This window comes from Mus caroli, unplaced genomic scaffold (assembly GCF_978045245.1).
Source record: "Mus caroli unplaced genomic scaffold, Mus_caroli_1 scaffold_15, whole genome shotgun sequence".
Taxonomy (NCBI): domain Eukaryota; kingdom Metazoa; phylum Chordata; class Mammalia; order Rodentia; family Muridae; genus Mus; species Mus caroli.
The window spans coordinates 111,475,783-111,547,871 of record NW_028227270.1 but is presented as its reverse complement, the minus strand read 5'-3'; the positions used below and the strand labels follow the sequence as shown (position 1 = coordinate 111,547,871).

At 43.0% G+C, this 72,089-nt stretch overlaps 2 protein-coding genes, 2 non-coding genes and 1 pseudogene across 4 annotated transcripts; 2 read left to right on the top strand and 3 right to left on the bottom strand.

Moving 5' to 3' along the window:
* Positions 1-30,733: 30,733 nt before the first annotated feature.
* Positions 30,734-31,430, bottom strand: LOC110287766 (large ribosomal subunit protein uL1 pseudogene; annotated as a pseudogene).
* A 1,488-nt stretch (positions 31,431-32,918) lies between these two features.
* LOC110287767 (isopentenyl-diphosphate delta-isomerase 2) lies at positions 32,919-35,579 on the bottom strand. The gene is made up of 4 exons (XM_021154307.2): positions 35,438-35,579; positions 34,506-34,598; positions 33,781-33,911; positions 32,919-33,236 (listed from the first exon to the last, which is right to left on the bottom strand). Exons 1-4 carry the CDS (start codon positions 35,577-35,579, stop codon positions 32,919-32,921), a joined length of 684 nt encoding a protein of 227 aa, XP_021009966.2.
* Positions 35,580-36,331: 752 nt separating this feature from the next.
* On the top strand, positions 36,332-36,466 carry LOC147001076 (small nucleolar RNA SNORA17). Its single transcript, XR_015045499.1, has one exon. It is a non-coding gene; the product is annotated as a small nucleolar RNA SNORA17 (small nucleolar RNA).
* Positions 36,467-50,389: 13,923 nt separating this feature from the next.
* On the bottom strand, positions 50,390-50,524 carry LOC115030271 (small nucleolar RNA SNORA17). Its single transcript, XR_003835858.1, has one exon. It is a non-coding gene; the product is annotated as a small nucleolar RNA SNORA17 (small nucleolar RNA).
* A 746-nt stretch (positions 50,525-51,270) lies between these two features.
* On the top strand, positions 51,271-54,134 carry LOC147001075 (isopentenyl-diphosphate delta-isomerase 2-like). The gene is made up of 4 exons (XM_085830813.1): positions 51,271-51,412; positions 52,252-52,344; positions 53,141-53,271; positions 53,817-54,134. Exons 1-4 carry the CDS (start codon positions 51,271-51,273, stop codon positions 54,132-54,134), a joined length of 684 nt encoding a protein of 227 aa, XP_085686939.1.
* Positions 54,135-72,089: the final 17,955 nt, after the last annotated feature.

The following is a 72,089-nucleotide window of genomic DNA, read 5'->3' as shown; positions in this document are numbered from 1 at the left end:
ACAGAAATTATGGTACATTTACACAATGGAGTACTACTCAGCTATTAAAAAGAATGAATTTATGAAATTCCTAGCCAAATGGATGGACCTGGAGGGCATCATCTTGAGTGAAGTAACACAATCACAAAAGATCTCACACAATATGTATTCATTGATAAGTGGATATTAGCCCAAAACTTAGGATACCCAAGATATAAGATACAATTTGATAAACGCATGAAACTCAAGAAGAATGAAGACCAAAGTGTGGACATTGTGCACCTTCTTAGAATTGGGAACAAAACACCCAGGGAAGGAGTTACAGAGACAAAGTTCGTAGCTGTGATGAAAGGATGGACCATTTAGAGACTGCTGTATCCAGGGATCCGTCCCATAATCAGCTTCTAAACGCTGGCACCATTGCATACACTAGTAAGATCTTGCTGAAAGGACCCAAATATAGCTGTCTCTTGTGAGACGATGCCGGGGCCTAGCAAACACAGGAGTGGATGTTCACAGTCAGCTATTGGATGTATCACAGGGCTCCCAATGGAGAAGCTAGAGAAAGTACCCAAGGAGCTAAAGGGATCTGCAACCCTATTGTTGGAACAACATGATGTACTAACCAGAACCCTGGAGCTCTTGTCTCTAGCTGCATATGTATCGAAAGATGGCCTAGTCGGCCATCACTGGAAAGAGAGGCCCATTGGACTTGCAAACTTTATATGCCCCAATATAGGGCAATGCCAGGGCCAAAAGAATGGGAATGGGTGGGTAGGGAAGCGGGGGGCGCTATGGGGGACTTTTGGGATAGTATTGGAAATGTAATTGAGGAAAATATGTAATAAAAATATAAAAAAAAGAAAAAAGAAAAAAAAAGAAAAGGGACAGTTTAGGGGTTAAAGAAAGGGTTCAGTCAGTAAAGTGTCTGTCCTGCAAGAACACCAATCCCCTGCACCCAGGTAACAAACCAAGTGCAGCAGTGAGCACCTGTCACCCTGGTAACAGTACTGGGAGGAGGGGACGAGAGGAGAGGGTATTGGGCACACATTGGCTGGCCTCCCCAACCAAGTCACTGAGCTTCAGGTCCAGCAACAGATCTTGTCTCATTAAATAAGGCAGAGTGGTGAACAGCTGAAGGCAACAATACTACCATCTGGCCTCCAAACCCATGAACATGTGCACATGTACACATGAACATGTACATACACAGAGAGAGTCAGAAAGACAGAGATAGACAGAAAGAAACAGAGACAATAAGACCAGGAAGACCAGAGTGGACTCTCCACTCTCGACAGTGCAAGAACGGGAAGGCCCTGCTTTATTTAGACTGCTGTTGTCCACAGATGCTGTCTCCATGATCAGGTTTGCCTCGTTTTCCTGAGGTGTCCATGGACCTTCTAAGGATCTTCCCATCATCCCCATGGAGCTAGGAGGGGCTGGCTCAACTAAATATTGACACATTTGCCTTTACAAGACCCGAATGAATCTCCTTGCCTTTTGGATGCTACCTCACAGACACATACTGAGAAGCACCATATGTTAAGGATTCCACAAGGCCAAGTGACTGAACCTCATGACTGTAAAGAGTTAGAATATGATAGGCTGGAGCCAATTACTTTGGGTGAATTTCAGTTCCTTTGGAAGCCATTCTGCTATGTCAGTCAACTTCTATGTCTGGTCTAATGTCTCTGTTACTATCCAATTCTTCTAGAAAAACACTGGCCTTCAGCAGTTTGAAAGCCAAAGAATGTCACCAGAAAACACTTGGGTCATTTAACAGAGATTTCCTTAGTTTGTACCTAACTATTGTCCTCCACCAATGTGTTTGGTAAATGTCTCAATTTTTTTTCTCTTTCTTTCTTTTTTCTTTTCGGTTTTTTTTTTTCCTTTTTTTGTTCTACAACTAATAAAATCACATGTGACTATGCATTCACAGTAGAACACATAATTTGAGATAAGTGGAATCTCTGTTCCTGGGGGGTGATCACTCATATTTGAACTCACAATAATATCTTATTCCCTTGGAGTTAAGAGTTTCATTTTTGTGTTGACAGTTCTGTGTGGACAAATCTGGGCCCCCAAAACAATCTAAGTTCACCAAAGGAGTCACGTAGATAGACACCAGATACCAGCATGGGTCCTTGTGCCCAGCCATCTGACATTGCTGCCCCAAGTGGATTGGTAGGGACTTCTTTCTGGTCTGGGATCTTCTTGCTTTTGCTGATGGTCCATTGGGTTATAATGCGCTTGATTTTCAGATGTATTTGGGTGCTATTTTGTTGCTTTCGATAAGTGGTGTAAGGCGTCCGTTTTGCTGGTGTGCTTGGTGCTTTTCTGCCGTCATCTCTCTGTTGTCTAATTTGACAAAAGGAGGAAATGATTGAAAGGGAAACTAATTTGGTATTTTAGCTGCTTCTGTGTTTTATGATTATGTTAACTCATGAGGGTTGGAGAACAATGAGAAGGCTAGCGACTAAGATCCTGTGTGGCTGGGATCTCTTTTCCCCACTATACTGAAAGTTTTAACCCGTGTAATTGAAGTCACAAGTGAACAGGCTGCTTTAATTAAAAGTTAAAAGCAAGGAAAATCATTAAAGACTGGTAAAAATAGACAGAAAACTAAGAAAAGCTTAGAGGTCCTGTCAGAACTGAAGACAAACTCTGAGGAAAAACAAACCTCACTTTTCCCAACCATCTGCTTTCATGGTTCCTTCCCCAGCCCCGCCCAGGCACTCTTCCCTGCAGCCACAGCAGAATGTGAGGTAAAGATGCTCATGGCCCATTTCAGGATCAAAGATAGAGGGGAGGAGAGAGCCCATAAAATAGTAAAAATTTTCATTTTTAGCTGGACAGTGGTGGCAGATACCTTTAATCCCAGCACTCAGGAGGCAGAGGCAGCGGCAGCGGCAGCGGCAGCGGCAGCGGCAGCGGCAGCGGCAGCGGCAGCGGCAGCGGCAGCGGCAGCGGCAGCGGCAGCGGCAGCGGCAGCGGCAGCGGCAGCGGCAGCGGCAGCGGCAGAGGCAGATGGATCTCTGTGAGTTTGAGGCCAGCCTGGTCTACAGAGTAAGTTCCAGGACCACCAGGGCTACCACAGAAAAACCCTATTTTGAGCCCCCTCCCGCATCTCAGTTTTGAAAACAATACTCTGCCAGTTAATTCTTATTCATTTAGATGCATTTTATTTTTATGTGTATGAGTTCTCTTCAGGATAGGCTAAGACATGGAGTAGACTTCAATAACTGTAAAGGGATTCAAAATCATATCCCTTGACATTGATAATATTAAACCACAAATCAATAACAGGAGGAAATGTATAAAAGCCAAACATTTGGAAGATAAATAAAACTCTTCTAGGTAACTTACAATTCAAAGATATCACAAGGAAATTAGCCAAATTTACTTAATCAAATGAGGGACACCCACAACATATCCTTAAACAATGCTAGGGGAAGGGGTTATAACTATAAATGCTCATACCAGAAAAAAAGGTGAATGGATTGGTGAGACAGCACCATTGTAGAGTACTTACCTCCAAAATGTGAGGATTGGAGTTCTGATCTCTAGAATACACATTGAAAAGCTGGGTGTGGTGGCAGCCCTTATAATTCTGGTGATGGTGAGACAGAAGACAGAACAGGCAAAGCCTTCTGAAGCTTGCTAGTAGGCAAAGCTATAGGATAATAAGAGACCCCATATCAAATAACAGATAAAGGTCACCTGAAGACAAACACACATGGTTGTTCTCTGTCCTCCACACTCATGCCACAGATGCATGACCCTGTATCCACACGAACAGGCACACATATGTGCACGAAATTTAAAAAGGAAAAGAAACCTCAGACAGATAAAAAAAAAATTGGTGGCACATGCCTTTAATCCCAGCACTCGGGAAGTAGAGGCAGGCAGATTTCTGAGTTCGAGGCCAGCCTGGTCTACAAGTGAGTTCCAGGACAGCCAAGGCTACACAGAGAAACCCTGTCTCAAAAACCAAAAAAAAAAAAAAAAAAAAAAAGGAAAGAAAGAAAGAAATCAGAAAATGAAGAGCTAATTAACCTGGGCGGGGGGGGGGGGGGGTGGAGAGAAGAAGACAATGAAGGTTGGCATAGAAATCAATGGACTGAGAGCAAAACAGGATTGGGGAAATCAGTGAGTTTGGAATCAGACAACTTAATAAAGACCACAAGGAAACACTCTAAAGGGCGATGGCGTCATGTCATCAGAACGCCAGGCTGTTAGGATGGCCACATTCTGGCAGAGGATGTGCACGCAGGGTTGTGCAACCATTCCATGTGAAACGAAACCTAACCTTCTTTTTTCTTTTCTCATGTGTGTGTGTGTGAGTTGCGCATGTGTGCATGGGTGTGTTCTCCTGTCTGTATGGGTTCATGTGCACATGTGCAGCAGTCTGAGGTAGATAGCAAAATCTCCCTTGGTTGTGCTTCGGCCTTACTTTACTGTTTTGTTGTTGTTGTTGTTGTTGTTGCTGTTGTTTTGGTTTTTGGTTTTTGGTTTTTCTTTTATTTAAAGAGCCAGTTAACATTTTATTTATTGTTGACTTGAAAAACCTTACAGTGGTGACATTAAAGACCACCTTATTCTTTAAGGCAGGGTCTCTCAGCCAAACCCAGAGCCCACTGATAGGGCCAGTCTTGCTAGCCAGCTCATTGGGATCTTCCATGTCTCCACCTTCTGAGGCTTCGATTACAGGCAGACTGCCTCCCACACGCTAACCTGACATGTTCATGGATTCTGAGGAATCTGGAATCTAGTCTAGTTGTTTATGCACTTTTAAGGCTAAACACATCCTTACCAAACCTCTTGGGTAGCTATTCTAATGAGTTGAAAATGCAAGCCTGTATGGAGATACTTATTAACAGTTTCGTTCACAATTGCCAACACCTGGCCTAGAAGAATGAGCCCTCCAGGAGGTTAAGTAACAAATTAGTTACATATTTGTACAAACAAGTACAAATATGTATATTGGGTTATATACATATGGAGTACTAGTCAATGTTAAAAAGAAAGAAGCCATAAAACCACAGGAAGAATTGGATTTAGTTTAAAGCGGAATAAAAAAATCAATCCAGAAGGATACATAGCATATAGTCCCAACTACATGACATTCTGGAAAAGAAAATGAGGGGTCACTCAGTAAGTAATAAAAACAAACAAGAAAAGACAGGAAGTTGGAGGGGAGTGTGTAGAGAGGAATCCAGAAGGAGTTGGTGGGGGAGGGGGGAGGCAAACATGATAGAAATACATCATACAAACATATGAAAGTCTCAAATAATAAATTTAATATATTAGAAATGGAGAAACCTAGAGGGCTGGAAAGAAAGCTCAGTAGTTAAAAGCACTGGCTGCTCTTATAGAAGATCTGAATCTGTTCCCAGCACACACAAGGCAGCTCATAGCCATCTGTAACTCAAGTGCCAGGGGATCTGACACCCTCTCCTGGCCTTTGGGGTACCAGGAATGTATATGGTGTTCATTAAAAATGAAGGGAAAACACCCATATACATAGAATACAATAAATCTATTTTTTAAAATGGAAACAGATTAAAGATCCAAAGTGATGGGCTGGAAATAAGGGAGGATGTCAGAGTAGAGAGGATGACTTGGGAATGTACTCCTCTGGTTGTGCAGAGAAACTCTGACTCGTTCATCAGGTTCATCCCTGATTAACAGTGAAACTTCTATGTGTAGAACTACAATGGTAAGCATGTGTCATTATTCACCTGTCTAAAGTCAGAATGTGCACCAAGAATTAGCCTTCTCGTAAACTGTTGACCTTGTATGACAGTATGATGTCATTGTAGGTTCACTGATAATAATAAGTATACCTTACTAAAGCAAGGTGGTAATAACATGGAAGGGAGCGGCATGCATGTGTGGAGAATACATGAAAATGTGCTTTCTCCTCATTTTTCTATAAATAAAGCTTCTCTAGAATAATACATTAGCTTAAAAAATACAAAAAAAAACCCTAAACATAACAAAAAGATCTGTATTGTACTAACATGGATGGCATGATATCTTTAAAAATAATGATGGAGTTGATAAATCATTAATTGATACAGAGAGAGGGCATAAATGGCTAACCTCGGGAGTAATATGAATCCTCCTGCAGAGAAAGAATGTAAGCAGAGTGCCCTCACTAGTGAGTTCTACCAAAAATTTGAAAAATTTATCTCAATTGTAAACGTTGCCTGGTTCCTGCCAGTCTTTTTGTATGCATTTTTTGTTTTGTGTCAGATAACTTCAATGTACCTTGGCTGATGTGTCACCTAATTTCTTTGTTATCTTCTGTAATATAAGTCTGATGACATTAGACTTTGAGACATTACAATCAGATACAGCACTCTCTCTGGTGTTCTTGTCTGTTTTGTCATCTCCCGACTCCTTGCTCACCTGTACCAGTATCCTGGTTCCCCACGGGTTGAAGGACCCATTGAGTCCAGACTGTGGCAGAGATGCAGTTCACTGACAGCATGTGCTTAGCACACGTGAAGCTTTGGGTTTCATCTCCAGCATATCATCATGGCCTAAATAAATGAATAAATAATAGGAAGGAACATCAATCCTTCACAGGGCTTCCCAATAAGTAGAGAGAGAGAAAAAAAGAGAATACTTTAGAATTTATTACATGAGTATGCTACCTTTACCTCCTTCCAGCCTAGCAAGGCTGGCTGTGACCATCCTCAGCTTAAGCAGAGCCACCTGCTGTGCTGCTCTTTTGATGTGCCACTACCTGCCAGAGGCCCAACCTGCTTGAGGCCTCTCTTCCAAGACTTTCCGGAGTCAGCACCTGGCTGCGATCTTTGAGAGTTCCCACTAAAAGGCTGACCTATCTACTTCAAAGGAACTTTGTTTGGCCAGGGACGGGCCTCCCCTTTTCTTTATAAAGTGTGTTTGCTGACATTAAAATTGAACCTTGAGCAAAGCCTTGTCTTGGTTCCAGCCTTATCTCGTGCAGCCTAGCCCCTCTTCTCTTCCAGGTTTCCAAAATGCCTTTCCAGGCTAGAACCCAGACCTGTGATCTGCTGTCCGGACACAACATGCTACTACTCTAAAATTAAAATAGAAAAAATATCATGAGAAGATTATAGTTGTAGTGAATATAGGTATGAGAATTCTTATTTTTAAAAAACAGAATCCAGACACACATAAAAATAAGATAAGCACCATGACCATGTGAAATTTATTTGAAGAAGCTAGACTCACTAGATATCTGGAAGATCAATATAATACAGAATACTAGCAGAATATAGAAGAAAAGGTCTATTTCATGTATATATGTAGAAAAGCCCTTGACAAAATCAAATATAAATTCATGATTTTGAAAAAAAATCTAAACTTAAAAAGCCTAAAAGAACTTCTTTCTTTAAGTGGATAAAAGACATCTACAAAACAAAATAGAACAAAAGAACCCTGACAACCAGCATTGTGTATGCTCTGCCCCCAGTGCAGAACTCACGCACACACTTTGACTTTTTTTTCTGTCTCCAAAAGCTTTATTTTTACTTGGTCCAAGACTTGAGAGAGGCTCCAGAGCAGTTACAAAGCTGCCTAGTAGCTTGAGAGGTTCCTTCAGGTGGAGGTCCCGAAGCGGGCTGGTGCAGAGCACAGAGGGGAGCCCCTTGGAAGGCACAGAGGCCTCCTAGTCATGCTTGAGAGTGAGGCGCTCAAAGAGATACTCACCCAGAGATCCCTGGGGGCATGCCAGTCTGCACTGGTTGATGCACACACTTTGAACAACAGATTGAGAGCCTGCTCCAGGACGGTCATTCTTTTTTTTAAAACATTCTCTGTATGTCTCTGTGTCTCTGTCTCTCTCTGCATCTCTTTCTGTCTCTGTCTCTGTGTGTGTGTGTGTGTGTGTGTGTGTGTGTGTGTGTGTGTGTGTGCATGTTCATACATGTATGCTGGTCAGAAGATAGCCCCAGGTGTTGCTCCTTGCTTCCCACTTTGCCAAGTACTGCTGTTTGCTGCTGTGTTCACCTGAAGGGACTAAGCTCAGAGCCAGGCTGACTCCATGACAGGCTGCAAACTGGGAGTTTGGGAAACTAAGCCTAAAGTTTCTGTTTCCCAAAAATGAGAATCCAGATCCAGGAACCTGTGGTCAGTCAAACATAGCTGCAGGCAGCCAATCTGAGGACACCTTGTCATCTGGCCTGATGTAAGAATAGGTGGGTACAAAGAGTAAGCAACCCCTCTCCAGGGAGGTCTCCTGAGCCTAACCAATTGTAGAATTACTCGGACACCTTGAGATAGAGGTAACCAATCAAGGTAAAAAGGCACACATCCCTCCCTGAGAATTCCCCTGACAGTAAAAGCTGGGCCCAAGTGTCTGTCCACCAGGGGTCTCATTCCTGAATCAGGAGATGCCTGTATACAGGTTATTCAGCCGAATACATGCTCTTTGCCTTTGCATACTCTTTGAGTCTGAGGTATCATTTTCTGGCAATTCTTGGACCCTAACAACCAGGCTCCCTAACCTTGAGCTTCCAAAGATTCTTTAGTCTCTACTCACTCATCAGCTAGAGGAATTATAAGCATGTAACTTTTTTTAAAAATATTTTTATTAGGTATTTTCCTCATTTACATTTCCAATGCTATCCCAAAAGTCCCCCATACCCTCCCCACAATCCCCTACCTACCCACTCCCACTTTTTGGCCCTGACGTTCCCCTGTACTGGGGCATATAAAGTTTGCAAGTCCAATGGGCCTCTCTTTCCAGTGATGGCCAACTAGGCCATCCGGGGTACTGTTAGTTCATAATGTTGTTCCACCTATAGGGTTGCAGATCCCTTTAGCTCCTTGGGTACTTTCTCTAGCTCCTCAATTGGGGGACGTGTGATCCATCCAATAGCTGCCTGTGAACATCCACTTCTGTGTTTGCCAGGCCCTGGGCATACTCTCACAAGAGACAGCTATATCAGGGTCCTTTCAGCAAAATCATGCTGGCGTATGCAATGGTGTCTGAGTTTGGAGGCTGATTATGGGATGGATCCCCGATGCAGCAGTCTCTAGATGGTCCATCCTTTTGTCTCAGCTCCAAACTTTGTCTCTGTAACCCCTTCCATGGGTGTTTTGTTCCCAGTTCTAACAAGGGGCAAAGTGACCACACTTTGGTCTTCATTCTTCTTGAGTTTCATGTGTTTTGCAAGTTGTATCTTGGGTATTCTAAGTTTCTGGGCTAATATCCACTTATCAGTGAGTACATATCATATGATTTCTTTTGGTTTACCTCACTCAGGATGATATCCTCCAGGTCCATCCATTTGCCTAGGAATTTCATAAATTCATTCTTTTTAATAGCTGAGTAGTACTCCATTGTGTAAATGTACCACATTTTCTGTATCCATTCCTCTGTTGAGGGGCATCTGGGTTCTTTCCAGCTTCTGGCTATTATAAATAAGGCTGCTATGAACATAGCAGAGCATGTGTCCTTCTTACCAGTTGGAACATCTTCTGGATATATGCCCAGAAGAGGTATTGCAGGATCCTCCGGTAGTACTATGTCCAATTTTCTGAGGAACCGCCAGACTGACTTCCAGAGCCGTTGTATAAGCTTGCAATCCCACCAACAGTGGAAGAGTGTTCCTCTTTCTCCACATCCTCACCAGCATCTGCTGTCACCTGAATTTTTGATCTTAGCCATTCTGACTGGTGTGAGGTGGAATCTCAGGGTTGTTTTGAGTTGCATTTCCCTGATGATTAAGGATGTTGAACATTTTTTCAGGTGCTTCTCAGCCATTCGGTATTCCTCAGGTGAGAATTCTTTGTTTAGCTCTGTACCCCATTTTTAATGGAGTTATTTGAATTTCTGGAGTTCAGCTTCTTGAGCTCTTTGTATATATTGTATATTAGTCCCCTATCAGATTTAGGATTGGTAAAAATTCTTTCCCAATCTCTTGGTGGTCTTTTTGTCTTATTGACAATATCTTTTGTCCTACAGAAGCTTTGCAATTTTATGAGGTCCCATTTGTCAATTCTTGATCTTACAGACAGGCCATTGCTGTTCTGTTTAGGAATTTTTCCCCTGTGCCCATATCTTCGAGGCTTTTCCCCACTTTCTCCTCTAAAAATTTCAGTGTCTCTGGTTTTATGTGGAGGTCTTTGATCCACTTAGACTTGAGCTTTGTACAAGGAGATTAGAATGGAACAGTTCACATTCTTCTACATGCTAACTGCCAGTTGTGTGAGCACCATTTGTTAAAAATGCTGTCTTTTTCCACTGGATGGTTTTAGCTCCCTTATCGAAGATCAAGTGACCATAGGTGTGTGGGTTCATTTCTGAGTCTTCAATTCTATTCCATTGGTCTACTTGTCTGTTGCTATACCAGTACCATGCAGTTTTTATCACTATTGCTCTGTAGTAAAGCTTTAGGTCTGGCATGGTGATTCCACCAGAGGTTCTTTTATCCTTGAGAAGAGGTTTTGCTATCCTAGGTTTTTTATTATTCCAGATGAATTTGCAAATTGCCCTTTCTAATTCATTGAAGAATTGAGTTGGAATTTTGGTTGCATTGTTTCTGTTGATTACTTTTGGCAAGATAGCCATTTTTTACTATATATATCCTGCCAATCCATGAGTATGGGAGATCTTTCCAGCTTCTGAGATCTTCTTTGATTTCTTTCTTCAGAGACTTGAAGTTCTTATCATACATATTTTTTTACTTCATTAGTTAGAGTCACACCAAGGTATTTTATATTATTTGTGACTATTGTGAAGGGCGTTGTTTTCCTAATTTCTTTCTCAGCCTGTTTATCTTTGTGTAGAGAATGTCCATTGACTTGTTTGAGTTAATTTTATATCCAGCTACTTCACTGAAGTTGTTTATCAGGTTTAGGAGAGATCACATTTTTATATGTGTTTATTTTATAGAGTGTGTGTGCATGTGTGAGTGTATATGTTTGTGTGTGTGAACTGTGTGCACACATCATGTGCATGCAGGAGCCAGTAGAGGTCAGAAGATGTAACCTCCCCCCAGCCTGAAGCAGGCTGAGCCAGACCTTGACCTTGCTGCCACTAAGGAGATTACCTAGGGTGGAGCCTTCCTCCCTAGATCACTCTATTGTTCAGCCACTGCTGTTTCTCCTGCTGTGAGGCCCCTGAGCTATTCAGGAGACTATACCATATCCTGCATGTTGTCACCTGCAGCTGGTTCCAGGCTCCAAGGATGAATTGGTGGGAATAGACCTCCCGCCTCCTTTATAAGCACATTTCCCATCAATCATTTGAGCCTTGATCAGGAACCTTGTCTTGGCTCCATTTTTCTCTCAATCACCTTGTTTCCCCTCTCTTTTCAGCCCTGGCTTGCCTCCCAGGTGTACCCATTTTTTGTGAGCCATGGGCCACCTTTCAACAGTTTGGCATCCAAACATGGGACCTAAGGAATGGCAGGAAAACACTGGAGGAACACTGCTTGGTATGGAGCTCCATGGGAAGAAAAAGAAAAGAATCTTATTGGGGCACGGTGAAGTGAAAGACTCTATGACTCCCAAAGGGAGACACTCACTCAAGCCTCGGGACAGCCGCGCACCCAAGAAGACACTGAGACCGAACTTAAGATGTAGAGAGTAAGATTTAATACAGTAACGACAAGAAAGCACATAAAAAGCACATATACCAGAGGCTCTGGGGTCGAAACTCATACACCCAGCATGGTGCAGAGGAGATTCGACACCCAGCCCAAATTTTCACAGGCTTTTATAAGAAAAGGGCAAGGGGGGAACAGGGTGGAGAAAGTACAAATTTACGTCACTAAGGGGTCTTGCCAAGGGGCTTTACATAACCAAGGGGTCGTGTCCTATATTTTGGCAATGTACTTGATTTATTGGAATATTCTGAGGTTTGTTCAAACCCTTATCTTGAAAATGTTCCTGGCACAGTCCTAAGTTGGGTGGGTTTGGACTGGGTTTGTTCCAGGAGACCCTTATCTAAAAATGTTCTTGGAACAGTTTTCATTTGGGAGGGGGTCGGACCCTGGGGTAAAGAGTTCAGGAATGTACTCTGGGGTGAGAAGTTCAGGAGTGTTCCGGGAACAGTCTCTGGATGGGAGGGGTAAGAGGACTAGAGGACTTGAGTTCAGGAAGAGTTCAGTTTTTCCTCTTTCAGAAGCAACAGGTAACGTGTTGCTGGAGGTGCAGAAAAGATATGGGCTAAGGTTGGAATCAGTGCTAATGAAAGACTCAGAGAGGAGCCCCTCGCTCAGGCCTCAGGACAATAGTTGACACCCAAGAACTCACGATAGACCAAGCTTGATGCAAACCACATGAGACTTTATTCGGGGAAAGCCAGAGCTCTGGGGACGACCCATATCCCACGCAAGGGGTAGAGGAGTCGACCTTGAGGGGAAAGAGGTCCCAGTTTTTGTAGGCCCTCAGGGGAGAAAGGAGAAGGGGGGAGTAGGGGATTTCCAGATCTAAACAATGTCTATTCTCAAGAAATGGGTATGGGAGGGGTACAAGGAAAGAGTCTGGTGCAGGTGTAGCAACTCAGGATTGTCAGGGCTGTGGTTGCTGGGGAGATTTTCTGACTCTTTCTCAGCAACCAATATCACAAACACTTGGCAATGGGCTTCATCAGTGGGCACACACATGGGTTCAAGGAACAGTCAGAACATTGGCAGACACACAGGTTCAAGGAATGGCCAAAGGATTGTGCACCTCTATTTTTCTAAATCAGGGAAGCTAGTTCTGCTAACAGTGACATCTATCTTGCCAATTTCAGGGCTTCTGTGACATTTTACATTCTGTCAGGATCTTTCACTAACCCAAAGCTGGATTCACTTAGGTCAGCAGTGAATTATTGGAACTAGGAACTGATCAGGCGGTTGTCCACAGTTTTCAAAAAAACTGCTTTAGGCGAGAGGAAAAGGGGTTTAAATTAAATAATCAGGCAGATGTGCATCAGGCGGCACAAATAGGTTTGTAATAATAAAATAATATAGAGGACAATGGATTTTGAAACTCTCCCAGAGGCAGAGAGAAATTTCGGGGGGACACGCTACCTTTTTCTCTCTAGCCCCTACAGCAGAAGTTCTCTGCCCTCTTTGTGTTGTCTAACATCTAATCTAATGTCTGGTGCACCGGTCCGTTCACGTGTTCAATCCATGTGTGTTCATGTCTAGTTGTCTGAATGACTGAATGATCTGTGTTTCATGTTGGAAAATAAAGATGGCTAAAACTTTATCTGCTGGTTCAGCAAGAGAGTGGCCACACACTTTAGTCAGGATCAGGCACAGCAGGGGAGCCACTGCTGGAAAAGCTGCTCTCAAAGAAAGGGAGTGGCCAACCTCTTGGTTTGGGGGCAAAAAGGCTGACAGATGGTTTTTTTTTCCTGGAGGGTTCTCTGCAATCGTTATTTTTGCGTTTAGCTAATGACAAGGTGCTTTTCTTATCTTATAATTATAGCTAGAAAAATTGAAATTCTTTGATTGGTCTAAATTTATTAGACTCGTGTAGCCGCTTCATTTGGTTTTTTACTGGTCTTAGAGCTGTAATATGCTCTGCGTGTCTTCATCACAAGAGTATTAGCTTATAATTATTGGGTATGATCAAAAAGGTGTAACACTGGTTACTAGAAAGTTAGCTTTAACCTGGTAACTCAGCTTTGGAGTCTTTCCAACACGTGGCATAAGGCAGGCAAAAAAAAACTAGGCCTCCTAAGGATACTTCTAGTTGAGATAATATTTAATGTGATTCTTATCCTAGAAAGTGAATTAAAGGTAAGATTTAAAGCAATGCCTCTTTAATGAAGCATTGAAACTTGCCCTGTCATGCATTCAGAGGTATAAATTGGCAGCCAAATTTCACAACGTGATAGTGAAGTTTTAATGTGATTCTAAGGTGATAAATTGTTTTGAAATTGGGTTTTGCTTTCCCAAGGTTGTAGATATAATCTAAAATTGCAAAAGAAACTTAAAAATTCTGAAATCTGTCCTCAAGGCAAGAGGAACTAAACTCAGAGCAGCCTCTGTGCAGTTTGTGTGACTTTCTTTTGTCTTGCAAATGGTGCTTAAGGTAGCTCTTGAAACTTGCCTCTCCTTGCCTTCAGGGAAAATTCCTTTTAGCTAAAAGACCACCTTTGCAATCTATCCAGATGTTGTTTAAATTCTAAGTTTATAAAAAGTCAATCAGGCTGTAGAATTTATCAGGACATTGCGATTTGACTTGCCTACTTCATGCAAACTTATAATATATTTAAGAGTTTGGTTTTTTCTTTGCATCCAGAAAATTGTAAAGAGCTTGCTTCTAGTGAGCCTGTAATCACTGGAAAATTTTGCCTCTAGGTATGGCTTATATAGCCTTACCTCATATAAGAAAAATTCTTAGAGTCTCTGCTTTAATACAAGAAGCTAAGAGTTTGAATCTTTCAGTGTATATTGTTTCCTAAGTGGAAAGTATTTTATTAGCTAATGCCTCGCAAGGGAAGTTTACTTTAAATCCTTGCTCCCACACAAGGAGCTTTTAAGTTCTGGGGAGTAGTTGTTGCTCCAGAAAATATTCAGAGGCAGTATCTTTTTATTATTTGTGGTTTTAGTTATACTATAAAATTGTGGTACAGAAAATTTAGAACAAAAAATTGATTTGCTTCAAAATTTTATTTTCAAAAGCTTCCAGGAGATGTTAGTTGGCTAAGACCTCACCTTAAGCTCACCCCAAGAGAACTTAAGCTTTTGTTAGGTGCTATTAAGTGAGACGCAAATTAACTGGCAAAGAACAAAAGGCTTTGCAGAAAATAAAGAAACCTTTTATAATTGTTATCAATTATAATCAATGGTAATTAAATATCAGCTGTGCCTACAGCAATTCTTTGGCAAGAGAAAACATTATTGTAAAGTCATTTTTCTTCTCCTCCTGGCCGACCGTTGGCCCACGTGGAGCCGGCTGGCTGCTGGTGAAAGAACCTAGTGGGGAAACCCCCACTCAATTCCTGGTTCAGCTCGCACCCAAGAATCACGAACAGACGGCCAACTTGATGTAAGAACACAAGGTAGTTTAATGACAGAGCTCCAGGCCAACACATATCTCCCGCAGGAGACAGAAGTGTCGACCACATGGTGGAGCCATAATGGCGGAGCTCCGGGTTGAAACGTATCTCACGAAGGAGACAGTGGTTTTGACCCCGAGGCTTGGAAGCTAGGGACTTTTATAGAAAAGGGGTGGGGTCAGGGGAGGAATTGGAGCAGTTTTACATGATTGGTCCATTTAAACATCAACAGACTGTCAGAAGGGCGGGAGATAGGGAGGCATTGGCCAGTCAGGACATGTAATGACGGGCCTGCCCGGGCATGTCCTGGCCTGCTCTGCTATGTTCTCAGCCCCAGGTTTCAAAGCTCACAAACAACTCTTTGGGCTATTTGACATACATTACATGAATCACAGGTCTCAAGTTTTATTTCCTTTCATTCCCCTCTTCTTCTACTAAGTAATTCTAATCTTAGAATTTTAGAAGTCTATATCTCTATGTGGAGAATGGAAATCATAAGAACAAAAACAGAATAAGAAGGTATAGTAAACAGAACTGGGCAGGGACCCTTTTTGTGAGGCTTGAGGGTCTGGGCATGATGTAGGTGTACGTGGATCAGATCTCTGGCTGGAACTGGTGAGATGTCTTTTGTGGTACCCGGCTCATTCGCTGTAGCCAATTGTGACCAGCCTTCTTTCTGTACCACCTGCAAGCTTTTTAACTTAGCATACAGATTATTCTTACAACAACATATAGGTTTAGACACATCATTTAAGACAGTGATGAACATGGGAGCCCCATAAAGGATCTTAAAAAGAGTAAGGCTGAATCAAAAGGGAGTATTTCTAGTTCTAAATAGGGCAAGGGGAAGGAGCACCAAGTCTGCACCAGTCTCTTTTAGAATTCTATTTATCTTTTCTACCTGTCCTGAGCTTTGGAGCTTGTATGCACAATGTAACTTTTAATTAATCGCTAATATCTTGGCCAGTCCCTGATTTACCTGGGCAACAAAGGCAGGTCTATTACCTCGGGAAGATTTCTTTTAGGATCTTCTTAGCTATTACATTGGTTGTCTCAGTCCTGGTAGGAAAAGCTTCTATCCATTTTGAAACGGTGTCTATAAACACTAAATACTTGTTGCCATATCTAGCTGGCTTAATGTTTGTTAATTTTATCTCATCATAGCACAGGCCTTGTAGCTTTTGACTATTTCTTTTGCCAAGTCAGAGAGTCTTGTAACATAGTAGTCAAAGGACCTAACCACACCTTTTAATTTCTTGGTCCCCAGGTGGGTCAGGCAATGTCTATAACTTGATAGTGCTCAGGGGTGTATCTAAAGCTGGTCTCTTTGACATAATAATCTTTAGGCTCCTTGACTGCCAGGATCATTGCTCTTTGGGCCACATGTTTGGCGGTTAGATTTGCCATCTGATTTCCTTTAGCCACAGCATCTTAGGTCCTTATCTGCAGATGTCAACAGCCCTCTTTGTATCAAAGTCACAAGTTCAGCTTTTTGGGCCTACGTCCCTTTAGGGAGGCTGCTGGCCTAGATCACTTGCTTTCTGTCCACCACCATACTGTTGTTCCCGCCTTCTGCTTACCTTCAACCTAGAGGCTACTGCTATCAGTGTACCAGCTCAAACTCTCAGGCCAAGGCTGATCTGATCCTTCAGATCATTTTAAGTACCAGTTTCTTTTGCCAGAATGTCAGCGTAGTGATGAGTAGGTGCAGTCTTAGGCAGTAGTGTCGCTTGAGGACAGCAGGTGGAGCGAAGGTCACTCGTTTAATCAACAAAAAGCTCTGATGTGTCACAGGAGCGTTGGCTGTCATCCATCAGTCAGGGGGCTTTCAGATAATGCTTTTGAGAGCATGGGGTGCCACTACAGTTATTTGTTGTCTCAGAGTGAGCTTATTAGCATCCTTGACAAGCAGAGCTATGGCAGCAATAGCTTTTAGGCAAGAAAACCACCCGCTGGCAACAGGGTCTAACTTCTTGGATAGGTAAGCCACTGGCCTTTTTCAAAGTCTCAAAGTCTGAGTAAGGATTCCTCTGGCGACCCGTGATCTCTCTTCAGACAAGGCTAAGGCTGAGGCCGTAAGTAGGGCCTTTTTAAAGGCTTTCTGGTGATCTGGGGTCCACACAAACACTTCCCCTTCCTTGGTTAGGGGCTACAACGGGCAGCTAAGGTCACCAACCCAGGTATCCAAAGCCTGCAGAAGCCAGCGGTGCCCAAGAATTTTTTTACTTGCCTTGGTGTAGTTGCAATCTTTTTCTGGCTTTTTTTAACCACTGTTTCTCACCTTGAAGGGTGTATCCCAAGAAGTAACTTTAATCTGACACAGCTGAGCCTTTTTAGCTTCTGTTGCCCAGGTTTCTAGGTCCTGTCTTTTTCTTTCTCTCCTACCACTGTAGCCAAGATTTTAGTCAAATTTCTCTCTTGTCTACGATCCCTCTTGTCTTCTCTTTCTTCTGCCTCTCGCCTCTCTCTCTCTCTCTCTCTTTCTCTCTCTCTCTCTGTCTTTCTCTCTCTCTCTCCTCTTGTTATATGCCTTTTCTGCCTCTTACTTATTGGTTCTTCTCTAAATATTTTTCATTTGGGGTATCTCTCTCATCTCGGACTTCTCTAATCTCTTTCATCTCTACTTTCACTGTCATCTATCTCTCCTGAGTCTGCTGAAGCTTTGCTTTTACTTACAGTCTAAGCTCACCTTTTTCTAGACCTCTATACACATTTGTCAGAGCCTGGTGATTAGACTAGTAGGTGCTCCTTACCTGGGAAAGAAGTTTTAAGTGGGCAGATGTCTCTCTCGTTGGTTAGTAGCTTAGGGCGGGGCTTCCCTACAAGAGAAAACTCGTGGAGCAGGGAAGGGAAGGCAGCTCTCACAGCTGGCTGTACCGGGCCAACTCGGGGAGTGGTAAAGGCGGCGGAGTCGGCGACTCTAGTTGGTCCTAGGAAGCCAGGAGGGGCCGGCATGGGGGCCCCGTGGGCCTCGTCCCTCTTTCTTTTCTTGCCCATTCCACAGGAGGTGAATCCGTGGGGGGGGGGCAGACATCCTGGGGAAACCTCCGCATTAGTGTTCCCCCCTGGGCCACAGTTTCCCACGTGGCGCCTCCCCTCGGCCTGTGCGTGCCACTGCCACCGAAGCTGGAAGTTCTCAGTCCGGCCCTGTGGCTGTATGTGGCCAGTTTTTCTTAACTATTATTGACAAATCTGTCCTAACGTTAGTCTAAGTCCACAGTCGGCACCACACACACAGTCTGTCCCATGACGAAAACCACAAACAAAAACAAGACAGTAACACAAAAACAAGACAGCAACAAATAAAAGACACCAGTATCTAAGCACACTCGTTCCTCACTATGCCAGATGTAAAACCAAGGCACGAGGTGGGACTTGAACCCACGATCTCAGAACCCTAAAACCAAAGCACGAGGTGGGACTCGAACCCACGATCTCGCAACCCTAAAGACAAGGCATGAGGTGGGACTCGAACCCACGATCTCGCAACCCTAAAACCAAGGCACGAGATGGGACTTGAACCCACGATCTCGCAACCCTAAAACCAAGTCACGAAATCACAAACCAAGACACATATTCACAAACCAAGACACAAATTTAGTGGTGCCACACTTAGACAACAGACAACATGTAAGACGCACACAAACAAACGTACCTCCAAGGAGTCTTTCGGGGTTCCTGGGTGTCACGCAGATCTCAGTGGGACCTCCAAATGAAAGAACCTAGTGGGGAAATCCCCACTCAATTCCTCAGCCCCAGGTTTCAAAGCTCACAAACAACTCTTTGGGCTATTTGACATACATTACATGAATCACAGGTCTCAAGTTTTATTTCCTTTCACTGGCTGCTTTGGGGCGGTGCCATGGCATACACAGCTTTCCCTGAGCAGTGGTGGCACCGGAGGCTGCCAGAAAGCGGGCGCCTTTGTAGTGAACTCAGGGGAGGGCAGCGCTCACCATTGCCCCCATGAGCCTCTGCCTGACCCAACCAGGGGTAGCCGTATTTTTCCCACCAAGACTCAGGGTGCTCTACCGCCCTTGCTCAGGCTTCCTGGCCTACAACAGATTGGGCCACCTCAGCCTCTTCAGCCTGGGAGAAGGGCCTGAGACGGGCGAGGCAGAGGTGGTGTTCACCTCAAAGCACAGTTTTAACATCCTATTAAGGCTGCTGTGGTGGTAATAAAGAATTGTAAGATATATTCATATATTTTAGAAAACCTATAACAAAAATTGTGTCTTAAGAACCTATGTGTCAAGCCGGGCGTGGTGGCGCACGCCTTTAATCCCAGCACTCGGGAGGCAGAGGCAGGCGGATTTCTGAGTTCGAGGCCAGCCTGGTCTACAAAGTGAGTGCCAGGACAGCCAGGCTACACAGAGAAACCCTGTCTCGAAAAACCAAAAAAAAAAAAAAAAAAAAAAAGAACCTATGTGTCTGTTCCTTGTTCAAAACAACAATTAATTTGATTATTACAGAATATTAATATTTGATCTATTGCATACAATCATTTTAAATAAAAATGACAATCATTATCCAAAGATAAGTTAAAAAATAGTTCTTATGCAAGCTTTTGTATCTTCTATAAATTCATGCATGCATGCATCCCAATTATTGTGTTTAAAAACAGCCCTTTAATGGGAGAAAAGTATATGTGAATTGGATCACACGTTTATTCTTTTGAGTTTTCTCCTGCTTCAGCACAGATAATTAAATTGTGTGCTTTAAATGGTGTTTTAAAATGTTGAATAATCAAGCTTTAATTTGTATCTTTATTAATACACACACACACACAAACACACACATATATCAGAGCTTACAATTGCTTAAAATTGTTCATCCCGCACTTCTGGTTTGACCAGCACAGGGGTAGCTAGGGTGCAGGGTCGGCTGACACCCGCCAGCTACCCACAACACCCGCCACAGGATCTTGAGACTTCTGGTGAGTGGAACACAGCTTCTGCTCCAGTCCAATCCCCTGGGACCTGAGACTGCTTTGGTTGGGGAGGCAGAAAACTGGCCTGAGTAGGGCCACAAGCCTCTTCCGGTCTGACCAGCACCGGGGTAGCTAGGGCGCAGGGTCGGCTGACACCCGCCAGCTACCCACAACACCCGCCACGGGATCTTAAGACTTCTGGTGAGTGGAACACAGCGTCTGCTCCAATCTTTAAACAGTGACAACGATAACAACTAACCCCAGAGATTACCAGATGGCGAAAGGTAAACGTAATAATCTTACTAACAGAAACCAAGACCACTCACCATCATCAGAACCCAGCACTCCCACTTCGCCCAGTCCAGGGCACCCCAACACACCGGAGAAGCTAGACCCGGATCTAAAAGCATATCTCATGATGATGGTAGAAGACATCAAGAAGGACTTTAATAACATACTTAAAGAAATACAGGAGAACACTGCTATACAGGTAGAAGACATTAAAGAGGAAGCACAAAAATCCCTTAAAGAATTGCAGGAGAACACTGCTAAACAGGTAGAAGACATTAAAGAGGAAGCACAAAAATCCATTAAAGAATTGCAGGAGAACACTGCTAAACAGGTAGAAGACATTAAAGAGGAAGCACAAAAATCCATTAAAGAATTGCAGGAAAACCAAACCAAACAGGTGATGGAATTGAATAAAACCATCCAAGACCTAAAAAGGGAAGTAGAAACAATGAAGAAAACCCAAATTGAGGCAACACTGGAGATAGAAACACTAGGAAAGAAATCTGGAACCATAGATACGAGCATCAGCAACAGAATACAAGAGATGGAAGAGAGAATCTCAGGTGCAGAAGACTCCATAGAAAACATCGGCATCACAATCAAAGAAAATACAAAATCCAAAAAGATCCTAACTCAAAGTATCCAGGAAATCCAGGACAAAATGAGAAGACCAAACCTACGGATAATAGGAGTAGATGAGAATGAAGATTTTCAACTCAAAGGACCAGCAAATATATTCAACAAAATTATAGAAGAAAACTTCCCAAACCTAAAGAAAGAGATGCCCATGAACATACAAGAAGCCTACAGAACTCCAAATAGACTGGACCAGAAAAGAAATTCCTTCCGACACATAATAATCAGAACAACAAATGCACTAAATAAAGATAGAATACTAAAAGCAGTAAGGGAAAAAGGTCAAGTAACGTATAAAGGCAAGCCTATCAGAATTACACCGGATTTTTCACCAGAGACTATGAAAGCCAGAAGGGCCTGGACAGATGTTATACAGAAACTAAGAGATAACAATTTCCAGCCCAGGGTACTATACCCAGCCAAACTCTCAATTACCATAGATGGAGAAACCAAAGTATTCCACGACAAAACCAAACTCACACATTATCTTTCCACCAATCCAGCCCTTCAAAGGATAATAACAGAAAAAAAACAATACAAGGACGGAAACCACGTCCTAGAAAAAGCAAGAAGGTAATCCCTCAACAAACCTAAAAGAAGACAGCCACAAGAACAGAACACCAACTCAAACAACAAAAATAAAAGGAAGCAACAATTACTTCTCCCTAATATCTCTTAATATCAATGGACTCAACTCCCCAATAAAAAGACATAGACTAACAGACTGGCTACACAAACAAGACCCAACATTTTGCTGCTTACAGGAAACTCATCTCAGAGAAAAAGATAGACACTACCTCAGAATGAAAGGCTGGAAAACAATTTTCCAAGCAAATGGTAGGAAGAAACAAGCTGGAGTAGCCATTATAATATCTGATAAGATTGACTTCCAACCCAAAGTCATCAAAAAAGACAAGGAAGGGCACTTCATTCTCATCAAAGGTAAAATCCTCCAAGAGGAACTATCAATTCTGAATATCTATGCTCCAAATACAAGGGCAGCCACATTCATTAAAGATACTTTAGTAAAGCTCAAAGCACACAATGCACCTCACACAATAATAGTGGGAGACTTCAACACACCACTTTCACCAATGAACAGATCATGGAAGCAGAAACTAAACAGGGACACAGTGAAACTAACAGAGGTTATGAAACAAATGGATCTGACAGATATCTACAGAACATTTTATCCTAAAACAAAAGGATATACCTTCTTCTCAGCACCTCATGGTACCTTCTCCAAAATTGACCACATAATTGGTCACAAAACAAGCCTCAACATATACAAAAATATTGAAATTGTCCTATGCATCATATCAGATCACCATGGACTAAGACTGATCTTCAATAACAAAATAAGTAATAGAAAGCCAACACACACGTGGAAACTAAACAACACTCTTCTCAATGATACCTTGCTCAAGGAAGGAATAAAGAAAGAAATTAAGGACTTTCTGGAGTTTAATGAAAATGAAGCCACAACATACCCAAACTTATGGGACACATTGAAAGCATTTCTAAGAGGAAAACTCATAGCTCTGAGTGCCTCCAAAAAGAAACTAGAGAGAGCACACATTAGCAGCTTGACAACACACCTAAAAGCTCTAGAACGAAAGGAAGCAAATTCACCCAAGAGGAGTAGATGGCAAGAAATAATCAAACTCAGGGGTGAAATCAACCAAGTGGAAAAAAGAAGAACAATTCAAAGAATCAACCAATCAAGGAGCTGGTTCTTTGAGAAAATCAACAAGATAGATAAACGCTTAGCCAGACTCACTAGAGGGCATAGGGAAAGTATTCTAATTAACAAAATCAGAAATGAAAAGGAAGACATAACAACAGACCCTGAAGAAAACCAAAACACCATCAGATCCTTCTACAAAAGGCTATACTCAACAAAACTGGAGAACCTGGATGAAATGGACAAGTTTCTAGACAGATACCAGGTACCAAAGTTAAATCAAGATCAGGTTAATGATCTAAACAGTCCCATATCCCCTAAAGAAATAGAAGCAGTCATTAATAGTCTCCCAACCAAGAAAAGCCCAGGACCAGATGTGTTTAGTGCAGAGTTCTATCAAACCTTCAAAGAAGATCTAATCCCAGTTCTTCACAAACTATTCCACAAAATAGAATCAGAAGGTACTCTACCCAACTCATTCTATAAAGCCACAATTACTCTGATACTTAAACCACATAAAGACCCAACAAAAATAGAGAACTTCAGACCAATTTCCCTTATGAATATTGATGCAAAAATCCTCAATAAAGTTTTCGCTAACCGAATTCAAGAACACATCAAAACAATCATCCATCCTGACCAAGTAGGTTTCATCCCAGGGATGCAAGGATGGTTCAATATACGAAAATCCATCAATGTAATCCATTATATAAACAAACTCAAAGACAAAATCCACATGATCATCTCGTTAGATGCTGAAAAAGCATTTGACAAGATCCAACACCCATTCATGATAAAAGTCTTGGAAAGATCAGGAATTCAAGGCCCATACCTAACCATGATAAAAGCAATATACAGCAAACCAGTAGCCAACATCAAAGTAAATGATGAGAAGCTGGAAGCAATCCCACTAAAATCAGGGACTAGACAAGGCTGCCCACTCTCTCGCTACCTATTCAACATTGTACTTGAAGTCCTAGCCAGAGCAATTAGACAACAAAAGGAGATCAAGGGGATACAAATCAGAAAAGAAGAAGTCAAAATATCGCTTTTTGCAGATGATATGATAGTATACATAAGTGACCCTAAAAATTCCACCAGAGAACTCCTAAGCCTGATAAATAGCTTCGGTGAAGTAGCTGGATATAAAATTAACTCAAGCAAGTCAATGGCCTTTCTGTACACAAAGAATAAACAGGCAGAGAAGGAAATTAGGGAAACAACACCCTTCTCAATAATCACAAACAATATAAAATACCTTGGCATAACTCTAACTAAGGAAGTGAAAGATCTGTATGACAAGAACTTCAAGTCCCTGAAGAAAGAAATTAAAGAAGATCTCAGAAGATGGAAAGACCTCCCATGCTCATGGATTGGTAGAATCAACATTGTAAAAATGGCTATCTTACCAAAAGCAATCTACAGATTCAATGCAATCCCCATCAAAATTCCAACTCAATTCTTCAACGAATTAGAAAGGGCAATCTGCAAATTCATCTGGAACAACAAAAAACCTAGGATAGCAAAAACTCTTCTCAAGGATAAAAGAACCTCTGGTGGAATCACCATGCCTGACCTAAAGCTGTACTACAGAGCAATTGTGATAAAAAACTGCATGGTACTGGTATAACGACAGACAAGTAGACCAATGGAACAGAATTGAAGACCCTGAGATCAACCCACATACCTATGGTCACTTGATCTTTGACAAGGGAGCAAAAACCATCCAGTGGAAAAAAGACAGCATTTTCAACAAATGGTGCTGGCACAACTGGCGGTTATCATGTAGAAAAATGTGAATTGATCCATTCCTATCTCCTTGTACCAAGGTCAAATCTAAGTGGATTAAGGAACTCCACATAAAACCAGAGACACTGAAACTTATAGAGGAGAAAGTAGGGAAAAGCCTCGAAGATATGGGTACAGGGGAAAAATTCCTGAATAGAACAGCAAAGGCTTGTGCTGTAAGATCGAGAATCGATAAATGGGACCTCATAAAGTTGCAAAGCTTCTGCAAGGCAAAAGACACCGTCAATAAGACAAAAAGACCACCAACAGATTGGGAAAGGATCTTTACCTATCCTAAATTACATAGGGGTCTAATATCCAATATATATAAAGAACTCAAGAAGGTGGACTCCAGAAAATCAAATAACCCCGTTAAAAAATGGGGCTCAGAACTGAACAAAGAATTCTCACCTGAGGAATACCGAATGGCAGAGAAGCACCTGAAAAAATGTTCAACATCCTTAATCATCAGGGAAATGCAACTCAAAACAACCCTGAGATTCCACCTCACACCAGTCAGAATGGCTAAGATCAAAAATTCAGGTGACAGCAGATGCTGGCGAGGATGTGGAGAAAGAGGAACACTCCTTCATTGTTGGTGGGATTGCAAGCTGGTACAACCACTCTGGAAATCAGTTTGGCGGTTCCTCAGAAAATTGGACATAATACTACCAGAGGATCCAGCAATACCTCTCCTGGGCATATATCCAGATGTTCCAACCGGTAAGAAGGACACATGCTCCACTATGTTCATAGCAGCCTTATTTATAATAGCCAGAAGCTGGAAAGAATCCAGATTCCCCTCAACAGAGGAATGGATACAGAAAATGTGGTACATTTACACAATGGAGTACTACTCAGCTATTAAAAGGAATGAATTTATGAAATTCCTAGGCAAATGGATGGATCTGGAGGGCATCATCCTGAGTGAGGTAACATATTCACAAAGGAACTCACACAATATGTACTCACTGATAAGTGGATATTAGCCCAAAAACTTAGGATACCCAAGATATAAGAAACAATTTGTTAAACGCATGAAACTCAAGAAGAACGAAGACCAAAGTGTGGACACTGTGCCCCTTCTTGGAATTGGGAACAAAACACCCATGGAAAGATTTACAGAGATAAAGTTTGAGCTGTGAAGAAAGGACGGACCATCTAAAGACTGCCATACCCAGAGATTCATCCCATAATCAGCTTCCAAACGCTGACACCATTGCATACACTAGCAAGATTTTGCTGAAAGGACCCAGATATAGCTGTCTCTTGTGAGGCCATGCTGGGGCCTAGCAAACACAGAAGTGGATGCTCACAGTCAGCTATTGGATGGATCACAGGGCCCCCAATGGAGGAGCTAGAGAAAATACCCAAGGAGCTAAAGGGAACTGCAACCTCATAGGTGGAACATTATTATGAACTAACCAGTACCCCAGAGCTCTTGACTCTAGCTGCATTTGTATCAAAAGATGGCCTAGTCGGCCATCACTGGAAAGAGAGGCCCACTGGACTTGCCAACTTTACATGCCCCAGTACAGGGGAATGCCAGGGCCAAGGGGTGGGGGTGGGTGGGTGGGGGACTGGGGGGGGAGTGTATTCGGGACTTTTTGGATAGCATTGGAAATGTAATTGAGGAAAATACCTAATTAAAAAAATTGTTCATCCATCAGATGCTATTAATTCTCAAGCTTGCAATTGCTTATGCAACTCATAAGAAAAATTACAGTTCTTTTAAGAAGACCGTTTTTGGACAATTAAGAATTTGTCCTGGGTTGCCTTGAAAAGACCCCCACGATTTGCTTTTGTGTTATAGAGGTTTACATAAAGCTTTAGCTGATAAGGATTACAGATAGCTCCTGAAAGGATACAAACTCAGGATCCTTATAATTATTTGGGTTTTAGACTTACTAATCAAGCTGTTTTTCCCCAGAAGATAGTTATTCCCAGAGACAACTTAAGGACTTTGAATGATTTTCAAAAATTGTTAGGTGATATTAATTGGCTTCATCCCTATTTAAAGCTTACTACAGGGGAGTTGAAACCTTTATTTGATATTCTTAAAGGGAGTTCTGATCCTACGTCTCCTAGATCTTTATCATCAGAAGGATTGCTGGCCTTACAACAAGTGGAAAAAGCTATTGAAAACCAATTTGTCACTTATATAGATTACTCTTTGCCTTTACATCTGTTAATTTTTAATACAATTCATGTGCCTACAGGATTGTTATGGCAAAAGTCTCCTCTAATGTGGATACATTCGAGGATTTCTCCTAAACATAATATCTTGCCATATTATGAAGCAGTAGCTAAGATGATTATCCTTGGAAGGAAGCAGGCACTAACTTATTTTGGCAAAGAGCCAGATATTATTGTTCAGCCTTATCCCGTAGGTCAAGACACGTGGCTGAAACAGCACAGTACAGATTGGTTGCTTGCTCAAATAGGTTTTAAAGGAACTATAGACAGCCACTACCCTCAAGATAGGTTGATAAAATTTTTGAATGTGCATGAGGTGATATTTCCTAATATGACCTCTTTACAACCCTTGCACAATGGTGTTCTGGTGTTTACTGATGGCTCCTCTAAAGGGTGAGCTGGATATCTTATCAACAAGTAATCATAAAGACTACTGGCCTCTCAGCTCAATTAGCAGAACTGACAGCAGTACTGAATGTCTTTCAGTCTGTGAATGAGGCTTTTAATATTTTACTGATAGTTTATATGTTGCACAATCGGTACCCTTATTGGAGACCTGTGGTACGTTTAACTTTAATACACCAGCAGGACCCTTGTTTTCACAATTGCAAAACATCATTCTTGCCCGAAAACATCCATTCTATATTGGCTACATACGATCTCATTCTGGTCTTCCTGGACCTTTAGCTGAAGGCAATGATTGCATTGATAGAGCACTAATAGGAGAAGCCTTAATTTCACCTCCTGTTGCTTTGGCCAAACGTGATCATAAAATATTTCATCTCTCAACCCATACCTTAAGGCTCCGACATAAGATCTCTAAGGAGCAGGCAAGAGTGATTGTAAAACAATGTCCTAAATGTATTACATTATCTCCAGTGCTACATTTAGGAGTTAATCCACGAGGTCTTATACCTAATCATATTTGGCAAATGGATGTAACTCATTATGCGGAATTTGGAAAATTAAAATATATACATGTTTGTATTGACACTTGTTCAGGATTTCTTTTTGCTTCTCTGCCTCTAGAAATGTAATTGATCATTGACTACAAGCCTTTAATGCTATAGGATTGCTTAAATTTATTAAGACGGATAATGGGCCATACTATTCTAGCAAAAAACTTACTTCATTTTGTAAAGAATTTGGCATCAAACATAAAACTGGAATTCCTTATAGCCCCATGGGACAAGGAATAGTTGAACATGCTCATCGCACTTTTAAAAATTAGCTATATAATCTTGTTCTTTATATATTCAAAACAGTAATGGTTTAACATAATATTTTGGTATTTTTGGAGAATGTGCATGTCAAATTGTAAAAAATTTGCTCTTGGTGTCCTCAGTTCCTATCTGTTTCCACATAATGGTGTTAATTCTTGAGGACCTATACTTAATTGCTGCAAATGAATGCTCTTATTTCTGATTAATAAATAACTTATGCACATGTGACTATTAATGTCTTTTCAAGCTTTCTAGTTACAACCACTCTTCAAGAGAAACAATTGAAAGTATAATTAGTCACTGCCCTTGTTATATTAATACTGAGTATAACAGTCAAGCATTTGAAATGTTTTCTCAACAATTTATTAATTCTCAAAGACACTACCGTGGAACTTAAAAAACTCTTCTTCTTAAAAAACAAAGGAAGGGGGAAATTATATCCCCATGCACATTATTTAATATATCCCCGTGCACATTATTTAAATCATACTTTTATTTTAAGAATTTTGAAATTTGTATGTCTAAGAACTTAATAAATGCCTCATAGTATCTTAAAAACCAGACATAATCATGTCTAGGTGAGATGAAAAGGATCTACTTATTGGCATAAGGCTTGATCCTGAAAAGCTACCTTATTGGGAAAAGGAAAAGTGTAGGTTCTCTTCACAGAAAGCTGCAGAAGTATGACGGCTAATTCATGTGACAAGCTGACAGGTGAGTTTGCTGACTGTAGTGACAAGAAAGCTGAATTGGGTATATGTTTTTGACCCACCTTTGTTTGCCATTTTCCCGGTTTGGACAAGCTAGGCTGCCTTGCTTGTTGTCACCTGCAGCTGGTTCCAGGCTCCAAGGATGAACTGGCGGGAATGGGTCTCCCCACCACCTTTATAAGCGCATTTGCCATTAAACATTTGAGCCTTGATCAGGAACCTTGTCTTGGCTCCATTTTTCTCTCGACCGTCTTGTTTCCCCTCTCTTTTCAGCCCCGGCTTGCCTCCCAGGTGTACAGGTGTACCCGTTTCTTGTGAGCCGAAGGCTGGCTCTCAACAAGAAGAGGCATTAGATCTCCTAGAACTAGTGTTGCTAATGGTTTTGAGCTACCACGTGACTGGGTGTTGGGAACAGAAGTGAGACCTTCTGGAAGAGCAGTGCTCACTCTTAACTGCTGAACCATCTCCCCCAGCTCCTAACATAACCACATTTAAATATTAAAGTTGGCAGTGCCTCATTATCTCTGCATGACTCCACTAACAATAAATACATATTGAATGGATGTATGTACTAAAACATTGGGGCTAGTAGATCTTAAATTTTACTTGGAACTTCAGATTGCCTGACAACCAGTGTTTGTTCTTAAGTTCTTTGCTTTTATTTTATACTCATATATATATATATATACACACACACACACAGCATTCTGTAATCCCTCACTCACTATTTGGTAATAATAGAACATATATGTAGAAAAATTAAAAATATTTTGTATGGTGTGCTGTTGAGCATTCTGTCCACTTAACAAAACTTCAATCATTGGAGAAGAAGGAAGTTCAGTTGAGAAAATGGCTCCATAATAAGATCTGTAGGGCATTTTTAAAATTAGTGATTGATGGGGAGGACCCAGCCCATTGTGAGTTGAACTACTGCTGGGCTGGTGATCCTAGGTAGCATAAGAAAGCAGGCTGAGCAAGCCATGAGGAGCAAGCCAGTAAGCAGCACCCCTCCATGACTTGTGCATCAGCTCCTGCCTCCCAAGTTCCTGCCCTGATTTCCTTCAGTAATGAAAACTAGTTCAGAAGCATACGCCAAATAAACCCTTTCCTCCCTGAGTTGCTTTGGTTGTGGTGTTTCACTGTAGCAATAAAAACCTGAAGTAGCCTATATGTACTTGATCTCTGGTTTAAATGACTTGCCCTGTGACTGTGTAGACTCTTGAGTAGTCTTTCCTTTTCTAAGCTCAGCCCTTGAACCAGCAGGATTATTTGGAAGCTTGTTTGCAATGCAAACTCTTAGTTGGAAGGCTGAGCCTTCTTGGGGGAAAACAACAACTACAAACCCTTGGAAGGATTTGGTGCAGGGTGTTGTCAGTGCAGACTGCATGAGCAGGCCTGGCAGAGCTGAGAGAATCTGCTGCCTAAAGTCATATGTGCCCCTGCTTGGGTCACTTTCTGGAGCTTAGTGCTTCAGCGTGTGTGCCTGTTGGGTATGTGTGTGTGTGTTTGTGTGTGTGGTGTGTTTCTGTTTGTGTGTGTATGTCCATGTACTTGCTAGTTTATGTGTTTATGTACATGCAGGGATTGTGTGTGTACAAGAGAGCCCACAGGAAAGTGAGTGCTGTCCTCACACACACCACCCAACTTCTGTGAGCAGGATCTCTCACTGTCTCATCAGTCAGGCTACACTGAGTAAGCAGTAAACCCCAGGGATCGTCCTGTCTTTGCCACAGTACTGTGATTGATTATTGATTACAGCAAAATGATTTCACTGATTATTTCCCTGGAGAGTGGCATGTGCCACAGCACGCATAGCAAGGTCAGAGGACAGTTGCAGCGTTGATTGTCTCCCTCCATCTTACCACTCAGCTTGCCAGCCTTGCCTCACAAGTGCTTCTTAGCAGTAAAGCCTACTCACCTGGTGCTGAACCTTATATTTGTGCCCGAGTTGTGAGGATCAAGACCAAGAAAGGTCAGTGATGACAGCACAGATAACTTCTTGACTCTGCCAGGAGTCAGCAGGATATAGGCACTGAGTCTAAACTTGGTAAGATACAAGTCGGGATATGACAGAGGAGAGATCCTAATGGCAGAAGCCCTCCATTCCAACTGAATAATTCTTCCCTGAAATCCTGTGAATTTGTTATTGGAGCAATCACCCCAGGACTGTAGGCCAGAGAATACTCAGTCAAGGATGAGGTAATTTTCACATGTTTTTTATTTATTGCTGAGAAAATGACCTAATGCAATATGGTAGCAGACGGCAAAGAATTTAACAAGCAATTTTTTTTTTTTTTTTTTTGAGTGGCAGCACTGAGGTTTATTGGAGCATCCTAATACAGACGCTGGGGCTTGCCCATGGTGCTCTTGATGTACAGAACCCACATACATTTTGCCAGTTTTTCTTGAGCAAGGACACCAAGAATTTGACAGCCAGATGAATGTTATAGACTAGCTCAACATCGGTCATCTTCATGTGGCCGACAGCAACGGCCAGACACGGCAACTTCTTCATCTGGAACTTGATTGTAGATTTCACCTCATCCATTTTGGCCACCATGTTTTCATCGTGTGTCAGCAGGGAGGGGAACTTGCCAGCCTTGTTTAGGCCTGGGCCCAGGATACGTGGGATCTGCTTAATCAGAGACTCGAAGGCCAAAAAGGCATCATACTTCTTGGCCAGCTTCTTGACCAACTTCTTGTTCTTGTTAAGCTTCTTGAGCGCCTCGATGTCCATGTAGGGGATATACATGGCCTTGACTTCATCACAATGCTGCTGGTCTCCCAGAATGCACATCGAGAACTTGGGGCGTCGGGTGGACTTAAGCCTGACGGTGCCCGAGAAACGTTTGTCCTTCTAAGAGTCTTAGTTCTTCAGGCTGATCTGCAGCTCCACCATCTCCAGAAACTTGTGGCGCTTGCGCTGGTTCCTGTGCAGGACTTCCCGCACCGCCTGCAACAGGGCGCCGCGTGAGACTTTGCTGCTCATGGCTGCAGCTGCCGCAGAAACCCGAAAGGAAGTTAACAAGCAATTTATTTAGTAACAAGAAATTTAAAAAGTTTTTTCAATAGTCAAAGAAAATTTAGAGTAGTCACAATATCTTTATTTTATTTTATTTTATTTTATTTTATTTTATTTTATTATAGTTAGTTTAGAACTGTCCTGAAGTCCAAGTGTTGATGCTGATGTAGGAGAGATGGTACATAATTTAGGTGACTAGATCATCAGGTCTCTAATGTAGCAACATTGGTAAATCTATTGAATTCATAGTTAATTGGCTCTAAGGAGGTGGCACCTATGTGGGCTATGTCTGTGAGGATATAATCTCTCTGTGCATCTCTCTTCCCCTCTCTTCTTCCTTGCCAACATGATCTTTTCTCTGCTTCTCTGTTTCCTCTTTCTGCTGGGAGATAGGTAGCATTCTTAGCTCCAGCTTCTGCCTCACTGGTTTCTGTCTGACCTTAGGCCTGAAAGAATTGAGTCACACAATCCCAGTTGAGATTTCGATACACTCTTTCTTCCTTTTCTAAGTCTATTCCCCAGGTGTTTTTTCACAGTTCTAGAAGGCTGCCTAACAAGTTGATGACTCAAGTATTTGCATTCAGTGTTTTCATGATATTTATGTATTAAAGATAGTTTGGAATAAACATTATTTGTTTATATAATGTAGACATAGCATTTTGCCAAAAGTATTCTCCCCTTACTCATTTTGAAGGAAATGAAAGTTTGATTTCTCAATACATTTGTACAGAAGACTTTTGTATGTTCTGTTGTAAGTCACTACTAGGTAGGGTACAGAGAGCACAGAGAGCAACTGTTACTCTGCTGCTTAGCTTACCAAATGGGTGACAGCTTCTGTGAAGTTAATGCGCCTGGTTACAATGTAAGCTTCTGTGTCCTTTTAGTTTACTGTAGCTATGCATCTATTTATCTACTTATTTGCTTTTTTTTTTTTTTTTGAGGTAGGGTTTTCTGTGTAGCCAAGGTTGTTCTGGAACTCACTATGTAGACTGTAGGCTGGCCTCAAACTCAGAGATCCATCTACCTCTGTCTCCCAAGTGCTGGGACTAAACGTGTGTGCCACCACCGACCAGCTATGAATTCCTCATGTACATTGTTATCATCACGCACCACACATCCTCAGGAGGGGTTCTGCAGTTGCAAGTGATGGCATAACAGAGATGACAGCTGTGGTCCTTGTCTGAGCCTCTGCTGTAAATAAGATTACAGAAGAACAGATGCACCACAGAGAACTTTTAGGGAGGAAAGTGATTTTTCTGTAGACTGCAGCAGAAAACTTTTTAAGGGCTAGAAGAATCAAGGGAACAATTGGTTAAAATTCACAGGCTGGATTTAAGCTGGCAAGGTGACTGAAGGATTTCAACACTCAACTTCTATAACTCCCCTCACCCTTGTGCAAGCTATTCAAATCCTGCCTTGGAGCTGACCTCTGCTGTAGACTGTACTTCTCCCAACTCACAGTCCATAGATCTTGTCAGGCTCCACGAATGGAGACACATCTTCTAAATGAGGCCACCAAGGGAACAGGAAATCCTCTACCATGCTTCTGAACCATGGGGTGATCTTCTCTTCTCCTCGGGCCTCCCTGTCCAGTAGCTCCTGCACGTCCTTCTGGCTCATGTAGTAGCAGCGTCTCACTTCCCTGGTATCTGGGTTTAGTGTAAGATCTTTTCTCACCAACAGAAGATAGCCAATCTCATGGTCTCCCCAGATAGCATCTGACTGACACTTGTGGTATTTTCGGGTCATGAAGATTATGTCCTTTATGGAAATCTGTGTCAAAGTTGTTACAGTATAATGTCAATAATAGATAAACTAAAAATTTACATAAAAATTCAAATAAAACACCAGAACACTTCATTCCTTTCCTCAGCGATTTTCAGAGAGTGCCTCAGAAGCACTTAAGCTTTAATTAGCCCTTCTATGGTAGATCACAATTGTGCCCTCTTTGGGCACAATTCCTGGCAACAACAGCTTCATTTTTCATTCACATTGAAGACCACATGGAAACAAGACATGAGGCTAAAACAGCTCTGAGCATTAGGACATGTAGGTATGTGAAAGTTTCTTTTGAGAATGAAACAGCTTCAATACAGTGACTTGTGTCACAGCCTTTCCCATGGAACAGAGTGGGGCACTTCCACAGGAAAGCTGTTTCCTATGCAAGACAGAAGCCATGTTAGTGCCCCAGCCATGCCCTGAGTCAGCATTTTGGTGGATGAAACTTGACAGCACTGTCATGTGACACTATTCCTATTAAACAGATCCCTGACCACAAAGAAAGGTTCATGAGCCCTGTGCTGGAGTGAGTGGGTACCTGGTCCTGGGAGATGCCCAGCTCAGCCTGCAGACGTCTCAGGGCTGCCCTCCTCACTCCCAAGGCATCCTTCTCTTCCATCTCCTCAGGCACGTACAGAGGGTGACTAGAACAGGAGTCTGTAAAATGTCCTAGGGCAGTGTACAGCATGCTGCTTTAGTGAGAGTGCACTTTATTCAATAGGGGGAAATTCCTTCCTGGTCATTTAATATAGAAAGCAGGTTCACGGACCAAGAGCTCAGTGGGTAAGAGCACCCAACTGCTCTTCCGAAGGTCCAGAGTTCAAATCCCAGCAACCACATGGTGGCTCACAACCATACGTAATGAGATCTGACTCCCTCTTCTGGAGTGTCTGAAGACAGCTACAGTATACTTACATATAATAAATAAATAAATAAATATTAAAAAAAAAAGCAGGTTCACCTCAGACTTATCAGTATCAGTTCTTCTATTAGATTATAAAATTCCATGACTCAATTCCAATTGCAAATGCTTGTAATTTACTGCCCTTGTTTCTTCAGCTGGAGTGGGACTGATGAGCGCTCTCTCTCTCTCTCTCTCTCTCTCTCTCTCTCTCTCTCTCACACACACACACACACACACACACAGGGGGGCAGGATTGGAGGAAGAATGTCTAGATGGGTTTTCTTACTAGTCATCCCTCTGAGGCTCCTAAACCCTAAGTTACACTCCAGTGCACCCTGGAGTTGAGTTGAGTGGCTCACCTGGAAAAGTGTACTTGGCATCTGCTCTCTCCTGGACCAAGAGCTCATTTTTCATGTTGAAAAGGACCACACTGAAGCCTCTGTGTAGCAGGCCTGCAAAGTAGTGTGTACAATGTAAAGTCACGCAAAGTCAGCATGGAATCTGTAGGTCCATCCCCTTCTCTCTCATTCTCATCCAGCACAGGATGGTGGCCCCTGGAGTGGCTGATGATCCTTATGATAGAATGTATGCTAGTCGTTTGACATTTGCTGATTCAGTATTTATATATGAACAGTAAGACTGCAAGTGAGGACTGCAGTATTCCTCCACTTGTAAACACAAACTAGAGATTCCAGAAGTAAAGTAAGCTTTGCCAGGTAGGTTGAGACCCTACTGTGTGAATCTAAAGTCTTGAAACATTTGTTAGCTACTTGACACTATATTGCTAGCTGCTTGACACTATGTTATGAACTGCTTGGAACTCTGTTGCTAGCTGCTTTGGCCACACTGTGCAGGCATATGGATGAGCCAGTGGCACACAGTCACTGCTTATGCCCTTGAAGTTGTGACACATGAGGCACTGATGGGGCTCACAATGGGTTACTTTCTACCACCTACTTTTTCTAAATACAGGAATCGCTGTATACGCCTGACAGGTGTGAGTATGTAGTACAGGCTGGCTTTGAATTCACAGAGATAACTTGCCTTTGCTTCTATACTGGGACTAAAAGTGTGCAGCACCATCCCCAGCTTGGCTACAATTTCTGACTTTCCCATCCCAGCGCAAGACAGCAGTCACAGTCTACATTACCCACTCTACTGACGTTAGTGTTAACCTTATCAAGTCAGCAGCACCAGCAGCAACCTCTGGACAGCTGCCTCCAGCCACTGTCTGGCTCAGAGAGCGGCCAATGGCACCAGGACTGCACATGGCAGCCTCCTTCCTGCTCACCCTTGTTGATGTTTTCCATGAGGTGACAGTTCTTCTTGGTGTCAGCCCCAATGATCTGATCCTGCTTGTCAATGACAATGCACATCTCCTCCAGACGTTTTAGCTGGAGTTCATCAAGGTGAGTTTTGCTTGCCTGGAACATACCTGTGACCACAAATGGACTGTCTTTTATAAGCAGAAAACATAAGAGGTGGGAAGCCCCTCCCATATCAGTGACAGAAGTTACACAGACATGGATGTGTAACCGTTAGTGGAGAAGGATGAGGTTTTAATGATCAGTCAGTGAGCCATGCCACTACTTAGAGCGAGATCAGGGTCTGAATTTTATTCCTCAATGGATTTTAAATCCCTGTGTGGTGAGATAGTTCTCTTGAAATGAAGCTGCTGGCTGAGATGGTGGGGAGTAGGTATTCCAACTTACAATATTCAGATCATACTTATCTCTGAGGAATGGCAGTGCAAGGGAATGGGGCAGGCACCTGAAGATAGGAATTGATTACGAGGTCATGGAGTGGTGTTGCTTCCCAGCTTTCTCCTATTGCCTTACTCAGCTTGCTTTCTTATACAACCATGGATCACCTACCTAGGGTTAGCACCCTCCACTGTGGGCTGAATTCTCCCAGATCAATTGTTAATCAAGAAAATGTCAGACAGAGTTGCCTATAAGCCAATCTCCTCCCTCCCCCTGCCCCCCCATCCCCCTCCCCCAACAAAACAGGGTTTATCCGTGTGTAGTCCTGGCTGTCCTGGAATTCACTTTGTAAACCAGGCTGGCCTTGATCTCACACAGATCCACCTGCCTCTGCCTCTGCCTCTGAAGTGCTCGCATTAAAGGTGGGTGCCACCACACCCTAGGGCATATTAGCCAATCTTATGGAGACATTTTCTCAATTGACAGTCTCTTTAAAGAATGACTCTAAAGTGGCTGCTGAGTCGCATGTATGTCAGTAGGTGGCAGAGAGGAGAAAGGCTCTGTCTCCACTCAGTGTTCTGACCTAGGAACATCTGAATGATTAGTAGTCTAACATTCCTTGAAATAACGGAGCCTGAGATGATCATCAGCCAGGCAAGGCCTGGTGGACTTGGACTCCCAGGATTGGGAGCATGCCCGAGATTGGAAGAACTGTGCCTGGGACCGAAACCTAGATAGACCTTTGGGAGGAGTCACTTGGGCAAGCTGGGTGAGGAGAGAGCCTGAGAAGACTACAGGTCTGGTGTCATACAGGCCTGGTGGTACCAACCATGCTCAAGGTGACAGCAGCCTGGAGCCATAATGCATGAAATGTACATAGCACTCCTGAGATGACCCTAGATATTCAGAGATCCCAGACAAGAGGAGCAAGTAAGTGATGGAGAAATGGAAGAGAAAGACGAACAGAAGGAACTGGGCACAATGAAGAGAGGCAGAACTAGAGAGACTCGAGGGTAGTGAGGAGCAGCCTGATGTGGTATGCTGCTTGGGACCATGGAGTTTTACAACTTCATACACTTTAAAACATTCACTCTCTTTAAAACCTCTTGAAGTCTAAATTTTCTCTTAAATGCTAAAGTCTCTCTAAAACTACTGTCCCTTTAAATATTCATAGTCTTCAACTATGAGATCCTGTAAAATAAAAAGTAAGTTACACACTTTCTCTTTTATAACCATTTATTTTTGAGATTATAATTATAACATTTTCCTTCCCTTTCCTGACTCCTGGCCTCTCACAATTTTGTTGTTGTTGTTGTTGTTTATTTGGTTTCTTTGGGTTTTGGGGACAGAGTTTCTGTGTATAGCTCTGGCTGTCCTGGAACTCACTTTGTAGACCAGGCTGACCTCGAACTCAGAAATCTGCCTGCCTCTGCCTCCCAAGTGCTGAGACTAAAGGCATTCACCACCACACCTGGCTCACAAATCTTTTTTGCTCTCTTTCAATTTCATGGTCTCTATTTTACATCCTTACTGCATGAATATAAGAACACACACAAACACTTACACACACATTCCTAAATATAATCTGCTCAGTTCATTTGATGTTAGTTATTATATCAGGACTGATCATTTATCTTTGATAAGAAGTTGGTGTTACATGTCTGTGTCTTCTTTAATCAATTATCTTCTTTTTTAAAATTAATTATCTTTCACATGGTACTTGCCTTATTATAAAAAAAATTAAGGGACTATATAGAAGTAATGAAATAAAAAATCAGAGAAATCAAAAGTTCAGGATCTGGGGATACAGTTCAGTGGTAGAGTGCTGTTCAACCTGAGCGAGTCCCTGAGACCAATCCTCAGAACTGCAAAATAGATAAATGAATATCCCAACAAGCCCGATGCAAGTCAACTCCTAATAGAAGGTAACTTTTTTTAAGACAGGATTTCTCTATATAGCTCTGGGTGTCCTCAGACCCAGAGAGCCTCATGCTTCTGCCTCTCAAGTGTTGGCATTAAAGGCATGCTCGTCCTCAACCCAGCCTAATACAAGGTGAGTATGTAAAGAAGACAGGAGACAAGAGTGCCTGGGTCAGAGAGATACACACAGCACTGATAGCCAAGCTCTGAATTACCAACTACACCGTAAGGCACAGACAGATCTAGGCTCTCACCTCCTCTGAAGATGAGTCTTGTGCAGCCTCTGAAACCTGGGAGTGAATGGAGATGGGCTGCCTCAGCTGCAGCTGTCCTATATATGTGGTTACACAAGTGGGTGTTCTGTTGGAAGATCTTTTCAGATTTGGCAGAGAGACAAAACAGTCTAATTTTGCCATCCTTACCTTCTGAAGTGTGGTCCTTACGTGGCTGTCATTAGGATAGCTTAGTCCAAATCATTGCTGAGACAGAGACAGACAGTCTTCCTTTCTTATACTAATTTCTCAACATTTTGACCATGAAACACAGTGGAGTCAGGCACAATGAAGGGTGACTTGCTTCATCCTTTCATGACGAGGGGTTCAGTATTACTAAGCACTCTATCATTTTCTCATGACAAGAAGACAGCTGGCTGTCCCTTGAGAAGCACAGGTGGGGCTGTGGCACCATTCATCTACCTCACACTGGTCCTTATCTCCTTGGTTCAACTCAGAAATGTCTTGAAGCACCTCTGAGGTGTTGGGTGTAACTCAATGCCTGTCTTAGCCATTTCTTCTGGGTTTATATGTTATCTGGGATATCTATGACTGGAATTTTGACAATGTGAGAACCCCTCCTTCTAGATTTCTCTTACCATTTCTTAGGTAACTGAGGCAGGAATCTGAATCAGGAGAAATGTCAAGATGATGAATTCTCTCTACAAACTGAGCTCTTGGGCTTGCATGTTTGTCCAAGACCTGGTAGCAAAAAGTAGCATCTCTTGGATCCCAGCTTTATTCTTTCTCTACATATTTGATTTTGACAGCAGCAAGTACAAGCTGTTTGGGGAACTAGCCCAACTCAGTCTGCTGATGTACAGTCCACTGGAAAAAAAGCATAACATAATTACAGGGCATGGTGTTTTGATCTGTAGGAGCGATTGTAGACAGATAGACACTCACACAAAGACAGACAGACAGACAGAGAAACACCATGAGTGGTAATATGGAGGCTTCAAGGACCCAGCTACCTGTTAGTATTGGATTAATAGAGCCACATGCAGAGTTCCTGAAAGCATGAAGTAATAAGAGGAGAGCCAGATTGAATGTGAAGTAGACCAGGAGATGGCCTGTCTCAGGACAACATATCTGACTAGGGAATAAAGTGGAAGATTGATGGATGCATGGCTAAGTGGATAGACAGATGGATAGAAACAAATACAGAAATATGTATGCATGGATGTATAGGTAGACTGATAAAGAGAGGATGGATGCATACATGCCTGGATGTACAGAGGGCACTTAGGGGGCATACTTAAGGACTGGAGACTTTGTGCGGGCTTTTCAAAGCAGAGGACTATCTCTTAGTGGGTAAACTTAAGGACCGGATACATTTTGTTGGCTTTTTTAAATAAGCAGATGACTATCTCTTAGCACACCTTGCAGTGAAGCAAATTCTGGGAAAAGAACACATTAACTTAACTTTTTACACCAATGGTCATTTTGAGCTACCACAAATCTTACAGGGGCAGACTTCAAAATATCTACCATAGCAGCCACACATGGTAGGTTGAAAAGTTGGGAGGTTGAAGAAGAATTTTGAGTTCCAGGCTAACTAGGGCTATAGAGTGTGATGCTATTTCAGATAAACAAACAAACAAACAAAGGTAGACAAAACAAAACAAATTGCTTTCCAAGCACAGGGTTTAATTTAACAAGATATAAAATATTCTTTTTACACCCCCCAAATGGTGTTCTCTCCTCCATAAGAAAAACAAAACAGCTGACTAGAAATTGGAGTTTGAAGTCTTCTTTTAAGTACGTCAAAATAGTTTGTGAAATAACTACTTTTTAAAATTACATTTATTTAAGTGATTGTTCACTCATTTACCCAGTTGGTTTGAGTTTGACTGTGTGGCTCTGTGTTCTATACAAATATTTAGCAAAGCACTGAAGACAGGCTCCCAGTGGACACATTATTCAGTAGCTGCAAGCCAAAGCAGGACAAGTATCATCTAGGTATTCTAGTCTTGCCAACTTTGGGGCTTAACACATTTTTTTTTGGACTTAATGCCCTTGTGGTTTTCGCCACACAAAACCACAGGCCTTTGAGAGAACTGGCATGCCCTCCACTCAGGGGTTGCCTCCGGTGGTTGTGTAACTTCAGTTACTGCAGTGATGACATCAGCTCTACCCATATGGGATTGTCTCTTTGTTAGTTCCTCTATTTCTAATTTGGGGAAAACAATACATTTCTTCCCTGCACCGGGGCACTTGACCCCACCTGCCTGATTCTCTAGCATTTAGGTGGAAGCACTGACCAACAGGCAGGAAACTCCTTAGTGTTCTTCATCTCGGGTCATCTTTTGGTCAGTGCACAGCCAAAGTCACATTGACACAGATGGACAGGCACCTAAGGAATTGGACACAGACTTCTGAAGAGTTCTATATCCTGAGGAACAGTCTGCTCATGAGAGTGACAGAGATTAGCAATCATGGTACACATTGACATTAAGAAACTGGAATGAACCAGCCTCACAGAGTCTTGATGTGCCAGGGTCAGGGATACCCAGAGGGACCCCCACCTGCTCAAAGGAGAAGGGAACCATGGGGGAAGGATTGTGGGAGGGGTGACTGGGAGAGGGGTAGCTATCAAGATGTAAAGTGAATAAGTAAAAAAACAATAAATAAAATTAAAAATAAAATTAAAGACAATCTAGCTTTCCAAAGATTTTAGGATTCAGAATGGTAGGTTTTTCAAAAAAAATATATTATTAACTTAAAATAATGAACTAGGGAGTTGTGTCATGAAGATGCCTCTATTGCCAATCTATTTGTCAAAAACCAATGAAGACCTACATTCTTGTCCCAGTACCCACATCACCCACATAAAATGTCAGGTGCAGCAACAGTGGTAATCCCTTCTCTTGAGAGGCTCAGAAAGGAGCCTAGGTGAACTGGTGAGCTCAGAATGGGGGAGACTCCCAAAAATCAAGATGGGAGATCAAAGAGGAGAAAATCCGGGGATTGACTGTGGATTCATGAGCACATAGGGGGACACATGCACAAGCACGCGCACACACACACACCCCAAATCATACTTGGAAAGGTTTCAGCAACTGGTCAGAATAGAAGGTGTCGGTGCAACACAGTAAACCCTAGCAGCCAGCTGTGGTCATAGTGGTCACACATAAGGGTCTTCTGACGGGAGTCAATGCCTTCTAAATGTCATTAGATTCAAGGATCCATGCTCTATGCAAAATCTAACAAACAGACATAAGCACGGGCCTGTACACCATTTGTCAGTTCCAGATGGAACAAAAACACTCAGTGCATTTGCACACAGATCCACACGACCTCTAAATCCAGGAAAGCCACTGCAAGCACAAAGCAACAGGTCTCCAATCCCCTTTCCTAGGAAGCCTTGGCTCAAGTGCTTCGGCCTATCCTGTCCCAGGAGTGAGGTATCCTGCCAGGCCTGGGACAGGTGAGCCACGGGCTTCACTGCCTGTCATGAAGAATGTTCCTGTGCTTACATGACAGCTACAAGGTATCCTTATATAGACATGTTGATTCAGAAACTCCTCTAGCCTCAGCATGGACAAGAGCAATTCTACTTACTGAAGATAGAGTCCTGTGTCCACTTAATCTGAGCCACACATAGGAAGGTGAGACTGCTCTCCCCTAGCTCTGTGTTCCCACAAACACTGGGTATTGAGAAAATGGAGGGTGGGTTATATGGCACACCCATTTTACTCACAGCCTTGCTGCCAAGCATCGGTCTTTTCTAGTTAAGCAGAAGCTTTCCTCAACAATGGTGTGATCAACTGGACATATCCGTGCATGCAGTGGCCATGTCTCATATTACACAATTCATATTAAACAACCATTACAAACCTACCCAGGACTTGCTACAGTCCTGAAGCTGGCTTAGTATTGAAATGCCAGCACCTGCCCTGCAGAACTTTACAGCAAGCTGCTCATCTATAAAGCACAGCTTCCTGGAGGGTCACATTGTCATCTACCCAGGCTTTTGCTGTGCTTTACCCATGTCTTCCCTGTCTTTATAAAGCCCTCACCCTACAGTAACTTACAACTGCAGTTTCTATTAGCATTTTCAGAGAGTAGCCTCAGGGGACTCCCTTATAGAGGAAAGGCCTGATGCTAAGACAACTGTTAGATATTCTGCAGTGTGTGTGTGTGTGTGTGTGTGTGTGTGTGTGCGTGCGCACGTGTGTGCGAATTTGCACATGTGTGTGTGTGTGTGAGTGACAGAGAGAGAGAGAGAGAGACAGAGAGAGAGACAGAGAAAAAAAGAGACAGACAGAGAGAGAGAGAGACAAAGAGAGAGAAAGAGAGAATGTGTTTCTGAGACAATGTGCTTTGTTTACGTTTTTCAGTTTCCACCTGTGGGGTCCTGTGTTGTTCACCATGCTTTGATTTCCATCTTGGTCCCATGGGAGACATAGTTTTTGCCTTTTCAACTTTTATTTAGAAATAACCTTACATAAGTTGTAGTACACACACACCTCTCTATGACTTTATAGGACAGTCGTGAGCATTTTTCATGTGTGTGTTTAGTGCATATGTGTCTATACCTAGAAACACAAATAGTATTTCAAGATACAGAAGCAGACAGCTGGATCCAGTCCAGCATGTATGTTTTTCAAATATTTTTTTGTATTCCTTAAGATTATCCTACAATTGCACCCAAATATAGCTGTCTTTTGTGAGACTATGCAGGGGCCTAGCAAACACAGGAGTGGATGCTCACAGTCAGCTATTGGATGTATCACAGGGCTCCCAATGGAGAAGCTAGAGAAAGTACCCAAGGAGCTAAAGCGATCTGAAACCCTATAGTTGGAACAACATGGTGGACTAACCAGTACCCCGGAGCTCTTGTCTCTAGCTGCATATGTATCGAAAGATGGCCTAGTCGGCCATCAATGGAAAGAGAGGCCCATTGGACTTGCAAACTTTATATGCCCCAATATAGGGGAATGCCAGGGCCAAAAAAATGGGAATGGGTGGGTAGGGAAGTGGGGGGTGCTATGGGGGACTTTTGGGATAGCATTGGAAATGTAATTGAGGAAAATATGTAATAAAAAATATTAAAAATTAAAAAAAAGATTATCCTACAATTGCATCATTTTTCCATCCCACTCAAATCCTCCTTTTACTCTTTGTTGGTTCCTTTCAGTTCATAGCCTCTTTTTCATTAATTGCTATTATATACTTAATATATATAATACATGTATATTCCTAAATTCATGGATACAACCTGCTCTATCTGTACATTGATTCTTTTTTTCTTTAAGATATATTTATTATTATAAATAAGTAAATTGTAGCTGTCTTCAGATGTACCAGAAGAGGGCATCAGATATCATTACAGGTGGTTGTGAGCCACCATGTGGTTGCTGGGAATTGAACTCAGGACCTTCAGAAGAGCAGTCAGTGCTCATATTCACTGAGCCATCTCGCCAGCCCTGCACATTGTTTCTTGTATGTATACTTCAGGCCAATCCTGATAGGTATAACCAATGGATGTACTAATGGAAGACTCATTATATGACATCTATCTTTTTTTTTTTTTTATGGTGTTTTGCAACAGGGTTTCTCTGTATAGTCCTGGCTGTCCTCGAACCCAGAAATCCATCTGCCTCTGCCTCCTGAGTGCTGGGATTAAAAAATCTTCGAAGTAGAATTGCATAGTGATCAGTTCTAATCCTGGAGGGGTTCTCGCTCCCTCTTGAAAGAATAGAGAATCCCTGGTATTAATTAATGATTAATTAAAATACCTCACAGATGTTTCCAGGTGCTCAAGTGCCCTGTTCTGTTTCCACCATTGTTGCTTGTCTGGCAGTCCTGTGTTTTGTGCAGAGAGTTCTCACAGGTTTTTACCTAGATTTCCCTATATTTGCCACCACACTGATGCAGTTTTTCAAAATATGGCTGCAAACATAAGTGGAGGAAGAAATAGGAATGATTCCTAAGCAAGAAGCTAGAACTATGGTTTTACTTGGTTTTGACACAGAATACTGCTATGTTGTCTACTTTGGTCTCAAATACCTGAGGGGTCCACCCACTTCAGTCTCTACCCATTCATACATACATACATACATACACACATATATACATAAATACATACACACACATTATACACACACACACACACACACACACACAATCTCTGATTATCTTTTGGCACAGACATACAAACATTCATGCAGCCCCTTGTCTGTTCATTGGTTTATTCATGTATCCATTTGCCCATCCATGTACCATGAATCCATTTGTCTAAAGATTTTATTGCTTTGACAAAACATCAGGACCAAAAAGCAAGTTGGGGAGGAAAGGGCTTATTTATCACTGCTCATCATTTAAAGGGGTTAAGTCAGGAACTCAAACAGAGAAGGATTTTGGACATGGGCACTGATGCAGAGGCCATGGAGGAGTGCTGCTTCCTGGCTATTTTCCCATGGATTGCTCAGTCTGCTTTCTAATAGAACCCAGGACCACCAACCATGGGATGGCATTACCCACAATAGCCTGGGCCCTCCCCCATCAATCACTAAGGAAATGCCTTCCAGGTGGATCTTTTTGCTTATTAATTAATTTGCACAAAATGTCCCCTCCATCCTCTCCTCCCAGTCCTCTCCCCCATCTCTCCTCCTCACCCCTCCCACTCCCTTTCTCTTCAGAATATAGGAGGCTTCCCATGGATGTCAACCAGCCCTGGCATATCAAGTTGCAGTAAGACTAGGTGCATCTTCTCCAAGTGAGGCTAGACAAGGCAGCCCAGTAAGAGGAATGGATTCCAAAGGCAGGCAACAGAATCAGAGACAGCCACTGCTACCACTATTAGGAGTCCAACATGAAGTCCATGGTACAAAACTGTTACATATGTGCAGAGGGCCTAGGTCAGTCTTATCCAAGCTCTCTGGTTGGCATTTCAGTCTCTATGACCCAAGGGGCCAAGGTTAGTTGATTCTGTAGGTATCTTGTGGTGTCCTTGACCCCTCTAGCTGCTGCAATCCTTCCTGCCCTCTTCAGCAGTATTCCCCACTCTCTATCTAATGTTTAGCCATAGATATCTTTATCTGTTTCCATCAGCTAGTTGTACAGCTGGATCATTTCTGGAGGTATTTTCTAAACTGAGTTGTCTTCCTTTCGGGTAACTCTAGCTTGTGTTTTGTTGGCATAAGACTAGCCAGCAGACCATTCATCAATTTGTCTGTCTGTATATCCATCCATCTGTACATCCATGCATGTATGCATCCATCCTCTGTCTTTCAGTCTACCTATACACCCATGCATATATATTTCTGTATTTGTTTCTATCCATCTGTCTATCCACTTAGCCATGCATCCATCAATCTTTCACTTTATTCCCTAGTCAGATATGTTGTCCTGAGACAGGCCATCTCCTGGTCTACTTCACATTCTATCTGGCTCTCTTCTTATTACTTCATGCTTTCAGGAACTCTGCATGTGGCTCTATTAATCCAATACTTACAGGTAGCTGGGTCCTTGAAGCCTCCATATTACCACTCATGGTGTTTCTCTGTCTGTCTGTCTGTCTTTGTGTGAGTGTCCATCTGTCTACAATCACTCCTACAGATCAAAACACCATGCCCTGTAATTATGTTATGCTTTTTTTCCAGTGGACTGTACATCAGCAGACTGAGTTGGGCTAGTTCCCCAAACAGCTTGTACTTGCTGCTGTCAAAATCAAATATGTAGAGAAAGAATAAAGCTGGGATCCAAGAGATGCTACTTTTTGCTACCAGGTCTTGGACAAACATGCAAGCCCAAGAGCTCAGTTTGTAGAGAGAATTCATCATCTTGACATTTCTCCTGATTCAGATTCCTGCCTCAGTTACCTAAGAAATGGTAAGAGAAATCTAGAAGGAGGGGTTCTCACATTGTCAAAATTCCAGTCATAGATATCCCAGATAACATATAAACCCAGAAGAAATGGCTAAGACAGGCATTGAGTTACACCCAACACCTCAGAGGTGCTTCAAGACATTTCTGAGTTGAACCAAGGAGATAAGGACCAGTGTGAGGTAGATGAATGGTGCCACAGCCCCACCTGTGCTTCTCAAGGGACAGCCAGCTGTCTTCTTGTCATGAGAAAATGATAGAGTGCTTAGTAATACTGAACCCCTCGTCATGAAAGGATGAAGCAAGTCACCCTTCATTGTGCCTGACTCCACTGTGTTTCATGGTCAAAATGTTGAGAAATTAGTATAAGAAAGGAAGACTGTCTGTCTCTGTCTCAGCAATGATTTGGACTAAGCTATCCTAATGACAGCCACGTAAGGACCACACTTCAGAAGGTAAGAATGGCAAAATTAGACTGTTTTGTCTCTCTGCCAAATCTGAAAAGATCTTCCAACAGAACACCCACTTGTGTAACCACATATATAGGACAGCTGCAGCTGAGGCAGCCCATCTCCATTCACTCCCAGGTTTCAGAGGCTGCACAAGACTCATCTTCAGAGGAGGTGAGAGCCTAGATCTGTCTGTGCCTTACGGTGTAGTTGGTAATTCAGAGCTTGGCTATCAGTGCTGTGTGTATCTCTCTGACCCAGGCACTCTTGTCTCCTGACTTCTTTAGCATACTCACCTTGTATTAGGCTGGGTTGAGGACGAGCATGCCTTTAATGCCAACACTTGAGAGGCAGAAGCATGAGGCTCTCTGGGTCTGAGGACACCCAGAGTTATACAGAGAAATCCTGTCTTATAATTAAGTTACCTTGGATATGGCAGTCTCTATCTAGATGGTCCATCCTTTTGTCTCAGCTCCAAACTTTGTCTCTGTTACTTCTTCCATGGGTGATTGTTTCCAATTCTAAGAAGGGGCAAAGTGTCCACACTTTGATCTTTGTTCTTCTTTGGTTTCATGTGTTTTGCAAATTGTATCTTATATCTCGGGTATACTAAGTTTCTGGGCTAATATCCACTTATCAGTGATACATATCATTTGAGTTCTTTTGTGATAGTGTTACCTCACTCAGGATGATGCCCTCCAGGTCCAACCATTTGCCATATCCAGGGATCCATCCCATAATTAGCCTCCAAACGATGACACCATTGCATACACTAGCAAGCATTTGCTGAAAGGATCCTGCTATAGCCGTCTCTTGTGAGACTATGCCGGGGCCTAGCAAACACATAAGTGGATGTTCACAGTCAGCTATTGGATGGATCATAGGGCCTCCAATGAAGGAGCTAGAGAAAGTACCCAAGGAGCTAAAGGGATTTGCAACCCTGTAGGTGCACCAACATTATGAACTAACCAGTACCCCGGAGCTCTTGACTCTAGCTGCATATGGATCAAAAGATGGCCTAGTCGGCCATCACTGGAAAGAGAGGCCCATTGGACTTGCAAACTTTATATGCCCCAGTACAGGGGAACGCCAGGGTCAAAAAGTGAGAATGGGTGGGTAGGGGAGTGGGGGGGGGAGGGTATGGGGGACTTTTGGGATAGCATTAGAAATGTAATTGAGGAAAATACGTAATAAAAAAATATTTAAAAAATTAAAAAAAAAGAGATTAAAAAAAAAGTTACCTTCTATTAGGAGTTGACTTGCATTGGGCTTGTTGGGATATTCATTTATCTATTTTGCAGTTCTGAGGATTGGTCTCAGGGACTCGCTCAGGTTGAACAGCACTCTACCACTGAACTGTATCCCCAGACCCTGAACTTTTGATTTCTCTGATTTTTTATTTCATTACTTCTATATAGTCCCTTAATTTTTTTTTATAATAAGGCAAGTACCATGTGAAAGATAATTAATTTTTAAAAAGAAGATAATTGATTAAAGAAGACACAGACATGTAACACCAACTTCTTATCAAAGATAAATGATCAGTCCTGATATAATAACTAACATCAAATGAACTGAGCAGATTATATTTAGGAACGTGTGTGTGTTTGTGTGTGTGTGTGTAAGTGTTTGTGTGTGTGTTCTTATATTCATGCAGTAAGGATGTAAAATAGAGACCATGAAATTGAAAGAGAGCAAGAAAAGATTTGTGAGCCAAGCATGGCAGTGCATGCCTTTAATCCCAGCACTCGGGAGGCAGAGGCAGGCAGATTTCTGAGTTCGAGGCCAGCCTGGTCTACAAAGTGAGTTCCAGGACAGCCAGGGCTATACAGAGAAACTCTGTACCCAAAAACGGAAAAAAAAAAAATGTGAGAGGGCCCGGGAGTCAGGAAAGGGAAGGAAAATGTTATAATTATAATCTCAAAAATAAATGGTTATAAAAGAGAAAGTGTGTAACTTATTTTTTATTTTACGGGATCTCATAGTTGAGAGACTATGAATATTTAAAGAGACAGTAGTTTTAGAGAGACTTTAGCATTTAAGAGAAAATTTAGAATTCAAGAGGTTTTAAAGAGTGAATGTTTTAAAGTGTATGAAGTTTTAAAACTTTTAAAAGTCAAAATGTGCTTTGTATCGTGTATATCAATCTAATATTTAATTTGACTTCTTGTTGTCAATGGAAAAGAAAAAGTTGTAGTTCAGTAGTGATGTGTGTGTCAAGGAGCCAGGGAGCCAATTGTTCTGGCTGTATTTTCTGTTTGATTGTTTTGCTTTACTTTGTTTTGTTTTTTGTCAACTTGACACAAACTAAAGTCACTTTTTCCTTGCTGTCCTGTGTCACAGGGTGCCCCACAGTGCACCCTTTTGTCCATACTTCTTTGCTTGCAAATGTCCATTGCAATCAGTCCTTGGTCTGATAAGAGGCCTCTGATTTCTGTTACTCTGTTCATAGTGGAACCTCACTAGGACTCAGATATGTAGTATGAATTATACATTCATCTCAGATATGTAGTAGGAATTATATATTCTATCCAGACTATATAAAAGACACAGAGCCCTGGTATTTACTTTAGAAGCTGCAGACCTAGATGGGTCAGGTTTTGGAGCTATTCTAACTTACATCCCAGCTTTATCCCTTGTTACTTGTTTCCCTTGGCCACATGCTCATGGTCCATCTCTTAAGGTAGCTTCTTCCTCTCTGGGTCCCCTTTTCCTTCTCCCTCTCCTTTTCTCAGTCTCTCCTGAGACTACTAATTCGATTCTTAAGTTCTGCCTTTCTCTCTCTACTGCACAATCACAGGCTCTAGACTTTTATTATCCAATTAACTAAGTTTGGGGACAGAGTTTGGACAACAAAAGCTACTGTGTGAGAGATTTCATTTGTGGAGGTAGGTAAATGAATTTTTTTTTTTTAAAGATTTATTTATTATATGTAAGTACACTGTAGCTGTCTTCAGACACTCCAGAAGAGGGCGCCAGGTCTCATTGCGGATGGTTGTGAGCCACCATGTGGTTGCTGGGATTTGAACTCTGGACCTTTGGAGGAGCAGTCGGGTGCTCTTACCCACTGAGCCATCTCACCAGCCCGGTAAATGAATTTTGAAGGGCAGTGTTTAGGATCTGAATACACAGCAGTACCAGACCAACCATAACACAGATTATCCTGTTGCTGCCCTGTGCCATGAAGATTCTGTAGCTTTGGATCTGAAGGGCCAGCCCCTTCATTCACTCAGAAGTTCATTAATGGGGTAGGTGTTAGGGTGGGCCAATTCACTTCAACCCAATGGCTTTCCCACTCTAATGCCCTCAGGGTGGCTCACCTGCAACCCCACCCCTCAACTCCCAACCCCCCAACCTCTGAAACCAGGGCCAGCTCGCCTCTGCTGCCCAGGCAAGGTGCAGGGTCCACTCCCTTGAGTACTGGAGCTGGCTAGGGGTGTGGTCAGCTCTTCTACTCCTGTGCCCCTAGGGCCAGCTCTCCCATGATGCCCGGGTGAGGGTTAGGGTCAGTTCTGCACAACCCTCCCATATATACAACACCTGGTCTTTGGTGGTAACAGATCCCTACTTCTGCAGGGCCATAGACCCAGATGTGACCCCCAGTGGGAGCACAAGCCCTGACCCCTCCATGGTCCCAAGCAGCATATCACATCAGGCTGCTCCTCACTACCCTCGAGTCTCTCTAGTTCTGCCTCTCTTCATTGTGCCCAGTTCCTTCTGTTCGTCTTTCTCTTCCATTTCTCCATCACTTACTTGCTCCTCTTGTCTGGGATCTCTGAATATCTAGGGTCATCTCAGGAGTGCTATGTACAGTTCATGCATTATGGCTCCAGGCTGCTGTCACCTTGAGCATGGTTGGTACCACCAGGCCTGCATGACACCAGACCTGTGGTCTTCTCAGGCTCTCTCCTCACCCAGCTTGCCCAAGTGACTCCTCCCAAAGGTCTATCTAGGGTTCCGTCCCAGGCACAGTTCTTCCAATCTCAGGCATGCTCCCAATCCTGGGAGTCCAAGTCCACCAGGCCTTGCCTGGCTGATGATCATCTCAGGCTCCGTTATTTCAAGGAATGTTAGACTACTAATCATTCAGATGTTCCTAGGTCAGAACACTGAGTGGAGACAGAGCCTTTCTCCTCTCTGCCACCTACTGACATACATGCGACTCAGCAGCCACTTTAGAGTCATTCTTTAAAGAGACTGTCAATTGAGAAAATGTCTCCATAAGATTGGCTAATATGCCCTAGGGTGTGGTGGCACCCACCTTTAATGCGAGCACTTCAGAGGCAGAGGCAGGTGGATCTGTGTGAGATCAAGGCCAGCCTGGTTTACAAAGTGAATTCCAGGACAGCCAGGACTACACACAGATAAACCCTGTTTTGTTGGGGGAGGGGGGTGGGGGGGGCAGGGGGAGGGAGGAGATTGGCTTATAGGCAACTCTGTCTGACATTTTCTTGATTAACAATTGATCTGGGAGAATTCAGCCCACAGTGGAGGGTGCTAACCCTAGGTAGGTGATCCATGGTTGTATAAGAAAGCAAGCTGAGTAAGGCAATAGGAGAAAGCTGGGAAGCAACACCACTCCATGACCTCGTAATCAATTCCTATCTTCAGGTGCCTGCCCCATTCCCTGCACTGCCATTCCTCAGAGATAAGTATGATCTGAATATTATAAGTTGGAATACCTACTCCCCACCATCTCAGCCAGCAGCTTCATTTCAAGAGAACTATCTCACCACACAGGGATTTAAAATCCATTGAGGAATAAAATTCAGACCCTGATCTCGCTCTAAGTAGTGGCATGGCTCACTGACTGATCATTAAAACCTCATCCTTCTCCACTAACGGTTACACATCCATGTCTGTGTAACTTCTGTCACTGATATGGGAGGGGCTTCCCACCTCTTATGTTTTCTGCTTATAAAAGACAGTCCATTTGTGGTCACAGGTATGTTCCAGGCAAGCAAAACTCACCTTGATGAACTCCAGCTAAAACGTCTGGAGGAGATGTGCATTGTCATTGACAAGCAGGATCAGATCATTGGGGCTGACACCAAGAAGAACTGTCACCTCATGGAAAACATCAACAAGGGTGAGCAGGAAGGAGGCTGCCATGTGCAGTCCTGGTGCCATTGGCCGCTCTCTGAGCCAGGCAGTGGCTGGAGGCAGCTGTCCAGAGGTTGCTGCTGGTGCTGCTGACTTGATAAGGTTAACACTAACGTCAGTAGAGTGGGTAATGTAGACTGTGACTGCTGTCTTGCGCTGGGATGGGAAAGTCAGAAATTGTAGCCAAGCTGGGGATGGTGCTGCACACTTTTAGTCCCAGTATAGAAGCAAAGGCAAGTTATCTCTGTGAATTCAAAGCCAGCCTGTACTACATACTCACACCTGTCAGGCGTATACAGCGATTCCTGTATTTAGAAAAAGTAGGTGGTAGAAAGTAACCCATTGTGAGCCCCATCAGTGCCTCATGTGTCACAACTTCAAGGGCATAAGCAGTGACTGTGTGCCACTGGCTCATCCATATGCCTGCACAGTGTGGCCAAAGCAGCTAGCAACAGAGTTCCAAGCAGTTCATAACATAGTGTCAAGCAGCTAGCAATATAGTGTCAAGTAGCTAACAAATGTTTCAAGACTTTAGATTCACACAGTAGGGTCTCAACCTACCTGGCAAAGCTTACTTTACTTCTGGAATCTCTAGTTTGTGTTTACAAGTGGAGGAATACTGCAGTCCTCACTTGCAGTCTTACTGTTCATATATAAATACTGAATCAGCAAATGTCAAACGACTAGCATACATTCTATCACAAGGATCATCAGCCACTCCAGGGGCCACCATCCTGTGCTGGATGAGAATGAGAGAGAAGGGGATGGACCTACAGATTCCATGCTGACTTAGCGTGACTTTACATTGTACACACTACTTTGCAGGCCTGCTACACAGAGCCTTCAGTGTGGTCCTTTTCAACATGAAAAACGAGCTCTTGGTCCAGCAGAGAGCAGATGCCAAGTACACTTTTCCAGGTGAGCCACTCAACTCCACTCCAGGGTGTACTGGAGTCTAACTTAGGGTTTAGGAGCCTCAGAGGGATGACTAGTGAGAAAACCCATCTAGACATTCTTCCTCCAATCCTGCCCCCCTGTGTGTGTGTGTGTGTGTGTGTGTGTGAGAGAGAGAGAGAGAGAGAGAGAGAGAGAGAGAGAGCGCTCATCAGTCCCACTCCAGCTGAAGAAACAAGGGCAGTAAATTACAAGCATTTGTAACTGGAATTGAGTCATGGAATTTTATAATCTAATAGAAGAACTGATACTGATAAGTCTGAGGTGAACCTGCTTTCTTTTTTTTTTTTTATTAAAGATTTATTTATTTATTATTATATGTAAGTACACTGTAGCTGTCTTCAGATGCACCAGAAGAGGGTGTCAGATCTCATTACGGATGGTTGTGAGCCACCATGTGGTTGCTGGGATTTGAACTCTGGACCTTCAGAAGAGCAGTCGGGTGCTCTTATCCACTGAGCCATCTTGCCAGCCCCTCTTTTTTTTTTAATATTTATTTATTTATTTATTATATGTAAGTATACTGTAGCTGTCTTCAGACACTCCAGAAGAGGGAGTCAGATCTTATTACGTATGGTTGTGAGCCACCATGTGGTTGCTGGGATTTGAACTCTGGACCTTCGGAAGAGCAGTTGGGTGCTCTTACCCACTGAGCTCTTGGTCCGTGAACCTGCTTTCTATATTAAATGACCAGGAAGGAATTTCCCCCTATTGAATAAAGTGCACTCTCACTAAAGCAGCATGCTGTACACTGCCCTAGGACATTTCACAGACTCCTGTTCTAGTCACCCTCTGTACGTGCCTGAGGAGATGGAAGAGAAGGATGCCTTGGGAGTGAGGAGGGCAGCCCTGAGACGTCTGCAGGCTGAGCTGGGCATCTCCCAGGACCAGGTACCCACTCACTCCAGCACAGGGCTCATGAACCTTTCTTTGTGGTCAGGGATCTGTTTAATAGGAATAGTGTCACATGACAGTGCTGTCAAGTTTCATCCACCAAAATGCTGACTCAGGGAGTGGATGGGGCACTAACATGGCTTCTGTCTTGCATAGGAAACAGCTTTCCTGTGGAAGTGCCCCACTCTGTTCCATGGGAAAGGCTGTGACACAAGTCACTGTATTGAAGCTGTTTCATTCTCAAAAGAAACTTTCACATACCTACATGTCCTAATGCTCAGAGCTGTTTTTAGCCTCATGTCTTGTTTCCATGTGGTCTTCAATGTGAATGAAAAATGAAGCTGTTGTTGCCAGGAATTGTGCCCAAAGAGGGCACAATTGTGATCTACCATAGAAGGGCTAATTAAAGCTTAAGTGCTTCTGAGGCACTCTCTGAAAATCGCTGAGGAAAGGAATGAAGTGTTCTGGTGTTTTATTTGGATATTTATGTAAATTTTTAGTTTATCTCTTATTGAAGTAATACTGTAACAACTTTGACACAGATTTCCATAAAGGACATAATCTTCATGACCCGAATATACCACAAGTGTCAGTCAGATGGTATCTGGGGAGAACATGAGATTTTCTATCTTCTGTTGGTGAGAAAAGATCTTACACTAAACCCAGATGCCAGGGAAGTGAGACGCTGCTACTACATGAGCCGGAAGGACGTGCAGGAGCTACTGGACAGGGGGGCCCGAGGAGAAGAGAAGATCACCCCTTGGTTCAGAACCATAACAGAAGGCTTCCTGATGCCTTGGTGGCCTCATTTAGAAGATGTGTCTCCATTCGTGGAGCCTGACAAGATCTATGGACTGTGAGTTGGAAGAAGTACAGTCTATAGCAGAGGTCAGCTCCAAGGCAGGATTTGAATAGCTTGCACAAGGGTGAGGGGAGTTATAGAAGTTGAGTGCTGAAATCCATCAGTCACCTTGCCAGCTAAAATCCAGCCTGCGAGTTTTAACCAATTGTTCCCTTGATTCTTCTAGCCCTTAAAAAGTTTTCCACTGCAGTCTACAGAAAAATCACTTTCCTCCCTAAAAGTTCTCTGTGGTGCATCTGTTCTTCTGTAATCTTATGTACAGCAGAGGCTCAGACAAGGACCACAGCTGTCATCTCTGTTATGCCATCACTTGCAACTGCAGAACCCCTCCTGAGGATGTGTGGTGCGTGATGATAACAATGTACATGAGGAATTCATAGCTGGTCGGTGGTGGCACACACGTTTAGTCCCAGCACTTGGGAGACAGAGGTAGATGGATCTCTGAGTTTGAGGCCAGCCTGGTCTACATAGTGAGTTCCAGAACAACCTGGGCTACACAGAAAACCCTACCTCAAAAACAAAAAATAAATAAATAGGTAGATAAATAGATGCATAGCTACAGTAAACTAAAAGGACACAGAAGCTTACATTGTAACCAGGCGCATTAACTTCACAGAAGCTGTCACCCATTTGGTAAGCTAAGCAGCAGAGTAACAGTTGCTCTCTGTGCTCTCTGTACCCTACCTAGTAGTGACTTACAACAGAACATACAAAAGTCTTCTGTACAAATGTATTGAGAAATCAAACTTTCATTTCCTTCAAAATGAGTAAGGGGAGAATACTTTTGGCAAAATGCTATGTCTACATTATATAAACAAATAATGTTTATTCCAAACTATCTTTAATACATAAATATCATGAAAACACTGAATGCAAATACTTGAGTCATCAACTTGTTAGGCAGCCTTCTAGAACTGTGAAAAAATACCTGGGGAATAGACTTAGAAAAGGAAGAAAGGGTGTATGGAAATCTCAACTGGGATTGTGTGTCTCAATTCTTTCAGGCCTAAGGTCAGACAGAAACCAGTGAGGCAGAAGCTGGAGCTAAGAATGCTACCTATCTCCCAGCAGAAAGAGGAAACAGAGAAGCAGAGAAAAGATCATGTTGGCAAGGAAACAGAGAGGGGAAGAGAGATGCAGAGAGAATATATCCTCACAGGCATAACCCACATAGGTGCCACCTCCTTAGAGCCAATTAACTATGAATTCAATAGATTTGCCCACTATTGCTACACTAGAGCCCTGATGATTTAGTCACCTAAACTATCTACCATCTCTCCTGCATTGGGGTCAACACTTGGACTTCCGGACAGTTCGGAAATAATTATAATCAGATTAAAAAAAAAAAAAGCTACTTTGACTTCTCTAATTTTTCTTTGACTAATGAGAAAACTCCCTTAATTTCTGGTTACTAAATAAATTGCTTGTTAAATCCTTTGCCGTTTGCTACCATATTGCATTAGGTCTTTTTCTCAGCAATAAATAAAAACCAAGCACCAATTACCTAATCCTTGACTGAGTATTCTCTGGCCTACAGTCCTGGGGTGATTGTTCCAATAAAAAATTCACAGGATTTCAAGGTATAACTGGACACTTAGAAAGGAGGGCTTCTGCCATTAGGATCTCTCCTCTGTCATATCCCAACTTGTATCTTACCAAGTTTAGATTCAGTGCCTATATCTTGCTGACTCCCTGGAGACTCTAGGAATAAATCTGTACACATCATCACTGACCTGTCTTGGTTTATTTCACACTGTGGTTACCAACAACCTCCAGCACATTGTTGGTGAATTCTTCTGACAAATGGAGATTCTCCACAGATACTTAAAAGTTACACTCATACAAGAATTTATCAGGGCCCAGGTAATAGGGGGGTTGTGGTATTGCAGTATTCATGAGGTCTGCAAGAGCAGAACCCCTGGTGAGGGGCTTAACAATAGACTAGCTTTACACCTGTCTCCCTTCTTAGTGGCAGTGTCCTGGTCCATGCCTTCTTGTGACATAGACATTCCTTTTGTATTGTGTCACTGTAACTTGGTGAATGTATCTCGCCTGGTTTCTTGTTATTCTTCTGTATAAAAAGTTTGATGCTTGAGATCACAGATTCTGAGTCCATTTCAACAATGAGTGTGGAACCCATTCTATTAATAGGATTGGCATGTGAAATAGTGTAGCTAGTATATGTACTATCCCACGTGAGCAGTGCTATTTCACACTTTGATAGTAACATGTCCCACTGTGAGGGGAGGGAATGTGATTCAGTCATCAAATGCTTGCCTTGTAAGTCTAAAGACCTGAATTTGAACTTCAGAACTTGGGCACAAATGTAAAGTGCAAGACCAGGTAAGAAGGCTTTACTGCTGAAAAGCACTCGTGAGTCAAGCCTGGCAGGCTGAGTGGTAAGATGGAGGGTGACAATGTACTCTGCAATTGTCCTCTGACCTCTCTATGCTTGCTGTGGCACATGCCACTCCTCATGGTAATAATCGGTGAAATCATTTTGCTGTAATTAATCATGAAGGAAGGTAAAATATTGTAACTTGTGAGTTGTTTAAGAGCCCACTGCCCAGGCCTGGGACTGAGAACAAAGCAGAACAGCCCCCAGGCCTGCCAGGGCAGGGCTGTTGTTAAGGCATTCCTAAGAACATCTTAACTGTGAAGATAAAAAGAATTCAAGGATGCAGGCAAGGCCATCTGGCCGGAACCTCCCCCTCTGTCTATTGCCCCTTGGCACCAGGTAAAAGTCATACATCAACTGGTTGCTATGTGAACAAAGATAAGCCCCAGCCCACAGGAACAAAGTCCTGTTGCTCTGTAATCCTTCTGTTAATGTTTGAATAAGCCAATAGTGTATCGCTATGCTGAATTCCACACCCCTAAGCCCCTTACCCCATAAAAACTCCTAGCTTTCAAGCCTCGTGGCCGACATCCATTATCTCCTGTGTGGGATGCATGTCAGACCGGAGCTCCGTAATTAAACGTCCTCATGTAATTACAGCAAGAGATGGTCCTTCGTGATTTTTTTGGGTGCACGCCGAATCGGGAATGGAGTGGGGGTTTCCCCACTAGGTCTAACAATCACAGTACTGAGGCAAAGACAGGACGATCCCTGGGGTTTACTGGTTACTCAGTGTAGCCTGACTGATGAGACAGTGAGACATCCTGCTCACAGAAGTTGGGTGGTGTGTGTGAGAACAGCACTCACCTTCCTGTGGGCTCTCTTGTACACAAACAATCCCTGCATGCACCTGAACCTGTACATACACACAGAAACAGAAGCACACCACACACACACACACACACACACACACACACTGAATCACTTAGCCTGCCTGCTCATGCAGTCTGCACTGACAACACCCTGCCCCAAATCCTTCCCAAGGGTTTGTTGTTGTTTTCCCCCAAGAAGGCTCAGCCTTTCTTCACTGTCTTAGTCAGGGTTTCTATTCCTGCATAAACATCATGACCAAGAAGCAAGTTGGGGAGGAAAGGGTTTATTCGGCTTACACTTCCATGCTGCTGTTCATCACCAAAGGAAGTCAGGACTGGAACTCAGACAGGTCAGGGAGCAGGAGCTGATACAGAGGCCATGGAGGGATGTTCTTTACTGGCTTGCCTCCCCTGGCTTGCTCAGGCTACTCTCTTATAGAACCAAGACTACCAGCCCAGGGATGGTCCCACCCACAAGCGGCCTTTCCCCCTTGATCACTAATTGAGAAAATGCCTTACAGTTGGATCTCATGGAGGCATTTCCTCAACTGAAGCTCCTTTCTCTGTGATAACTCCAGCTGTGTCAAGTTGACACACAAAACCAGCCAGTACATTCACCTTCCAACTAAGACTTTGCATTGCAAACAAGCTTCCAAATAATCCTGCTGAGTCAAGAGCTGAGCACTGTTCAGGGAAGACTACTCAAGAGTCTACACAGTCACAGGGCAAGTCGTTTTGTAGAATCCAAAATAAATTCAAGACCACCCATCCCCTTCCTTTCTAAAGGGATTTTTCAAACTAGCGATCAGATCAAAATGACTAAGTCTGCAGCTGCCAAAATGCCACGCACACTCCGGTGAAGTTTGCTTGCCAGGCCGAGAGGCCTGGAAGTGAAAGACCCACAACGTGAGGACTCCCTCACGTTCTGACTCAGGAGAGGCGACACCCCAAAATCACCCACAAGAAACGGTCTTGCTGCAACTGCAAGAGGATTTTTATTCGAGAGCGTTCTCGGGCCCATGGTCATACACCACGCAGGGGTAGAGGACCATGGCGCCCCGAGTAGCTGACTAAGGGGGTATTTAAAGGAAGAAACCACAATTCATGGAGGTGGGGAGGGCGTTGTTGGAAAATACCAAAAATACCAATTAAGAGTCACAAGGAAGTATAAAGTCACAAGTGTCAGGTTATCTCTCAAGACAGTTTCTAAGAGCCCCTAACAATCTAAGAGCCCCTAAAGATAGCACATTTGCATTGCAGGTTCCAGTAATGGTCAGGGTGCCATTCTTTGAATTGAACCCAGGAAGCGGGTAGGTGGAGGAATGTCGCTATCTGTTTTATGACCAGTACCTGGAGCACTAAGCCACAAAGGCTACACTCCCAAGCCTGGGCCCAAAAGCCTCGAATTTTGTTTTTACTTTGCTATACTTTTTAATACTTCTTCATTCCCCACTTCTTCTAGTTAATAGTTCTAATCTTAGAACTAGACACTATCTTCTCCCTGACATAGTTGATCCTTTAGGGCATGGTACTGTTATCTCAAAACTAAAAGCCACACTGCATTAATTCTTGTTTTAATAAAGGTGACTTGCCTATTTAACACACATGGACCTATAATGAAAAGCAGAAGCAAAATCAAAAGGGGTCCCATAAAGGTAGAAAGTAGGGTGGTCAAGAGTACAAGATAAGGGCCTTTCCACCCGAGTCTCAAGGTTTTCTACGTGGAGACGTCTAGCAGGTCTTCTGGAGCAGGCCTTCTGGAGCTGCTTTTTCACTCGCTGTCTCACTCACTGGAGCACCTTGAGCCTAGAGAACAAAGGCTGGGAAAGCAGCATATCAGCACTATGTACAGAGGCTATTTTTACCAGTGGAGGGGGCCCCCTGTAGAGTAATTTATAAGGGGGTCAGTCTAAACTGTCCAGGGGTGTTTCTAACTCTGAAGAGCAAAGGGTAGGAGAGCTATCCAATCATTAGCGCCAGTCTCCGCTGTCAATTTGGTAAGGGTCTCTTAATGGTTCTATTTATTCTCTCTACCTGTCCTGAGCTTTGGGCCTGCATGCACAATGTAACTTCTAACCGATCTCTAATATCTTGGCCAGTCCCTGATTTACCTGGGCAACAAAGGCAGGTCCATTACCTTGGGAAGATTTCTTTTAGGATCTTTAGTCCTGGTAGGAAAAGCTTCTATCTATCTTGAAACGGTGTCTATAAACACTAACAAGTACTTGTTGCAATATCTAGCTGGCTTAATTTCTGTAAATTCTACCTCGTCATAGCACAGGCCTTGCAGCTTTTGGCTATTTCTTCTGTCAAGTCAGAGAGTCCTGTAATATAGCAGTCAAAGGACCTAACCACACCTTTTAATTTCTTGGCCCCCAGGCGAGTCAAATACTGTCCATAACTTGATAGTGCTCAGGGGTGTATCTAAAGCTGGTCTTTCTGATGTCATAATAATCTTTATGCTCCTTGACTGCCAGGATCATTGCTCCTTGAGTCACCTGTTTGGCAGTTAGATCTGCTATCTGATTTTCTTTAGCCACAGCATCTTAGGTTTTTTTCTGCAGATGTCAACAGCCCTCTTTGTCTGTATATTGCTCTGTACAGTGGCAAAAGCATACCTGCTGTCAGTGTAGACTTTTCTTTTGCCATTTATGGACCTTGTCTCAGAGTCACAAGTTCAGCTTTCTGGGCCGACGTCCCTTCAGGGAGGCTGCTGGCCTAGATCACTTGCTTTCTGTCCACCACCGTACTGCTGTCCCCGCCTTCTGCTTACCTTTAACCTCCAGGCTACTGTCATCAGTGTACCAGCCCGAACCCTTAGGCCAAGGCTGATCTGATCCTTCAGATCATTTCAAGTACCAGTTTCTCAGCACAGTGATGAGTAGGTGCAGTCTCACGCAGTGGGACAGCAGGTGGAACGAAGCGAAGGTCACTCGTTCAGTCAACAAAAAGTTCTGATGTGTCACAGGAGCATTGGTAGTCATCCATCAGTCAGGGGGCTTTTGGATAATGCTTTCAAGAGCGTGGGATGCCATTACAGCTAGTTACTGTCCCAGAGTGAGCTTATCAGCATCCTTGACAAGCAGATTATGGCAGCAATAGCTTTCAGGCAAGAAAATCACCCGCTGGCAACAGGGTGTAACTTCTTGGATAGGTAAGCCACTGGCCTTTTTCAAAGTCCCAAAGTCTGAGAAAGGACTCCTCTGGTGACCCCTGATCTCTCTTCCACATAAAGAGTGAAAGGCTTGGTTAGGTCAGGCAAAGGCTGGCCATCAAGAGGGCCTTTTTAGTGAGACAATGCAGGGGCCTAGCAAACACAGGAGTGGATGTTCACAGTCAGCTATTGGATGTATCACAGGGCTCCCAATGGAGAAGCTAGAGAAAGTACCCAAGGAGCTAAAGGGATCTGCAACCCTATTGTTGGAACAACATGATGTACTAACCAGAACCCCGGAGCTCTTGTCTCTAGCTGCATATGTATCGAAAGATGGCCTAGTCGGCCATCAATGGAAAGAGAGGCCCATTGGACTTGCAAACTTTATATGCCCCAATATAGGGGAATGCCAGGGCCAAAAGAATGGGAATGGGTGGGTAGGGAAGTGGGGGGCGCTATGGGGGACTTTTGGGATAGCATTGGAAATGTAATTGAGGAAAATATGTAATAAAAATATTAAAAATAAAAAAAAAGAGGGCCTTTTTAATTTTTTAAAGGCTTTCTGGCAATCCGGGATCCACAAAACACCTCCCCTTTCTTGGTTAGGGGGTACAACAAGGCAGCTAAGGTCGCCAACCCAGGTGTCTAGAGTCTGTAGAAGCCAGCAAGTACCCAAGAATTTTCTTACTTGCCTTGGTGTAGTTAGCCACTACTTCCCGTCTCGAAGGGTGTATCTCAAGTAAGTAACTTCAGTCTGACACAGCTGAGTCTTTTTAGCTGAGGCTCGGTCTTCAGTTGCCCAGGTTTCCTGTCTAGATCCTGTCTTTTTCTTTCTCTCCTATCAAATTTCTCTCTTGTCTAAGATCCCTCCTGTTTTCTCTTTCTTCTGCCTCCCGCCTCTCTCTCTCTCACACACACTTTCTCTGCCTCTTTCACTAATCACATAACTGTCTCCCTCTCATAATACACCTTCTAATCTCTGAAGTTTCTTTCTGATATCGGGAGCCAACTGCCTTATGAAGGCCGGCCAGGCCACTGAGGCCTTCTGGGCTTCCTAGGTAAGATCAAAGGGAGTGAACTGCCTGAAGGCTTCCATAAGCCTTTCAAGGAACATTGAGGGAGGTTCGATCGGCCCCTGCATTACCTCTTACCTTAGCCAAATTAGTGGGCCTGTCTCGAGGCACCTTGGAGACCAGAGCCCGGCATTAGATTTTCAAGCTCTCCTTACCTTCAGCCATGTCGCAGTCGCAACTGGGGCGAGTCAAAAGGAATCCCATGTCAATCTCATTTTGTAGCTGTGTAGACCACCCGTTGGCTCCCGGGCTATTTTTCTAGCCTCTAACAGAATTCTCTCTCGCTCTTAGGTTGTTAAGAGCATCTGCAACAGCTGTTGACAATCATCTCAAGTAGGCTGATGAGAAAACATAAGGAACTCTACCAACCCTGTGAGGCATTGGGGATCCTGAGAAAGGGGGTGGTTAGTTTTCCAGTTATAAATACCAGCAGAGGAAAATGACCAGTACTGGAGGGTTAAAGTTTGAGCGGGTCCACCAGAGTCCGCCCGGACTCTGTGCTCTGCAGCTCCATGTACCCGCAGCGGTCCGTCTCTCGACACCCCAAGGGGTTTGGGGTTCCCTCCGCGGCTGGGGTTGAGGCTGTGGATAAGGGGAAGGTTGTGGACTAGGCCACTCAGGAGGCTTCATACAACCACAATTTTGAGAAGCAAAACCAAATTTTAAACAATCTATTTTTTTTTAAATGAACTCTAAAAACATTACTTGCTACAAAGTTTGGCTGTCCGTTCCTGCACACAAACACAAGAAGGTGTAGCCGCCAATATTTCAAAAAGACAATACCCTAAATCTTATCTTTTATAAATCGGATTTCTAGGATAAGAATTACATAGAATATTACTCAATTTAGGTGTATCTTTAGAGACCTGTTCCCATGGGTTGTCTCATGCTGCATGTTGTAGTTCTAAATTACTCTAACCCAGAGTTAACAGTTTTAAGTCAACTTTTTGTTACCAATGTTACAAATTTTTAATCATAACTAATAACTTATGAGCCACTAATCTATAACCAAGACATATAAAAACATATTTATACTTTTGAAACTATTTAGAAACAAAAATGAAATGGCCGCATACATTTGCTCATTTAAACCAACCAAAATTCTTAATTTTTCTAGCTGTAACTTCAAGAGAGGAGCACCTTGTCACCTGATGAATCTAATTATCACAAGCACAGAGATTTTTGTAGAACTTGAGAAGCTGCTGGTCCCTATAAGAGCAGCATTTATAATCAGCTCCTAGCAGGACTTCTCTAGCCACACTAGATTCCTAACTACAGGTGCAGGGCTCCAAAGACCAATTAATACTGTTTATTTTATTTTATTTTTTACCAAATTATCCCCAGATAGTCGGAGAATACTGCTTTTCTCAAAACCCATTCTCTCACATCTCAGGTGTAAACTATCTCTAGTCAGGGTATAAAGCACCTATGAGAATTACCTTTGCTTTTCTAGATTTTTACATAGCTCTAAACACATACACAAAAACACATAAAACAGAAACCAACAGATCCAGACACATTCGACCCTTTTTTGTCCTCCACAAGCAGGCAAAAGAATTAGACGATTTTGGAGGGGGAAGCTTCCGCTTCAACAGAACTCGGTCCCTCTGACCAATCCGGAGATGGCCAGGCGTCCCTGGCTCTCCTTACCTCCCAGGGCGTCCCCCGGGGCCACAGCCTGTGGTCCTCCTAGCACGTCTGCCGACCACAGTCCTCCGGTCCTTACGGCCCAAAAGGACAGCTGCAAATACCTACCGCGCGCGCATTTCAGACCCCATCACCCCATCATCTACAAACACCAGCATCCGTTTCTACCTAGACGAGCAAAACCAGAGAAGCACACTTGTTCCTCACTCTGCCAGGTGTAAAACCAAGGCATGAGGTGGGACTCGAACCCACGATCTCGCAACCCGAAAACCAAGACACAAATTTAGACGACCAAAACCAGAGAAGCACACTTGTTCCTCACTCTGCCAGGTGTAAAACCAAGGCACGAGGTGGGACTCGAACCCATGATCTCGCAACCCAAAAACCAAGACACAAATTCAATAAACTCAGATGGATCCGAACTCAGACTTCGCCATGCTTCAGAAACATAGGACAAGACACAAACAACCCAACACAACAAGCACATGTTCCTATGTTCATTTCAGAAAACAGACACTCAAAACAGAGACACCGGCCGGCACACACACAAGAGGGGATCCCCATACCTCCAAGTCGGTTCTCGGGTGTGAGGGGTGGTCGCGTTTCCAGGCCAATGCACCAAATGAAAGACCCACAACGTGAGGACTCCCTCACGTTCTGACTCAGGAGAGGCGACACCCCAAAATCACCCACAAGAAACGGTCTTGCTGCAACTGCAAGAGGATTTTTATTCGAGAGCGTTCTCGGGCCCATGGTCATACACCACGCAGGGGTAGAGGACCATGGCGCCCCGAGTAGCTGACTAAGGGGGTATTTAAAGGAAGAAACCACAATTCATGGAGGTGGGGAGGGCGTTGTTGGAAAATACCAAAAATACCAGTTAAGAGTCACAAGGAAGTATAAAGTCACAAGTGTCAGGTTATCTCTCAAGACAGTTTCTAAGAGCCCCTAACAATCTAAGAGCCCCTAAAGATAGCACATTTGCATTGCAGGTTCCAGTAATGGTCAGGGTGCCATTCTTTGAATTGAACCCAGGAAGCGGGTAGGTGGAGGAATGTCGCTATCTGTTTTATGACCAGTACCTGGAGCACTAAGCCACAAAGGCTACACTCTCAAGCCTGGGCCCAAAAGCCTCGAATTTTGTTTTTACTTTGCTATACTTTTTAATACTTCTTCAGAAGCACTCAAGAGGCAAAGACTTTCAGGGAAACTCACCTCCTGGAACTTTGGCGTTCTCATAACCCGTGTACTCATACCCTATCCCCGAGTTAGTCTGGTGTATGGATCCATGTGCTCTTTTTTAGTATTATCTTATTATAAGTGCCTTTAAGATTGAATTCTGAAGCCGGGCGTGGTGGCGCACGCCTTTAATCCCAGCACTCGGGAGGCAGAGGCAGGCGGATTTCTGAGTTCGAGGCCAGCCTGGTCTACAAAGTGAGTGCCAGGACAGCCAGGGCTACACAGAGAAACCCTGTCTCGAAAAACCAAAAAAAAAAAAAAGATTGAATTCTGACATAGATAAGCCTTCTCCAGTGTTCTAATGTCCTAGAAAATGCTTGAAGCCAAGGAGCTTGGTAGACACAGTGAAACTAATTAAGCATTACAAAAGAACCAAGCCTGAGCAGCTCAGGACTAGTCTGCAGAGTGTTTACAAGGGACAGCAGCCAGTCTCACCAAAACAAAGGAATACACAATTAGCCTAGCTAATAGGTGGGTTTACCTTGAAAGAGCTAGGAATTCCCACTGACATAGAAATCTTCAGTACAGGCTACATTGCATATTAGAAGCAAGTTGGTGAATTCTTCTGACAAATGGAGATTCTCCACAGATACTTAAAAGTTACACTCATACAAGAAATTATCAGGGCCCAGGTAATAGGGGGGTTGTGGTATTGCAGTATTCATGAGGTCTGCAAGAGCAGAACCCCTGGTGGGGGGCTTAACAATAGACTAGCTTTACACCTGTCTCCCTTCTTAGTGGCAGTGTCCTGGTCCATGCCTTCTTGGGACATAGACATTCCTTTTGAATTGTGTCACTGTAACTTGGTGAATGTATCTCGCCTGGTTTCTTGTTATTTTTCTGTATAAAAAGTTTGATGCTCGAGTCTGCACAGGTGAGAGTGTGGACTCCAGAAGCTAACAGCTTCTGGGACAGCACCTCACACAATAATAGTGGGAGACTTCAACACTCCACTTTCATCAATGGACAGATCATGGAAACAGAAACTAAACAGGGACACAGTGAAACTAACAGAAGTGATGAAACAAATGGACTTAACAGATATTTACAGAACATTTTATCCTAAAACAAAAGGATATACCTTCTTCTCAGCACCTCATGGTTCCTTCTCCAAAATTGACCATATAATTGGTCACAAAACAGGCCTCAACAGATACAAAATATTGAAATTGTCCCATGCATCCTATCAGATCACCATGGACAAAATCTGATCTTCAATAACAACATGAAAGCCAAGATTCACGTGGAAACTGAACAACACTCTTCTCAATGATACCTTGCTCAAGGAAGGAATAAGGAAAGAAATTAAGGACTTTTTAGAGTTCAATGAAAATGAAGCTACAACATAACCAAAACTTATGGCACACATTGAAAGCATTTCTAAGAGGAAAACTCATAGCTCTGAGTGCCTCCAAAAAGAAACTAGAGAGAGAACACACTAGCAGCTTGACAATACACCTAAAAGCTCTAGAACAAAAGGAAGCAAATTCACCCAAGATGAGTAGATAACTGAGGAACGAAATCAACCAAATGGAAACAAGAAATATTCAAAGAATCAACCAATTGAGGAGCTGGTTCTTTGAGAAAATCAACAAGATAGATAAACCCTTAGCCAGACTCACTAGAGGGCACAGGGAAAGCATCCTAATTAACAAAATCAGAAATGAAAAGGGAGACATAACAACAGATCCTGAAGAAATCCAAAACACCATCAGATCATTTTACAAAAGGCTATACTCAGCAAAACTGGAGAACCAGGATGAAATGGACAAGTTTCTAGACAGATACCAGGTACCAAAGTTAAATCAAGATCAGGTTAATGATATAAACAGTCCTATATCCCCTAAAGAAATAAAAGCAGTCATTGATAGTCTCCCAACCAAAAAAAGCCCAGGACCAGATGGGTTTGGTGCAGAGTTCTATCAGACCTTCAAAGAAGATCTAATTCTAGTTTTTCACAAACTATTCCACAAAATAGAAGCAGAAGGTACTCTACCCAATTCATTCCATGAAGCCACAATTACTCTGATACCTAAACCACATAAAGACCCAACAAAGACAGAGAACTTCAGACCAATTTTCCTTATGAATATCGATGCAAAAATCCTCAATAAAATTCTCGCTAACCTGGCGGGCGTTGTGGCGCACGCCTTTAATCCCAGCACTTGGGGGGCAGAGGCAGGTGGATTTCTGAGTTCGAGGCCAGCCTGGTCTACAGAGTGAGTTCCAGGACAGCCAGGGCTACACAGAGAAACCCTGTCTTGAAAAAAAACCAAAAAAAAAAAAAAAATCTCTATAACTGAATCCAAGAACACATCAAAACAATCATCCATCCTGACCAAGTAGGTTTCATCCCAGGGATGCAAGGATGGTTTAATATACAGAAATCCATCAACTTAATCCACTATATAAACAAAGTCCAAGACAAAAACCACATGATCATCTCGTTAAATGCAGAGAAAACATTTGACAAAATCCAACACCCATTCATGATAAAAGTCTTGGAAAGATCAGAAATTCGAGGCCCATACCTAAACATGATAAAAGCAACCTACAGCAAACCAGTAGCCAACATCAAAGTAAATGGTAAGAAGCTGGAGGCAATCCCATTAAAATAGGGACTAGACAAGTCTGCCACCTTTCTCCCTACCTATTCAACATAGTACTTGAAGTCCTAGCCAGAGCAATTCGACAACAAAAGGAGATCAATGGGATAAAAATTGGAAAGGAGGAAGTCAAAATATCACTTTTTGCAGATGATATGATAGTATATATAAGTGACCCTAAAAATTCTACCAGAGAACTCCTAAACCTGATAAACAGCTTCAGTGAAGTAGCTGGATATAAAATTAACTCAAACAAGTCAATGGCCTTTCTCTACACAAAGGATAAACAGGCTGAGAAAGAAATTAGGGAAACAACACCTTTCACAATAGTCACAAATAATATAAAATACCTTGGCGAGTCTCTAAGGAAGTGAAAGATTTGTATGATAAGAACTTCAAGTCTCTGAAGAAAGAAAGAAGATCTCAGAAGATGGAAAGATCTCTCATGCTCATGGATTGGCAGGATCAATATAGTAAAATGGCGATCTTGCTAAAAGCAATCTACAGATTCAATGCAATCCCCATCAAAATTCCAACTCAATTCTTCAACGAATTAGAAAGAACAATCTGCAAATTCATCTGGAATAAAAAAAACCTAGAATAGCAAAAACTCTTCTCAAGGATAAAAGAACCTCTGGAGGAATCACCTTGCCTGACCTAAAGCTGTACTACAGAGCAATTGTGATAAAAACTGCATGGTACTGGTATACCAACAGACAAGTAGACCAATGGAATAGAATTGAAGACCCAGAAATGAACCCACACACCTATGGTCACTTGATCTGTGACAAGGAAGCTAAAACCATCCAATGGAAAAAAAGACAGTATTTTCAACAAATGGTGCTGGCACAACTGGCGGTTATCATGTAGAAGAATGCGAATTGATCCATTCCTATCTCCTTGTACTAAGGTCAAATCTAAGTGGATCATGGAACTCCACATAAAACCAGAGACACTGAAACTTACAGAGGAGAAAGTGGGGAAAAGCCTCGAAGATATGGACACAGGGGGAAAATTCCTGAATAGAACAGCAATGGCTTGTGCTGAAAGATCGAGAATTGACAAATGGGATCTCATAAAATTGCAAAGCTTCTATAAGGCAAAAGACACTGTCAATAAGACAAAAAGGCCACCAACAGATTGGGAAAGGATCTTTACCTATCCTAAATCAGATAGGGGACTAATATCCAATATATATAAAGACTCAAGAAGGTAGACTCCAGAAAAATCAAATAACCCCATTAAAAATGGGGCTCAGAGCTAAACAAAGAATTCTCACCTGAGGAATACCGAATGGCTGAGAAGCACCTGAAGAAATGTTCAGCATCCTTAATCATCAGGGAAATGCAAATCAAAACAACCCTGAGATTCCACCTCACACCAGTCAGAATGGCTAAGATCAAAAATTCAGGTGACAGCAGATGCTGGTGAGGATGTGGAGAAAGAGGAACACTCCTCCATTGTTGGTGGGATTGCAAGCTTGTACAACAACTCTGGAAATCAGTCTGGCGGTTCCTCAGAAAATTGGACATAGTACTACCGGAGGATCCTGCAATACCTCTCCTGGGCATATATCCAGAAGATGTCCCAACCGGTAAGAAGGACACACGCTCCACTATGTTTATAGCAACCTTATTTATAATAGCCAGAAGCTGGAAAGAACCCAGATACCCCTTAACAGAGGAATGGATACAGAAAATGTGCTACATCTACACAATGGAGTACTACTCAGCTATTAAAAAGAATGAATTTATGAAATTCCTAGGCAAAAAGGATGGACCTGAAGGGCATCATCCTGAGTGAGGTAACCCAATCACAAAAGAACTCACGGGCTGGTGAGATGGCTCAGTGGGTAAGAGCACCCGACTGCTCTTCCGAAGGTCCAGAGTTCTAATCCCAGCAACCACATGGTGGCTCACAACCATCCGTAACGAGATCTGGCGCCCTCTTCTGGAGTGTCTGAAGACAGCTACAGTGTACTTACATGTAATAAATAAATAAATCTTAAAAGAAAAAAAAAAAAAACCAAAAGAACTCACATGATATGTACTCACTGATAAGTGGATATTAGCCCAGAAACTTAGATACCCAAGATACAAGATACAATTTGCAAAACACATGAAAGTCAAGAACAAAGACCAAAGTATGGATACTTGCCCCTTCTTAGAATTGGGAACAAAACACCCATGGAAGGAGTTAGAGAGACAAAGTTTGGAGCTGAGACAAAAGGACGGACCATCTAGAGACTGCCATATCTGGGAATCCATCCCATAATCAGCCTCCAAACGCTGACACCATTGCATACACTAGCAAGATTTTGCTGAAAGGACACTGATATAGCTGTCTCTTGTGAGGCTATGCCGGGGCCTAGCAAACACAGAAGTGAATGCTCACAGTTAGCTATTGGATGGATCACAGGGCCCCCAATGGAAGAGCTAGAGAAAGTACCCAAGGAGCTAAAGGGGTCTGCAACCCTATAGGTGGAACAACAATATGAATTAACCAGCACCCCCTGGATCTCGTGTCTCTAGCTGCATATGTATCAGAAGATGGCCTAGTCGGCCATCATTGGAAAGAGAATCCCATTGGTCTTGCAAACTTTATATGCCTCAGTAAAGGGGAACGCCAGGGCCAAGAAGTGGGAGTAAGGGAGTGGGAGGGGGTATGGGGGACTTTTGGGATAGCATTGGAAATGTAAATGAAGAAAATATGTAATTAAAAAAAAGTTTGATGCTTGACTTTACAAATTAGATTTAGATTCTACACAATCTGCTGTGTGCATCTGTCTGTCATTCCCACCGACACTTTGCCCATCTGCACCCAGAGACCCGTTCCATGCAAAGGGACCCAGAGGTTCTGGGGCACCAAAGCAAGATTAGCAGTTCCCAGAAAAATTCCCCTACCCAGCCCCACACTGAATTCTGAGAAAACCCACAAACTGCCCTGACCTTGTTGCTAGAATTCCCCATGATGTTAATAGCTGACCCGTAAGTTCAAAATGTACTGCTGCTTTGTTCAACAAAACATAATAGCCCACCATAAGGCAGGCAGAGTGAGTCACCAGGCCAAAGGTAAGTCACCCTATGCAAACCAACCATGCCTGAAAGGGTCACTTGCTACACCAGTGAGAATAAGCCAGCTAGCCCTTACAAGGTATAAAAAGTGTGTTCTTTCTTTGTTCAGGTGTCTCTCTTCTTGCCTCCGTGCTTAGAGGCAGGTCAATGCATTGGATCAATAAAAAATCTCATGCAGTTTTCAGCAATGGCAGTCTCTGTTGTCTTTGTGAGTGAGGGTCTTTTGGTGGACTCCAATAATTAAACCAGAGTTCATGTTCTTTTTTTTTTTTTTTTTTTTTAAAGATTTATTTATTATTTATTATATGTAATTACACTGTAGCTGTCTTCAGACACTCCAGAAGAGGGAGTCAGATCTCGTTACGGATGGTTGTGAGCCACCATGTGGTTGCTGGGATTTGAACTCTGGACCTTCAGAAGAGCAGTCGGGTGCTCTTACCTGCTGAGCCATCTCACCAGCCCGAGTTCATGTTCTTAAAGTGGAATAATACACATAGCCTACTTCAGGTTTTTCTTGCTACAGTGAAACACCACAAACAAAGCAACTCAGGGAGGAAAGGGTTTATTTGGCTTATGCTTCTGAACCAGTTTTCATTACTGAAGGTGAAAGAACCTAGTGGGCAAAGCCCCACTCAACTCCCGATTCGGCGTGCACCCAAGAATCACGAATAGAACACAACACCTTGATGTAACAACACGAGGTATTTTAACGGCAGTGCTCCAGGTCGAAACGTATCTCACACAGGTGACAGTGGATTCGACCACGAGGCTTGGAAGCTAGGGGTTTTTATAGAAAAGGAGTGGGGCTGGGGGAGGAATTGGCGCGGTTTCACATGATTGGTCCATTTAAACATCAGCAGCCTGTTAACATTTAACTAAGGTCAGGGGGGTGGGAGATAGGGAGGCGATGGGCCTGCCCGGGCATGTCCTGGTCTGTTCTGCTATGTTCTCAGCCCCAGGTTTCAAAGCTCACAAACAACTCTTTGGGCTATTTGACATACATTACATGAATCACAGGTCTCAAGTTTTATTTCCTTTCAAAGGAAATCAGGGCAGGAACTTGGGAGGCAGGAGCTGATGTACAAGTCATGGAGGGGTGCTGCTTACTGGCTTGCTCCTCATGGCTTGCACAGCCTGCTTTCTTATGCTACCTAGGACCACCAGCCCAGCAGTAGTTCAACTCACAATGGGCTGGGCCTTCCCCATCAATCACTAATTTTAAAAACGCCCTACAGATCTCATTATGGAGCCATTTTCTCAACTGAAGTTCCTTCTTCTCCAATGATTGAAGCTTTGTCAAGTTGACACAATGCTCAACAGCACACCATACAAAATATTTTTAATTTTTCTACAAATATGTTCCATTTTTAGCAAATAGTGAGTGAAGGATTACAAAGTGCTATGTGTGTGTATATGAGTATAAAATAAAAAGCAAGTGAAGAACCAGCAGCATGACTGTCAGGCAATCTGGAGTTTCTAGTTAAATTTAAGATCTACAACCCCACAATGTTTTAGTACATACATCCACTCACTACATATTTATTGTTAGTAGAGTCACACAGAGATAATGAGCCATTGCCAACTTTAATATTTAAACGTGGACATGTTAGAGGCTGGGGGAGATGGTTCAGCAATTAAGAGAGTTCACTGCTCTTCCAGAGTATCTCAGTTAAGTTCCCAACACACCCATTCAAATGAGGAGTGCAGTCCTGAGACGTCTGCAGGCTGAGCTGGGCATCTCTCAGGACCAGGTACCCACTCACTCCAACATGGGGCTCAGTGTACCTCCTTATGTGCTCAGGGATCTTTTAATAGGAATAATATCATATGACAGTGCTGTCAAGTTTCATCCACCAAAATGCTAACTCAGGAAGTAGCTGCAGGGCTAACATGGTTTCTGTCTTGCACAGGAAACAGCTTTCCTGTGGAAGTGCCCAATCCTGGTACACA

Bases quoted from the DNA above. Each gene is read 5' to 3' on its own strand.
- LOC110287767 (XM_021154307.2), bottom strand. From the start codon at position 35,579: ATGTTCCAGGCAAGCAAAACTCACCTTGATGAACTCCAGCTAAAACGT. The intron at 34,599-35,437 runs GTGAGCAGGAAG...ACTACTTTGCAG, and splicing joins CATGGAAAACATCAACAAGG to GCCTGCTACACAGAGGCTTC. The intron at 33,912-34,505 runs GTGAGCCACTCA...ACACTGCCCTAG, and splicing joins TGCCAAGTACACTTTTCCAG to GACATTTTACAGACTCCTGT.
- LOC147001075 (XM_085830813.1), top strand. From the start codon at position 51,271: ATGTTCCAGGCAAGCAAAACTCACCTTGATGAACTCCAGCTAAAACGT. The intron at 51,413-52,251 runs GTGAGCAGGAAG...ACTACTTTGCAG, and splicing joins CATGGAAAACATCAACAAGG to GCCTGCTACACAGAGCCTTC. The intron at 52,345-53,140 runs GTGAGCCACTCA...ACACTGCCCTAG, and splicing joins TGCCAAGTACACTTTTCCAG to GACATTTCACAGACTCCTGT.